The 57779-nt window shown below is 29.9% G+C and overlaps 6 protein-coding genes across 7 annotated transcripts; 4 read left to right on the forward strand and 2 right to left on the reverse strand.

The window, feature by feature from the left end:
- The first annotated feature begins 3330 nt into the window (after positions 1 to 3330).
- Positions 3331 to 4670, forward strand: LOC106757524 (adenylate isopentenyltransferase 3, chloroplastic-like). Its single transcript, XM_014640196.2, has one exon. The coding sequence runs from the start codon at positions 3602 to 3604 to the stop codon at positions 4517 to 4519; it is 918 nt and encodes a 305-aa protein (XP_014495682.1). The 5' UTR covers positions 3331 to 3601; the 3' UTR covers positions 4520 to 4670.
- A 14031-nt stretch (positions 4671 to 18701) lies between these two features.
- LOC106757303 (basic 7S globulin) lies at positions 18702 to 20270 on the reverse strand. The gene has a single exon (XM_014639941.2). It carries the CDS (start codon positions 20183 to 20185, stop codon positions 18902 to 18904), a length of 1284 nt encoding a protein of 427 aa, XP_014495427.1. The 5' UTR covers positions 20186 to 20270; the 3' UTR covers positions 18702 to 18901.
- A 211-nt stretch (positions 20271 to 20481) lies between these two features.
- LOC106758011 (mRNA-capping enzyme) lies at positions 20482 to 31485 on the reverse strand. Of its 2 annotated transcripts, none has more exons than XM_022779073.1 (18): positions 31269 to 31485; positions 30455 to 30572; positions 27635 to 27783; positions 26862 to 26945; positions 26724 to 26786; positions 26388 to 26519; positions 26089 to 26289; positions 25483 to 25602; positions 24874 to 24923; positions 23626 to 23788; positions 23359 to 23496; positions 22555 to 22677; positions 22364 to 22462; positions 21955 to 22044; positions 21771 to 21852; positions 21393 to 21523; positions 21132 to 21271; positions 20482 to 20702 (listed from the first exon to the last, which is right to left on the reverse strand). In XM_022779073.1, the coding sequence occupies exons 1-18, from the start codon at positions 31419 to 31421 to the stop codon at positions 20696 to 20698; spliced, it is 2043 nt and encodes a 680-aa protein (XP_022634794.1). In that variant the 5' UTR covers positions 31422 to 31485; the 3' UTR covers positions 20482 to 20695. The 2 variants fall into 2 exon arrangements, with proteins under 2 accessions (XP_022634794.1, XP_022634793.1); XM_022779072.1 differs by having other exon boundaries at positions 20636 to 20858.
- Positions 31486 to 38421: 6936 nt separating this feature from the next.
- On the forward strand, positions 38422 to 41681 carry LOC106757238 (small nuclear ribonucleoprotein SmD1a). The gene is made up of 4 exons (XM_014639863.2): positions 38422 to 38576; positions 38666 to 38742; positions 41067 to 41258; positions 41377 to 41681. The coding sequence occupies exons 1-4, from the start codon at positions 38563 to 38565 to the stop codon at positions 41436 to 41438; spliced, it is 345 nt and encodes a 114-aa protein (XP_014495349.1). The 5' UTR covers positions 38422 to 38562; the 3' UTR covers positions 41439 to 41681.
- A 1022-nt stretch (positions 41682 to 42703) lies between these two features.
- On the forward strand, positions 42704 to 43312 carry LOC106757329 (outer envelope membrane protein 7). Its single transcript, XM_014639972.2, has one exon. It carries the CDS (start codon positions 42885 to 42887, stop codon positions 43107 to 43109), a length of 225 nt encoding a protein of 74 aa, XP_014495458.1. The 5' UTR covers positions 42704 to 42884; the 3' UTR covers positions 43110 to 43312.
- Positions 43313 to 46151: 2839 nt separating this feature from the next.
- Positions 46152 to 49661, forward strand: LOC106756676 (F-box protein At2g27310-like). The gene is made up of 2 exons (XM_014639190.2): positions 46152 to 46417; positions 48392 to 49661. Exon 2 carries the CDS (start codon positions 48408 to 48410, stop codon positions 49527 to 49529), a length of 1122 nt encoding a protein of 373 aa, XP_014494676.1. The 5' UTR covers positions 46152 to 46417; positions 48392 to 48407; the 3' UTR covers positions 49530 to 49661.
- Positions 49662 to 57779: the final 8118 nt, after the last annotated feature.

A 57779-nucleotide genomic window follows, 5' to 3' on the forward strand; every position in this document is an offset into this window, starting at 1 on the left:
TTAGATGTTAAAATACAAATAAAAATTTCACATTAAATAACACGATGCAGTTGTGTTTTTCTTGGTAAGCAAAGTACATCTCCCCAAAACAGAAAACATGTTCCACTCACCTTGTCTAATACCAAAATCATGCTCACATGCTGAATATAGAATGCAGATAGATGAATGAAATGTGTCTTTGCAACTGCGAAGGCTATTTCGGACTTTCTTTGTACCATTTTGATCACTAGCCTAATTGTAATCTTACTTTGATCAGAACAAAGTTTTGTTTTACAGGATCATTCCTTATGCTGTCATCAAAAAGATGGACTCACTCATGATCAATTAATTCAGTCATTTGTATATTAAAAACCGGTGCTTAATACAGTTAATTAACTTGCATAAGCAATTTGCTGGAGGCAATTCTGATTGGGAAAACCCAGGACCACATATGTTGCTGTCTAAATTCTCTTTATATGTCAATAGAAATTTCATTTTCTAACAATTTCAGTTAATAAATATATATATATATATATAAATAAAGAAAAGCCATTAGAAAAAATATTGATGTAAATGGTTATTTTTTATAAATAGTTAAATAAATAAGACGAGTTATCTTCATAAAGATAAAAAGGTGACTTAATATGTATACTTAAAAATCAGTTATAAAAAATATTTAGTAGTAGTTGGTGTTGCACAATTTTCTAGGAAAGACAAGTAATGTAACAATAAGAAAAATAATTATAAAGACATGTTTTAAAAATTCAACTAATAAGAAACACTGTTCAATAACTTCTAATAAGAACAAATTTGTTTTTTTTTTTTCAAAACTCATTTTTAAAATCAAAGTTTCACTGTGAAAAGAGCTTTCAATGACAGTTAAAAAAGATTTTTAGCGACAGTTATATAATTCCTTAATTAAATCATAGTTGTAAGTAGAGAGAACGACTGTGCATGTTCAAATAATAAATGATGATTACAGGTGAGAATCGTATATATATATATATATATATATATATATATGTACGAAAAAATAATGACAGTTCAAAATAGCTGTAATAGAAACAAACGAAAAAATTGAACAAAAGAAACTATATGATAGTACTGTAGTTACAAATGGTCTTACAGAATGGAAGCTAAATAAATAATTGTTATTTATTATTTATTTGCAATTTCATGTTTCAAATAAGGAAATTGAAATAAAATATGAATTTTTATTTTTCTTATCATCATAATAAAAAGCTTATAATCTTTTATTTTATCTAGTATACTTTGATTATAGAAATGAAGATTCAACTCTGAAAATAATTGATTCTAAAACTTATGCACTATTGTCATTTATGATCTTTTAACAATGGTTCTAATGGATCATTGTTGTTGTTTTCTCTCCATTTCACTTCTTGCAATCAGTATATGTTAACCGTTGTTGAAAACTTCAATTTTATTATAAAACTGTCATCAGGTTTTAGTTGATTATGGTTGCTTTTTAGTTGTGGTTAATAAATAACATAAAAAACTCTTTTATTATAGTAATATATAAACGATATGTAAAAACCTATATTTGTTCCTCCCCTCTAACATAATATAGGATACAAATATATATATATATATATATATATATATATATATATATATATATATATATATTTTATTAACATATAAATTAAGTAAAGGATTCTTGTAAACTATTTGAGATGTCAAAATTACATTTATCAGGTTCATCGAAGTTATAACATCAATGTCAATTGAGTTAACCTAGTTTACACAATTCATCAGTAACGTGTCTGATAGTAGCTTAATAATTGACTGGATCACTGTTTCTAATCGATTAAAAGTTGAATAGAGATACATTACATAATTTTATATTTTTTCAAGAAAGAAAGTAAAAAGTAATAAAAGATAATGTAAAATGAATGTAAAAAGTTTAGATGTGTGAACGAATATTTATTTTAAAAGTTATTGAAAAAGTTATTCAAGTATAAATTTCAACGTAGTAAATATATTAGGTTTAATAGGTTCGGAGGTCCCTATATTTGGAGGTTTGTTTCAATTAGGTCCTCCAATTTTTGAAGTGATCAATTAGGTCCCTAATTTTGTCAATTTGAATCAATAAAAGCCTTTCTGTTAAATGCAGTTAACGCCGTGAAGTTTTTGAACATGTGGCATGCTGACGCTTTCAGATGGCATCGTTTCAAGTACATAGGTGGATTATAAAAGGGTGAAATCCCTAAATTAAAAGGGTGTATTTGAAGGTGAAATCCCTAAATTAAAAGGGATTTCACCCTTTTACAATCCACCTATGCACTTGAAACGGTGCCACCTGAAAGCGTCAACGTGCCACATGTTCAAAAACTTCACGGCGTTAACTGCATTTAACGGAAAGACTTTTATTGATTCAAATTGACAAAATTAGGGACCTAATTGATCACTTTCAAACTTGGAGGACCCAATTGAAACAAATCTTCAAATATAGGGACCTTTGAACCTATTAAACCAATGTATTACAAAGGATAATGATACTTAAACAATATTTTTTAGTAACATTTGAATATCATCTATGTGTCATTCTGTTATTGGTCCATAGTGATGTTTATGATTATTATTATTATTATTCATTGTGAAATAATTTAAGACCAACCACAAAATGACACGATATTTAAATATTATAAAAAAAAATGTTTTCTAATTATCAATGTCCTATTACAAAAGAAACGAATGTCCTTAGATAAATATTCCATCCGTACCATTGAATTTTACTTGAAATCAGCTGGATAGCTAGGTTTCTTCCGACATATTCACCCCAAAAAAGTGGTAACTAAAGTATTTCTGATTTATATAAACGCGTAGTGTTTAAAAGTGTATCGAATCTATGTCGAGATCGAGTAAAAGGCCATATATTTTAAGGCTATCTTGGTATAATCTTTTGAGATAGGAGCAAGATGCTAACCAAGCTCAAACTTCTCTATACGTGTATAAGAGACAAAATCTGCAGATAATAAAAGAAAGGAATAACAAGATCTTATCACAACAATTTTATGCTGTACTACTTATAGAGCCCCACTATACAAAGAAAGAAAAAGAACCTTGTGCTCTCACGGTCCACTCATGTTGTTTTTGCAGACACCTTAATTAGCTATCTTCCTCCTCAGAGCACATACACAAACTTTTCCAAACACTCATGTTTTGTTTCATTTCTTTCATAACACCACAAATCAATGTCTCTCTCTCTCTTTGTTTTTCAAAAAACAGGAAATGAATACTTTTACCTAATAATATCAGGCTTGAAAATCTCTGATCTGATAACAACATGCAGTTGAAAAGGGAAGATATGGGTTTGACCCGAGAGACCGCGCCACGAATTTAAACATTGGAATATATTGTGATGACCACCATATCTTCACACTGATAATTATTCCTAGACCTTCTTTTACAATCTTCAAAAAATCGGTGCAGAGAGTGATATTTCATCCCTTTTGCCTATAAATACCAGCAACAACCAATGTTGTCAATCTCACATTTCATGACTGCCCTTCTTTTCAAAAACTTTCAACATACGTGATATATGCAATATACAACTAAATAAACACTCTCAGCCAGTTCAATTTCTGACCCTTTTACGAGCATGACGATGTCAGTGATGTGTAGACCAACACATCAGGCTCTGAAAAACGTTCCTTCCGGTGGACAAAGCCAGATGATGAGGCCAAAAGAGAAGGTGGTGCTGGTCATGGGAGCAACGGGGAGCGGGAAAACCAGGTTGTCGGTGGACTTAGCAACATGTTTTCCCTCAGAAATCATAAACTCTGACAAAATGCAAGTGTACGAAGGGCTTCAGATTGTCACCAACAAGGCCACCAAAGAGGAGCAGCGTGGGGTCCCACATCACCTCCTGGGGACGCAGAACCCCGACACGGAGTTCACGGCCTCCGACTTCTGCGACGCCGCTTCACGCGCCATCGAGTCCATAACGCGCCGCGACAAGGTCCCGATAGTGGTGGGAGGATCCAACTCGTACATGGAGGCGCTGGTGGATAGGTTCGGGCCGCGGTTCGAGTGGTGCTTTCTGTGGGTCGACGTGTCCGTGCCAGTGCTCTATTCCTACGTGGGCCAGCGCGTGGACCACATGCTCCGATGTGGAATGGTGAACGAGTTGAGACCGTTTTTCAACGTGAACGGCGATTACTCACGCGGGATAAGGAAGGCAATTGGGGTTTCTGAATTTCACCCGTACTTCCGGCGGGAGGCGACGGCGAGCGGTGAGACGAGGATGAGGCTGCTGCAGGAGGCGGTGAGGGACGTGAAGGGGAACACGTGCGACTTGGCACGCAAGCAACTTGGGAGAATCCACATGCTCCGAAGTGAAGGGTGGAAGATCCACCGCATTTGCGCCACGCCCGTGTTTCAGAAACGTGGCCGCGACGCCAACGAGGCTTGGAACAACATGGTGGCGCAACCCTGTGCCTCCATTGTTTCTCAGTTTCTCTACAGTTCTGCCAATTCTGCTTCTGGGAGAGTCGCACCTTCTATGCAACCAAACTAATCAGTTAAACCTAATACATCATTTTCTTTCATCAACGTTTCAATCTTCATATTTGTGTGTACCAAGAGTATCAGTCGAAATTATTTGATAGGCTAAGATTGTCACATGTTCATGTTCATGTTCTTGGTTGATCTCAACTTCACACGTACGTGACCACTTGATTATGTGTTTTGTTGAGATTTTCTCTCGATCATTTTTGTCATTTTTTGTCTTTGCTTCTGTATTTAATCTCAAAAAAAAAGAAAAAAAAAATACCACTTCTGTTATTTATACTCCAGATATTGTGTTCATAAAACATGTCAATCAATTATATAAAATGGATTGAATGGTTCTCTCAAGTTCCCACTCATCTGTTGGAAAAACTCTTGTTATATATATTTTTAAGATAATAAATATATATTATTTTACTTTTAGTTTGATAAATATAATTGTACTTTTGGTCTATATCACGCATGCCATTTTAGAATCTAAGGGTGCTTTTGTTTGATGAAGGTCAAATCTATTCCAGGAATATAAATTTGAGAATGTAGTACTCTTTAATTTGTCTGGAGTTCTAAGAAAATATTCTTGGGTGATGGTCATTATCCAGAAAGTGAGATTATAACAAGATTTATTTCGATTTTGTTCTCATGCTGACACTTCGTAAATTTCATTCTACTCACTCTAATTATATTTTCAATGTTTTAAAATTTCAAAACATTTATACTATATAATGTTAAAATCTAAGTAAGTAATTTTTAAAATTTAGCCAAAACAAAATTTTAAATAATAACATTTTGAACACAAATATTCTCTAAGATAAAACTAGTCTTGAGGGTATCGAAATTAAGAAAAGAGTAAAAAAGTAGAAGAAATGAAGAAATCAAAGAAAAAGTAAGGAATGGATGATTGTATAGGATATTGAAACAGGTCAGGAGTGGAATTATGAGATAATTGAAAACTCAGAGTGTATCAAAAAATTCATGAGACAAAAATTGAACAAGTTATTCTAATTATTATGTTTTTTCTTTATTTTATTTTGACTTAAGAGTAAAAAAATATAAATAGGTTAGTTATGCTTAAAATAGTATAACAAATTATATTTACAACAAAAATATTCTAAGAACTTCACAAATAATATAATGACAACTTAATGTTTTAGTTGATTTCTTTCATCAATTCTTTTTTTTTTTATTATTTTTGACAATTTATCTTCTTTTACATTTTACATTTCTTGAATTTACCTTTTTGGTTTACTTATTTTCTCCTTAAACATATCATGTTTTAGTTAATCTTTCGTCTTCAATATTTTCTTTCACATCAATGAATTGGTGATAAATACATAAATTCTTAACTAATATTCATATAAGAAGGCGATTTAGGGAATTAGGTATATTCTTAAAATTTGTCCATAATGTAAATAGATTTTACACATATTAAATTGTGTTAATTATAAAATCTTAAATTAAAATATTCTAATTTAGATTAAAAAACAGTTTGTTTGTAAGTTCTATAAATCACAAAAATCCACATCAAAGTTATTTGGTTCACTAAAAGTACACTAACATACATCAAATCAAATCCTCAAAAAGTAATTATATATAAATTCAAATAATTAAAAATTTTGATTAACACAATTAAGACAATACTAAAATCCCATCATTTCAATATTTGATGGGTACAAATGTTATTAAGTCTTCTATAGACATCATAATAAGAAAACATCATAAAAGTATATAACATAGCGTTGATCGATAAATTTGTATATTTAAAGTTTTGTTTTTCAATTTTACTCATAATTATGAGGAAAAAAAGTGATTTAACAATTTGCTTTCGTTTTATTATTACTTAAAAAGTTAAACGAACAGACCAATAAACAGAGAAAACACGTATGATTTAGCTTTTTAGAGGTGGAGTTAATCAACTAGTTGACAATTTTACTCTACTTTTTCTACGTTAATTCGATGGCTTTTTCTTTAGCAAAAACCAAAGATGCTGTAAATGAGAGGAAAATGTTTCGTAGCACGAAAATTAAGGTATATTCATTTCGGCAAAATTAAACTTTTTAGGTATCCTACGCCAAAATATTCTAACAAAAAATATGAAAACTCTTAAAACTATAGAGTATTTGTCTATTTTTTCTATTTTCTATATTCTTTTATTTAGATAATCTCAACTTTTTAACTTCTAACCTGTTAGCATTTAAGAGTCTTATTACTTTATTAAACTCGTTGTCACACTTAAATTATTTTTATACTTCTTACATCCTTTGTCTCATAACATTAATTAAACAACATTGGCTTAACGAATTGAAATAAACAATTTTCTATCAATTTATAAGTTTTATTCTTTATTTACATTTTTTTTATATATTTATAAGAATTTGATGAGTTTTTTCAAAAGTTGAGGAAAGAATAATATAGAACAGGTTAAGTTTCCAACACGCTTTGGAAAATGTTTTGTAAGGTGTTTCAATCATATAGCTTACATTTCAAACAAGTGAGGGAAAGTTTAGTCTTTATTTTGAATTACCAATAAAATAGATGTTGGGAAGATTTATATTACTGTTACAATCGGTAAAAAAGTATATTTAGAAAAGAAGTTCTGTCAAATAATACTTTTAGACTTAAATGTACGCTCAAACATTGATAGTATAGCATGCATGTAACCTAAAGCGACAAAATGGGTAAAAAAGTAATAAAAGAAGAAACAAAGAATTCGGCGTGGACTATCTACCGTAGCTGACCATTGACCTCTTTTTTTTTTTTTTTTTTTTAATTCTTCCTACATTTAGTTATTAATTTACATTCAAATGTAATTTATAGAAAATAATTCTAATTATCCTCAATTTGTTAAATTTATTCTTTTTTAACATTTACACTACTTTTCCATATTAGAAAACATACCATGTGTCCTGATTATAGTAAAAATATGCTTATAAAAACTCAAACAGTATTTCCTGAATAAAGAGGAACTAATTTAATTTATTGAAGATCACATAACAAAAAAAAACTCTATAAAGAATATAAATTAACCTAAAATAATTTTGGAAAATGAAAGTAAGAAAAATTAGACTCTAACTAATTAATAAAAATATTAACGTTGTAAAAAAATATTCTTTTGTAATAATATAACATTATTACAACACTGATTAAGGAAAGTCCGCATTTTTTTATCAACAAAGAAAATTGTATATAATAATAATAACTATTACTATTATTATTATTATTATTATTTTGTCACCCCAACGTATGTATAAATAAATCTAAAAATATTGTATACATATAAGATTGTTATCTTCTTGAGAGAGCTATATCCTCCAAATATGAACTTTGAATGAAAGGATTTTGATGTCACATTTCATCTACTTATCATAACATGCTTGTATATCTGGTATGTTCTGTAAATAGTATGTTAATGGTATATATGATGTGTATGATTTATGTGTATCATATTATATAGGAAGAGATAATTTTAGAAGTACGTAGTGAAGAGATTTTTCTTTTTATTTTTTAGGCCATCAGCTTAGAAACTTTATATTTTAGTGTTGTGTAATATAAATGTATTTGTAAATGATGTATGATATGTTGTATACCCCTAGTGTTGCACAAAATACAGGCAAATTATCTCAGTCTAAAAATCAAAAAATTAAAGTCAACTTAATACGATCAGTTTATATGAATATTTTAATTTTAGAAACTGAAAAGAAGTTTTCAATTTTAATTTGGCTCTCTTGAAGTTGATAGTCATAATTAATAAAAATCTGTGATGGGATATAACTTCCACTTCTAAATGAATCTTGTGCATGTGCTTGGTTCAAATATTGTAATTTTAATGAATCCTTTTTCCAATAAAAAAAAAATACCTCGAACTGTTTTCTCGTTGAAGAGTAAATATAAAAGAAAACTTGTTAATAAACTAATAATTTGATGCATCTGAAACGTGAAATTTAAATACATGAAAACTTTTTTCATTAAATATAATTTGATATTGAATTTTTCTTTCATAATTATGACGTTATTAATGCGAAATATGTCTTAATCGGATCCGATACTAATTTTTAGTAAAAAATTTGACTGATTATCTTTATTGAAAAAAAAAACTCTTACAATTATATTATTCATATTGACTATATTTAATTAATAGTATATAAAAAATTATATGTGCAGAAAAAGTGGCATGTCAAAAAGAAATATTAAGAGAAATTCCCATTAATCTCACTATGTAATTTAGTTTTATATTTAAAAGATGCTTTTTCATGTTCTATATATAAATTGGACCAATTAAGAAATGGAAAGAGAAAATAAAGAGAATGTGTGTTTAATATATATATATATATATATATATATATATATATATATATATATATATTTGTATTCTATTTTTTTAATTTGAACTTAGGATAAATATAAAATTTAATAATATTTTAATTAAAACGTATTTATTTATAAAATAGAAAAAAAAAAGACCTGCAAATATATGGGGTTTTAATCTAATATTAGTTATTTCTACACTGCAAAAGGTTACAAAAGTTCATTCTTTTCAACGGAAATAATTACCCCTGATTCGTAAGACCAAGTACATCATAGTAATAATTAGCATGCGAACAAGAACATTATTATTAAGATTTAAATTCATCAACCCACAAAAACTTCAAAAATTAATTACTCTTCTAACTGTTTCACATATGGAAATTATTTTTATCTAGGTGACAAATTTGTGTGTTGGGATTCACACGAAGGTAAAAATTTGTTTTATTTTTTCACTTGGAATTAAAATGAAGAAACATGCATCTTTTTGGTCCTTTTACCAGTTTAGTAAAGTGGCTAACTGGTTAGATGTGATGATGTTGCTGTCCCAAAACTGCTTTAACTATACGTCTGGTTTAGGTAGTGGTATCTGAAATATGATGTTGTTACTTATGTGGTTACTGTAATTTCGACGAATGTTAAGATAGAGAGAATATATGTCATAATATTTTGTAGATACAATCAAGATGATTATTACTTTATTACTCTTTACTTTCTTTTTCATAAATTGTGTCTCTTGACTAAATATAAAGAAGATTGATTATTATGTGGTTGAATTATGTATTATCCATTCACTTTTTTCTTTAATTTAGATGATGAAAAGTGAGAAAAAAAATTAAAACAAGAAAAATTGTAGTGTAGATGATCAAATACACCTTTTGACTTCTTTAATAATTAACTAACCAAACACATATTCAATATTTTACGTTGAATATATGGTAATCAAATACTTTGTAAAGGATAAACTTACTATTGAAGACTAAGAAGTGCACTTTAAAAGAGTAAACTTGGTATGTCTAATAGTGGATGTTGGACTTCGAGTACAAGGTTTTCTAATCAAAGACTAGGTGTCATCCACTGATAAATGCGTTCTTTACTAAAATCGAGTGCTAGCTACCAATATTTATTTCTATCTATTGAAAACATCAACATATAATGCAACTTAGTCAAAACCCACTCCAGAACACCACAAGTAAAATGACCATTGGACCAATGGACCAAAGGGTTAATGTGCCTATATTCGAGGTCCATCTAAATAACAGTCCACGGTGAGTGAAATATTCCTATACATATTATTTTTATCATGTTTTGACTTTACTTTTTTATTAGTCATACTTTGATCAAAATATTTAACTCAGAATACTTATTTGAGCATCGAAGAATCTTCTGTAAACATACTCTATCAGCTTGTTCTGTAAATGGCAAGAATCGATAGAATGAAGGAGGTTTGTAACATGAATACTGAGTCTGAGAAGTTTGTGACTATAGAGAATGAATACCAAGATCAGTTATAAGCTCTTGTTTTATAAGCTCAACTTCTCCTCTCCCAGCTTTATAAGCTCAACTTGAGCATATTTTGGTGTCTCTCTTTCTTGTTTTATAAGCTCAATCCTCTCCCAGCTTTTCGTTCTTCTCACATGAACTTTGAAGGGATGCAATTTTTTTATGTAAAGTCTCAAAAAATGTATAATGTATATCACTTGTGTAATAGTAGTCTTAATAATTTCTATAGTTTTTAGTTTCTTAGTTTCTGTTAGTTATAGTCTTAATAATGAGAACGTTTGTTCGTTATTTCAATTAGGAATATCAATAGGTTAGTTCGGTATGAATAATATTTAAGTGTTACTTTATTTGTAAAAATAAATTTAATATGTTATCAGTTGTCACTCATAAATATAAGTGAATATAAATATTATATATATTATATAAGTTAATACAAATATTAATTTGTAAATTAACTTTATAAAATTAAGTTAAATTTAAAATCCAGACATTAGTAATATAATAATAAATTTAGTACAAAATTTGATGTGGTCAAACATTACTGCTATTCTTGGAGGACTTTGACCAAGATAACTCTGCAATTTTTTTTTAGACAATGAATGATGGTGAAGAAGAAAAGAAACGAAAGAGAATTGGAAGAATTGAAACGAAAAAGGATGTATTTAAGATGCTTTTCACCTTTGTCATCATCAAAGCTGCAAAAGACAACGCTATTAATGTAAACAGTAGTAATTAATGTTGTTGTGTCGACCTCATAATTGTTAAATGGTTGTCGGTGTAATTTCATAAATGCCTAAAACGCAAAGGTATTAAGCGGATAGTATGGGAATGTTGTTGTTAAAGCACCAACCAGCTTTTGGAATTTTTGTTAATTCTACTCATTATTATTAACTTCTTCTTTTTTTAGCCTTAAGCAACTTCTTTTAGATATTTTGATTTAGGTTAAATACTTTTTTCTAGTTTTGATTGGTGGTTCTATTTATTTTTTCTGTTAGTTTTAAAAAATATAATTTATGTTCAATTTAATCTTTTTTACTTAATTTGTATTCATAAAAAAAAGAATAATGATACTTTGACATCTAAATTCTAACAAATTTTTGACACCGGACACGTGTCATAAGTCAATTGGTCTGTGTGTTTAATGTTTAAAAAAATCGAAACACACAGATCAATTGGCTTATGACACGTGTCTGGTGTCAAAAATTTGTTAGAATTTAGGTGTTAAAGTATTTATCCTAAAAAAAATTAAATTGAACACAAATTACGTTCTTTAAAACTACTTTGAAAAAAAAAGACTAAATTAAATATAAATTACATTTTTTAAAACTAAAATAAATAAAAAAATAAATAATAAGACTAAAGTAAACAGAAAAAATAAATGGAACCATTTCGAATGTTACTAACAAAAAAGGAAAAAATAAAAAGAAGTATTTAACCTTTGATTTATTCAGATGGGAATGTTCTAAGCAACAAAAGGGCTTGCCGACTGTTGACTACGGAGAGGGTAATGGGCGGTGGAAGGTGTGGGACATGTGCTACTCTCAACTTTCAACAAATTTTAACAAAATCTTAACCACCATCTTTAGATTCTACTCATCATAACTTAATTCATTAAAGAGACTATTTAGATTCGTATACTAGGATATCTTACCATTCAGATGGAGGTAATAATATTTATCAACATTTTAATAATGCTCATACTTATATTTATATACATCACTTTTTTTTATTATTTATATAGGTTAGAAATAGATGGTGAAATAATTGTATTGATTCAAGAATTATAGTAAAAATTAGAAATATAATATCATAATTACCTGATATATATTTTAATTTAATTTGTATTGTATGATTGTTTGGTAATTTTAGATTGGATGATCCAAACAGTTAACCATTTCACAAACATGATTATAGGGATCATTATTTAAAATGATTATATTTAATACTGATTAACTTATAATAAAATATGATTAATATCAATTGGATCATGATTATTTAATTAATAATCAAAATTATATTATAAAATTTATAAATATATTTTGAAATAAAAAGATAAATGATTATATTTAATATCGAATTTTTTATATTGAAATACTTTCCACTAATAATCTTTCAATTTGACTAGGATTCTAAAATAAATATAACAAAAACAAGTAGTCAGATAATTAGAATATAATAAACATATATCGTCAACCTGTAACTGAAACACAATTCAAAATATTTTTATATTTCGAACAAACGCTTCTTATGTTTGTAGTAAAGTTTATAAAATCATTTAAGTAAAAAAATATTATATTGTATCTTTTAAATGTTAAACATACATCTAGTAAAGTTGTTGGGCCTACATAAGGACACATGAATTTAAAGGCAAAATAGTGATGAAATTTTGATTGAATTACTATAACTTTTAAATAACATGTAGTGATCCTGTGATCGATCATAGAAGATAATTTGTTCAATGAGTTTGAAATATGCGAATAAAGAAAAAGGATGTAAAGGGACTCTTGATGTATATGATTTTTTGGAGTCTTAATCCATGTTGAAACCAAAAGATACACTAAAAAATGGCTCACACAATCAAAGACAGATGTTTGACTTAACACATTAATTTAATAAGTCAAACATAATAATCAAGTTTTTATATTGTTCTATTCAATTATTATTCTAATCAACTTATAACTATACATGAATCATTAGCCACTTCTATAATTAATTGTTTGAAGGAAAAGATATTTGTTGATTTTGTTTGTTAGAATAACATGAAAAACCAAATAAATATGTATGTATATGTCAAAACCTAAATTACATTTTCAAGTCTTCCAATGTAAAACACACAAATAAGAATAAAAAATTACAATAAATTATATATATTCATTTATATTCTTCTTATATAATGACTAATTTAGATACGATATATTGATATGTAATCTCATCCAAATTGAACGAGTCAAGATGAAATTTTTAACTTCAATCCATTTAAACTTGTTTAATCTATTAAAATAATATATATATATATATATATATATATATATATATATTATTTTGTATGAAAGCAACTAATATAAATAATACATATTAGATCAATTTGTAATTGGCGTGAAATAGTTAACATTTCACAATAGGTTGTTGTAATTGTGATTATTAGTATCAAAAATCTAAATTTGGCATTAGAGTTATTATATAAGAATGTTTCCATCGTTTGAGGCATAAACCTCAAGTTCTACAAAATTAATACACAAATGTGCTTATGAGTATTTGTGGAATTAAGATGAATATATATATATATATATATATATATATATATATATATATATATATATATATATATATATATATATATATTAAGTATTAGATATTATAATAAATGATAAGTTAAAACATATAACGCACATGAGTATTTTAAAATATATTTTTTTCCATTTTAGAATGAATTAGAAATCAATTTAATCTTGATTTATATTATTTAAATATAAATTAGATCGGAGGATATTGAAATTTGATTGTGTAATTGATTTATTTGATCGATTAAATTGGTTAAATATTTTCATTTTAATTCTTCTTAATTTTTTAATTTTGTTTTACAATTCACGATTTATGTTTTTTAATCTCTAATCTTAAATTAGTTTTCTAAAAAATATCATTACAGGTGGAATACAATTTAATAAATATGTCTTATAAAAATTAATTTAGATTAAAGTCTTGTAAAATTTAGAAAATCTTAATATATTTTGTTTGATTTAATAGTAAACGTCAAAATGGTGTGCGGCATGCAGATTTATAAAATTGTTTGACATTTTATATTTGCATTAGCTAGTAAGAAATTAATGAGAAATGGTAAAATAATAAGAATTTTTTATGATTCATATAACATTGGATGGAGGAGAGATTAAGACAAGAGATCAGTGTTAAGGGAGTGATTTGTCTGTTGCAGAGAATCAAAATTAAAAAAAAAAAGGACACAAGAAAACCTAAAATGAAAAGGGTGAGGAATGGATGTTTCTATTTTCTTTTGGAGTTCGATATGTTAACAATTTTTCATAGCAACTATATGTAATTACTTTATTAGTTCGTTTAAATTTATTAGACTAATTATAAGCCATCACATTATAAAAAAGTTGTCTTACCATACCGTCATTTTTAGTTTTTCTAATAACTCGAAGGGAAGAAAAATTTAAGAAAAATAACTAATTCTTTCCATAAGTTAAGTTGATAAGTAGAATGTAACATACCAAAAATATAGTATAAAACTATATAAAAGAGTTATCACGGATATAATAAGATAGAATAATTATAGACTAAAATATAAAGTATAAACTTATAGTCATCTAAAATAATTATAAAATTTAATCTTTATATATAACTAGTCTAATACAAAACTATATATAATATTACTCTAACTAGTTTATACTGTCGCATCACCTCCGTCCAAAGCCTGCTCCAGAGAAACCCCCTCTCCCTCTACTCACACCCATAAGATGATGATCATCACAAACACACACAAAACACAAACACCAATTGAAGGGTAAGGTAGATATATATATAAAAAAAAAATGCATACATTGACATAACATACAGAACACCTACAAGTATACATATAGAATAGATAACTCCAAACATCTTAAACATGTTATGACCTATACTTGACTGTCCAAACTTAGAATGATTGTCAAGCTATGACGGGTTGTGTGCTTGTGGTGACCTCTACTGCTTTGCAAAGTCATTGCCAACGGGTTTCATCCTACCACACTTACAAGGTTAGTCTGTTCCGGGTCTTGAGACATACAGGAAGTCGCCAAGACTAGAGCTGTCAAAATGGGTCACAACCCGCAGGCCAATTCGAACCACCACGACTTCGGGTCTGGTTGGGTTTGAAGAAATTGTATTTTTTTTTTATGTGGATCAGATTTCAACCCAGTTCATTTAAACCCGGCTTGAACCCGTAGAGGACCGGGTTGACCCACTAACCCACCTACCTAATTTTATTTTATTAAAATTTAATTTTAATTTTATAAAAGTATTTTATTTTTTTTGCTTGAAAAAATTATTTAAATTTCCTATTTTCAAAACTAATTAAACATCCCATGTTGGGAGTAAAATTTGTTTAGATTTGAATTATAGAAAGTTTGTAATTTTTTTAAAAAAAATTATAATTAAGTGAGCCAATGCGTCAACCCGTTTACCCACTGACCTGTGGTGGTTCGGGCCAGGTTCGAATTTTTATGGCTCACTAATAAATGAACTGGGTTGGGTTGGCTCACTAAGTGATCAACCCGTGGTGGGTCGGGTTGGGTGACCTATTTTGACAGCACTACCCAAGACTAAGACCTCCTGCTACTCCTCACGACATTGACAAATCCTCTCTACTTGAGAATAAAAGACCACTGGAGTTTCAGGATAACCCCCACAATTGAGCTCTTGTATTCATTCTAAACAAACTTGAACCTAACCAAGATATTCCACATTGAAACTTACTTTTATAACTTTAAAATCATACTTTGTTTCACTTTGAATACCAACTTGTTACCTTAATACTCATACTTCAATGTACCTTCATACATTTTACACAATTGAACAAATACATATCTCAAACCAATTAAGAACAAGGAAAGAAAGGGTAACCAAAAACTTGGACCAGCTGTTCAGCGAATTCTCTCGTTGATTGACCTCAATGTTATATCGCTTAGCGACTCTGCTTGCTGTGCAAATCCTTAAGACAGTACCCCCAGACCCAACCTACTCGCTCAGCGACCCAACTCACTGTGTGAATCCCCTAAACAATGGTCCAGACCATCCAGACACTCGCTCAATGACCTTGCCCACTGTGCAATAAATGTCCAAACAATGTGCCCAACTTCTCAACCAGTCGTTGAGCGACTCTACTCACTCAGTGAGTCTGCATAATTTTGCAGCACAAAACTGCAGAATTATGATCCTACACCAAAACTTACCAATTCTATCTATTTTCCCCAAGTTCTAATCCTCCTAGATTGTGTTAACTGAGTGTGTTTAAACCTTTCTAACCTTATTCTAAAGTGTTTACTAACCAAATCACACTTAAAAACTTACAAATCATCAACCTATGAAGTCAAATCATGTTCTACCACTTTTAGCACAACTTTAAGCAACTTAGGGACTCAAGCAAGTCCCATTTGACATACCAAAGTTATCCCAATAGACCAATTGAGCATCTAACCCCAAATTCACATTTCACTACTCCACTTCCTCAAAACTAATTATAAACCTCTACAATGTGACTCTATTCATAACTAACCAACATTATCACAGATTCCTAACATTTCTTACAGTCAATAACAGATCAAACATCATTCAATTCAGTGCATCATCACAAATCATCGATGCACATTCATAACAGTCAAATTGCACATGATACATTTTCTCTAAAAACCTAACTTTAGTTCAATCAATACAATAAACATAGAATAATCACAAATACACGCTAAATCACTAATTAAGGCAATAATATAGCTTCTCTTACTCAACTCAACAACTCCAAAGTCTCTAAACGCTCTACCAATTACTTGTGGTACAAGAAATTTCTAGAAAATCTACAAATAACTGATTGGTGATAATTAGGAAACCAACCTTAAAACCTAAATGGAGTCAAGAATTGAAGGTAAAGACTACTTGACACATGCAAACTGAAATTCCTTGCATGATCAAGAGTCCAGAAATCACTAAGAAAAAGGGAACAAAATTTGCCAACTTAAATCACGAAATTGATCAGCTGAAATGGTAGCCCTTTACACTAGGATCGTCGAACTGATGATCCAAGAGTGAGAAAGGTTAGAGAGAAGTGAGAGAAAGAGAAAAAATTAGTGTTTTAGAAATATATATAATGTATTTAGATAATGAGACGAACTTTAAAAAATTTTATTTATATTATACGATTATTTTAAAAAAAGTATTCGATACATCTATCTATTCAAATACTTTATTTTCTATACTCTTACACAAAATCTTTTTTGATAAAGTTTTTTTTTTAATTTATGGAAGATTTTACCTAATTCCTTCATTAGTTATTTTTTTCTCATAGAAGTCATTAGGAAGAAGTTGGTGTAAATAAACTTATATATCCTCGAAAATTAGTTTAGAATGAAGTTAGGAGTTTTATTATCTTTTATTCCAATAAAATTTAAAATCACTGTTTTTAATCCTTTTAAAATACGTGAATTTTAGTTTTTGGCTATGAAAATATTTTTCTTTGATTTTCCATCTTCTAAAATTTCAGATCACTATTCTTACTTTCAAATATTCATTTTAAGATAGATAAATAACATTTATTTTCCGATATTTAAGAGGTGCAGGATGAAGCACTCGTCAAAGATATACGGGACAAACTAAAAAATTGAGTTCGGTTTTTCTAAGTAGGAGAGACCAATCCAACCTGTTTTTTTAGGTCAAATATGAAATAAACTTAAACAGAACGGGCGGATTGACCTGCATTGCAATCCTTAATTATTGTAGTACACACACCACCACTATTGCTAGTGTAGAGGAAGAAAATCGTAGAAAATATTGAAAAAAACTCATTTCGGAAATTATGTTAATTAAAGTTAATTTGCTAACGAATAACATATTACACTAATGTCATTATCATGATTATATCAGAAGAAATTATGTTAACTTGATTTTTTTTAAAAACAACTAAATTTAAAACATTGAGAAGAGGGAAGAAATTGAAAATATAGCAATTAATACGATTTTAAAAAAATAAAATAAAAAACTGCTTAACCAAACTTTTACTTTAAAAATGTAGTTAAGCCCACCTTCCTCTTGCCTTTGCGACTTGTTTCTGTCTTCTATTGTGATTAAGAGATGGGTATTCCGGATGAAATTTTCCGAAACCATGTGATGGGGTGCAGAAAGAAATTTAATGGGTACACAAAGAAACACTCTTTTATGAGATGTTTTGGGAAAACAAGCCCACTAGTTCCTAATATTAAAGCAAACCACTCTTTTGAGATGTCTCATCTTAGGCACTGAACTGAATGTTGCTTTGATAATTGATGGAAGAGACCATATATAAAAAAAGAAATAATTCTTTTTGATACCTAAATTTTTTATATATATTTATATGATATTATTTTTATTTACTTTTTACTATTTTCTTTTTTTAAAATTATAAAAATTTAAATTTTTATAACCATTTTAATATTATAAGATTCCATTAATATACAAAGAGGACCTAATCCTAAATCTTAAACTGTTCTCGCCATGATGCCCTTAGCTTCAGATTAATTACTTCCCAGAAATATCATCATTTTTGTTTTGGTTTCGGAGAAAAACATGGTTATAAGTTACTACGTAAAACTCTTTAATTCCCTGGGTTGAGATCAAGACTGAAAAATCTGTAGAAGAACACAGCAACCTGAGGCAACAGGTAGATGATTAAAGTATTCCAGGCAGAAGAAATGTGTTATGAAGTTCTAAATGTTGCAACAAATAAAGAGAGAAGTTGCAAGCATGATAAAGAGCAGAGATCCATTTTTAGAACCAATAAGCAATGCTTGGAATATTGCAGTACAACATCTAATGAAGACGTTATTATGTACATTTTTTGAAAAAAGAACTAATTAATGGAATTGGTAAGATTAGTGAAATTAAGATTAGCACACTTGGCACCCTGGAGCAACAGAGATGAGGTGAAACCAAATCTATTTGAGTCAAGATCAAACTGCACTAAATTATCCTCCATTTGATGCCCTCCAATCACAACCGCCGTCCTCCTACGAATCCCACCATCCACGAAACCCAAACACCACACATCCACTCCTCCCTTTTCAATCCTCACCATCGAATTCCCCCCGAAGATTCTCCAAAACACTTCCTCGCTGTGCATCACCAGATCAACGGTCGGAACAGCGGGTCCCACCCTTGTCTCCGTGAGGTCTCCCGCCGAGTAGCACACGCCAAAGGGCTCAACGGCCTCCGTCACCGTTAAGTTAAAAGCTGAGGCTTCGTTGACGAAAAACCGGACGAAGAGTTTGTAAATGGAACTTTCCAAAACTGTGTAGGGCTCCGCAGTGCTGATCTTGGTCCCACCGAAGCCGGTTTGATCAACGGTTAAGATGGAGGCGTCGATGGGAAGAGCCTTGCCGTTGATCTTGATGGAGGTGACGTTTATGAAATACTCGTCGGAGGGTTGTGAGTTGTGGGTGACGACAGTGTCGGCGACGGGGTTAAGAATGAGTGGGGTGTAAGTGAGGTCAATTTTGGAAGAGAAAAAGTAAGAGATGGAGGTGGAGGCGAAGATAGCTGCGCCTGTGTTGGAGGAAGCAGGCAAGCAGAGAGAGAAAGAATGAGAGGAACTCAATGCAATGCTTATTTGGGCCGGGAGAGAGTTATTGGACCGGCCCAAAGCGGCTAGTCCGGTGACATTGGTAGCGAGGCCTTGGAGCAAATGGGCGACGGCGCAGGAGAAGATGAAATCGGAAATGAGAACGAGTGGGCTCTGAGAGGAGGTGTCGTAGGTTGGAAGGGCGAGAGAATCGATGAGGGCGGTGTCGAGAAGGGTGGTTCTTGTGAGAGGGTTTTCAGGGAAGAGGGCGCATGTGTCGTTGGAACAGGCGTTAGCAGGGAAGGAGTCGCATAGGGAGGTGTTGCAGGGGATGTGGTGGGAGGAGGAGGAGGTATAGGTGGAGTCGCAGAGGAGCCAGGTAAGGGAGGAACCGAGGTCGAGGTGGAGTGTGGTGTGCTGGAGCGGGGTTTTGAGGAAGAGGGAGAGTGCGTAGAGTTGGGTGGAAGGGTCTTTTGTGATTGGGGCTACCAAGGGGATTTGGAGTGTTGGTGTTAGAGACAAGAAGAGGGAGATGGATAAGAACGATAACCTGCTGCAGAGAGATGAAAGAGGCATTTTCTAAGGTTCCGTTGGGAGATGAAGACGCTGTGGTTGGTGATGGAACGTTGAGAACATAAATGCCATGAAATTCGTGGATAACTGTGCTACTTACGTCCACCCATGTCAACTGTTGTCGGTGCAATGCAATTATTTATTTATTATTACATTTTCATATGCTGCATGCTAAAGTACACTTGTAAAGTGTGGCGCTAAACTACCTTCCTTATCAATAATTATAAAGATTTATGAACAACCTATCATATTTGACATCTTTATAGATAAATAAATAAAAATATTGATTTAAAAATAACTGCATCAAAGAAACAGCACAGGAAAAGAAAATGTATGTCTCGCAAGTCATTGCAATACCCATATATATAACGATGGCCATATATGACTCCCTATCTATAAGGTAGTTTAGCAAGTCTACTTACTTGAAGAAGCAATAAGGAAAATTAGGCTGGATTAGGCACGTCAACCCCAGTTACAGAATTCCATTGCGTGCTTAAGATCTAAACAACAGCATCAGTATCTGTATCACAAACTTGTTATCTGTAGCACATCTATCAAGTGTCAAATATAATACAAGTTGCTTGAAAAAGAATACATAAACTAGTGAAATCTTGAGTTATTGTATCCTGTTAAAGCCGTTTCTGTTGAGCTTTTTCCAATATGATCTTGTGATATGCTGTAAATAAGAAATAAAAATAAAGAGGAAATAATAGGCAAAATTGATAATATACAGTAGTGACCAAAGCCAAAATCTTATAACCCAAGCAAAATCATAGAACCTAAACTTCTTTCCTATGTTATGCACGAGCTTGATGATGGCGCAGCACAAATACAATCTCTTGGCGACAAAAATGTACAGCTTCTGTGCTCGTACTTCAGAAGTCTTGCTTGCTCTTTCAGTAAATACACAACACTCGGCATTCTTAGTTTTTATAGTATAATAACTCACTTGCGCCTTGAGGAGACCATATGCTGATGAGCCTTGATATCCTTTTGTATTCTGTCTGCATACAAGGGTAGGCAAATTGTCTCATTGATCTCATTCAATAAGACTTCTTCAGTGATGTTATCCTTTATGCTTCGCATTACCTGTATTAAAAAATTTACAAAAACTGTTCAACAGGCCTTTACATGAATTAGTATACAAAAAACGTAGACAATCAAAAGAAAATTGCGTAACAGAATTGAAAAGTATAACAGGTTTTATAACCTTTCTATAGGTATTGATATCATTCGGAGTTGCTTTGTCTATTCTTATCCGCATACAGACCCAATGATGCTCCCCGGAATCCCAGTAGCATTCAATGATCTTTCCGGAATAGGAAGAAATGTCTGATGCATCTGCAAATCATTTGGAGCCAAAAATTAAAAACAAATCATGGCTTCACCTTTCCAGATATTAATTTGTTATAGCTAGCTTAGACGGATTCAATTGTAAAGGGAGTCTTGCCAATGGAATGAATACATTTCAATCGCAATTCAAATATGACCAAAATCGGTTGGTTCATGCAAATAACTGTCATCTGGACAAATAATAATGACATTATGATCGTATAAAGTAATAATGATGGTCTACAAGTTGTACAACCTTTAAAGATAACATTCTCTTCCATGAACTTCTTCCGTCCACGTTCAAACAGAAAAAGCATGGGACGATCACCAGCTCCCACCTGTCAACATAGGCATCGTCAACAAATTGTCATATTAGAAAAGAATATAACACCAAATAAACTAATTTAAATTTTGAACTTGTGAAGAAGTACTTGTACAACCTCACAGAGGAAATCCACAGAGTTCATCTCGGGGTATTTCCACTTCAGAAGACCTTCATGTGTGCGAGGGACATATGGATCATCCCAACCCTGACAGAACCATCACTATTAACAATGGACAAGTAGATAAACCAAAAAGCCTGTATGCACATTTATGATGATATGTTCTCAGCCAGTTAGTATTCGTTAAAAACTAAAACTACATCAGTATTAAAATTTCTCAAAATCCAATATTGACTCATGCTGCAAAAAAAGAACTAAGAAATATGAACTTCCATAGTACAGCATTTTTTCAGTACATCATCCTTAAACAGATGGTGTTTCCTACAAGCCAAAGTGTTCATCCAACTATCCTATACATCCAAGTTCAACTTGGGAGGTTCAGTCCTCTAGAGACACTAATTACTACCTGGAATACAAGACCGTCTGATGAATGCGATAGTTGTGGAATGAACTTATGTAGGAGCTTGGATACAGTGGATAGTAACCAAAATCCCTTCCTTCTCACCTAAAACAAAAATACGAAAATATAAACAAAATAGCTTATCCCACTGCAAAATGATTCTGAAAATAGAATTCTAAAATAATCATTATACATACACTAAATGGTTCCAAGTCATATCTATAATAAGGATCCGTATTTTTTGAAAGACCCTCACGCTCCATGTTACGAGGTTCAATTACTTCTTTCTCCAGCAATCTCCACCTTTCATAAAACGGCAGCTGCATGTATTAAGACCAAATGGGCATGTCAAAAGTCAGCCAATCACAACTGTATAAATCAATCCAAGGACATACAGGGTTCCAGGCGTACGTTATCTAGTATATTATGTCCTTTTTAATGTTTTACCAACTTTTCAAATACTGTCATTGGAATGATTACATAATTCACATTAGCAGCCAGACTTTAATGGAAATTAGAAACCCACTCCCAGGAATATTGAATAGTATCTGATATTTTATTGTACAGTAGTTAATTAAAAGTTAATAAACTAGATACTGCTTCTCTGATGATAATGATGATGATGAGATGATGATGCCTTATTATTTTACTATTTGCATTGTCTAGGCAGAACCAAAAAATAAGGATTACTGATGAACAGGTATTTTCAAACTCCCTAAGAAAAGGACACAATTCAGAGGTAGTTTCAAATCCAACTAGAAGCTTACATGTGCTCATTTTACTTCATGATTGTTTGTAGACACTTTAGTTAACTGAAATACAAATACCTTAGGCATACATCTGGTTTTAGTAGACCCCGAATTACAACAACTAAAAATAGCAAGCGTAAACAAGAGTTCACCAGTTTAAATTTCTTTATTTTATATAATATAATAGGAGTAAAACAAACCATCAAAGAAGTCAACAATATCTCAACACGGTAGTTGTCAATAAATGTGTACCTCTATCAAAGAGACCTGATTGATTGCCATCAAATCATAGATGAGGTATCTTCTCTCTTGCTTATGTGTGTGTGGATCCCTGTCAATAATCATCTCCCCATCAAGTAATGTGTAGTGGTGATTCCTCTCAGGTGTACCCTTGAAAGCAATTGAGTTACCATTTAGATAACCTAAAACAAAATTTATAAAAGACGAGACACAGCTTCCAAATATCCAAGTCAGATAAAACTCACTTGACAACAAAGTAAATTGAATAAACATATATACCCCATTTGAATATCTGCAAGGAAATCGCATATTGATCCTGTGGAAAAGAAATTTTCTGTCAATCAAATAACATTCATCACAAGTAATCAGCATCATATAGCGTGTCCCATCAGCTTTCCATGTGGCATAATAATATCGTTGTCTCAAGAGTTGCAGGTTTTCCCTGCAAAAGAAAAAACAATGATATAAAGTAAGTTGTTAAAACCAAAGATGATTAACAAAAATGAAGACTTAGATTTACAATCAAGTTTTAAAATTAATCAACTGCATAAAATGAATATTTTGTTCATTTCTCATAAAAACAGAAAAAGGATAGAACTAAGAAATGTCTCAAGAGAACATCCATTAACTCAGCCAAATTTGTTTGCTAAGCCAAACAGCAATTTGAAGTTAATTTTAGCATTTTTTTTTTATTCGTAGGAATTGAACACGTGTCAAGAAGTTTATAACAACTTAGTCAGGTCCCTTTGACAATTTGTAAAATATTTTGTAAATACAAAATAATATTCAAATAAAATCTTAAATATTCATAAAAAAAATTAAAAGTAAACTTTAAATCTAATTCAACTTCAAAAAATTAACTTACAAGATAAGATTTATACCTATTAATATACTATAATTTGACTAAATCTCTAGTCGATATGATAACAAAAACCAAAAACTTGTCTATGCAAATGCAAAATGGATAAAAAATTTATTTAATTGACAGAACTTAAATTGTAACATATAAAGTGTGGAAATCTGGAATTTGAAGTTCCAAAATGTTTGGAAATTAGTCACAGAAGTTTCGACAAATCCTCCCACCCAAATTAAACTAATAGAAAGTATGCAATCATGACTTCTCTATTGGCATCTCTTATAAGAATTAATATATCATAAAGATCCTGTTATGTTGCACTTAGTTATTCTTCTCCATTAGCTCTACTCAACAATAGAAAAGATTTTTTTTAATGTAGTGAAAGAAATGTTAGCCAATTTGAAAATTTCTGAAAGAAATAAGTATGTTAAACAAAATTTGCGAAAAGCACAAGATGAAAATGTCCATGAATAGTGCAAACTTCCTGTTAAACAATTGAAAGACGAGTGACGATAGTGAACACATACTTTAGGTATTGTTAATTCCTAAGACCTAGTAGATTAGAAAAATTGTTAATGTCCATATCAGTAAAACAGTGAAGTCCTTTCTAAAGTTCCGTATAAATCTCAAAGTAATAAAAACCAAAACGATCAAATGTATTAAGATTGGACCTGTTCAGAGAAACAGGGTGTGATCCAGGAAACTGCAATCGTCCTCTTCCCTAAAAAGAGATAATATTAAATATGAAAACAAAAAAAAAATGCAATTAATTCATGGAATAAGAGTAATCACACGAAACTAATCTTTCCAAATAAAAAATTATTTGGATTCAAAGTTCCCCTGGAATTTTAATGAAATGCGTCATAATATACAACACATTGCTCTAGATAGCATAACTTTGTGTAAGATTGATAGAGTTATGTTGACTTTAAGGGGGAGATGACAGGAGAAATAGAGAGACAGGGAAATATTGCTAAATTGAAATTTATTTCGTAGACATTACAGTATTTATATTATATACATTAAGACTCTTCGTAGACAAATATTGTGTAGGAAAAGAGTGAACGGGTGCTACTTCCAAAACACTATTTCCTATGAAAATTAAATCATATACGTGATGCATGAATTTTGTAACATGTGATACAAAAAAAAAAGGGCATTCTTGATTATCTCGACTACGTTGAGTTTAAGTCATTTTCAAGAATATATATATATATATATATATATATATATATATATATATATATATAATTCAACAAAAAGCCAATTCAGAAACCCACCCCGGTGTTCAACTTGAGCAGTTGGTAACAAACTTCTTGCATCGCTCGCAGCTGATTTGGAGGAATTGGATCTCCCAAAACATCGTCAGTTGTCAATACTTCATTTCTGACTATATTCTCCTAGAAGATAGAACCAAATATAAGGAAAATCCACATAAATATATAATTCCCAGAAGAAGAAAACTAGTGAACAGACTTCAGGTTCGTAAGAACACGTCATATTTTCTATTTCAACTGAGCACATAAATGAGAAAAAAATGGAATTATATAAGGAAAACAATTCAATATTAAAGTGGCCACATATTGATCTAATAGCCACTTATTTCTTTTTTTTTAAAAAAGTTCTGTTATCAGCATATACAACCAAGTCTCAACAACGAAAATAGAAAGATCGAAAAGATGAAGCCAATTCTATTTTTATTCCATATCAGATATGTTTCAACAAAAATAAAACAAATTAAATGGAAGAATCGTGTTCATACAAACTGGTTGGAAGTAAGTTACACTTCAAGCATCCATCGAAGTAAGGTGTTCCTTCAACCCAGTGGAAGAACAGTAAATCGTATAACTAAGAAGCTAAGTAAACAGTCAACAAAGTGGACATACCTGTTCTGGAATGTGCCCATAATTGTCCACGGCCGGGACAGTTGGGCCACGATAATCAGGATCCGAAGTTCTCTTCCATTCAGGAGTTTGAGGACAAACGAGATCTTCAGGTTTCTTTTCACGATAAAACATGTACAGGGCGTCAATATAGTCCTGCTTGTAAATTCCTGGGTGACGTGCCAAAGCAAATTTATTTATCGCCTGGAAGATAGCGAGCCCAAAATTGCATTACACGTTAATTACTCAATTCATGCAGGTATTGAAAACAAACCAATGAATTGTCCAATAAATTTGCTCACCTCGGTAACAGATATAGATTTCGTACGCACAAGAAAGTGAACAATCATATAACCTGTGCGATTATGCCCATGGGTACAATGTACAAGTATATACTTCTTTTCATTTGTTCTTTGGGAGCAAAAATCTTGAACCTAAAATGAATATCTAACAAGTATAAATCATAAAACCTCAAGTAAGATATCAAGCACTGTACCACCATTGTTAGGAACACTAACAAGAAGACAATACTTGACTATCAAATTGTGAGCATTAATTAAAAAAAAAAAAATCAGTAAAAGTAATGCTCGTGAATTTTAACAGTGAACAACAGTGTCAACACTGAAAAAAGGAACTACCTCATCACAGAATTTTTGTACAGATTGATCATCAGGTACAGCATCTCTTCCTTTGCATCTTATCTGCACAAACAAATAGAAAATCTAAAGTCAATTGCAATTAACATTTCATAAACAATAGAATGAAGATATAGTTACCTTGACATGAGCAATTCCTTCTTTTGTCCAATCTGATAGAGGATAATAACGAGTAGTATTTGTCAGATCAATCACTAAACCAAGCTGCAAAAAATATAAAGTTAAGGACTATGAAGCTGGTTGCAACACATTGTATACAACACTACAAAGAAAACAAGCATTCATTCATGGGACACAATGTAAAATCACAACAATGAAAGATACTCATTGTTTTAAGGATACTTTTAAATTGCTTGAAATTCGTTCTTAGTCTCGCAACATTTTTGGTACAGCTATTCAGGTAACAGATAGAACATTTAAAAGACCCCAAAATATTTCCAATTTTCCTCTTTCCATGATTACTAATCTTTCTGTTTGCGCAAACAAAATATAAATACTACTATCCTCATTCTTCCTGTTTCTACCTCTTTCTCTGAAAAAAACACCGTAATCTAAGCTGTCTGGTGTCAATTTGCACCAAATCCTTGTAAAGCACATTACATTTTGTCATATATATGTGAACAATAGAAAGTTCCTTTAAATGTTGTGAGCAATAAAATGACAATTTGTTTTACATAGCAAACTGAAAAGTTCAATCACACTAAAAAAGATGGTGAAAAAGTCACATCAATAGATTCAAACAAATCCATCTTATGCCTTATCTATTTATATTGGCAACTTGTGCACGTCAATCTACTATTGTCTCTCTTAATATACTTAAACACATACTTATTTCCAAGCTGAATATATTAATCAGAGGAAATTGTTTATTACTGTGCATTTGATATACTTACTTCCCGACCTAAGACTCTCTGTTGATGAATCGCTTGTTTGGGAGTATATTTTTCATGTGGAATGTTATCATTGAAGGATTCACCAAGTGGAACCTTTGAAGGGATTATGCGTCCTAATTCTTGTCCATGTGCTGGGCAGTCAAACCAACCTGCAATATACAATCAACTAAAAATAAAATTCTATAAAAAATAAAGCACAAAATCATAGAGTAACGACATTACAAGAATGAAGAGCAGTAAAACAGAATTCAACTTTGTAAAGAAAATTGTAGGCTAGTGTAATAAGTGGAAATGGGCATGACAGTTAATTTTGTAAAGGATTGATGGGTTAGGAAGTTAGTTGTGATCAAAAGTTATATATAAGAACTTGATATGGAAATGGGATATCCATTAATAAAATTGTTGAGGAATGTTTTAATTCCTTGAGAGAGATCCTGGTGAGATATGTGTGTGTAATTTTGTATGCTAGTGTTTTCTAAGTAAAGGTGAGGAAGATAGTAAGACTGATATCCAACTCAATCTTTAACAGTGGTATGAGTTAGTGAACACCAATGGCGGTTTCAACAGCAAACAAAGATTTGGAGGTTTGTATTGAGGGACTCAAGAAGTTGTTGAAGGACATGGATTCAATGAAGGATTTGCTTCAGTAAATGTATCAAGATGGATTCCATGGGTGAGTCAAGTCGGATCACTCACCGAATGAAACAGTAGAAGATTTCACTCTAGTACCTAGCGTGCACAAATTCCATGTCCCAATGGCTATGATTATTGTGAATGGCCTGCCAAAATTGAGCAATTCTTTGATCTTGAGGTGACTCTGGAGGATCAGCGAAGCAAACTTTTGCTTTTGTCGATGGAGGGTAAGACATTCGTGTGGCAATGACACTACTCTACATATGGCCAAGCCACGAAGAAAGGGTGGTAATAGGTCTTGCCAGATGTGGCAAGTCAATTCATACAGGTAATTACACTGATCACATAGCGGAAATCCAAACTAGGACAAGGTTCTTTACTAGATTATCTTGAGAGATTTGATGAACTATTGGACAGAGTTGATGTGACTGAAATATTTTTTTTGGGAGGTTTACACAATTTATTGGAGAAGTCTGTGAGGATTCATAACCTGAAGAATATCCAAGGTTCAATAAGATTAGCAAGCTCACATGATGATATACTTCAAAAATTGGAAAAGAAAATGTCTAACACCAAACAATCTTAGATAGTGAGCTACAAGAGCAAAATACAAGAAACTGGTCCTTCTCAAACCAGACACAAAAATCTACTCTTATCACCAATATTCAACGCCATCAGTCAGTTTTGTCTTTGGGATCACGTTCAGTGACAGGTTTGAAGGGCTCTAATCTAATTAATGCAAATAAGAAAGACATGAACGACAGAATTGCAAAAGGCCTGTCAATTTTGTGGACAGCAATGAGATAGACATCACATGCAAAAGTGCAAAGTATAGGATAAGCTTTGTCACATTTTTTGGTTCACAAGGTGACATGGAGGTGGACAGTGATGCTGAACCAGATTCAGGTGAGGTGCATGCAACTTTGGCAATTGGGCAGAAGCTGTCGCACCAAGAGGATGTGCATATATCTCTCCATGCATTGAAGAGCATAACAGGTGGACAGAGAATGCGGTAGGAAGCCACAATCAAAAGATTGGAGGTACCTTTAGACATATTAGACCAAAGCTTGAAAAAAAAAAAGGAAATCAAGGTGTTACTGAACTACCAGTCCTTTGAAATCATACGAGTCCAAGGATGCTATTTGGCATGAATCAATTGAAAAGGCAATTTCCAAATGTAAAAAGGCAGGAAGTATTACGGAGCACGGAGGAGCAATTGTCCTTGGGGCAAGGCCTTCACAAGATGGGACCATTGTAACAGGTAGAAATAGGCATGACCATTAATTTTGTTAAGAATTGATAGGTTAGGTAGTTATTTATGATTAAAAGTTATATATAGGACCTCGATGTATGGAAATTGGATATCCATTAATAAAATTGTTGTGTATTCCATGAGTGAGATCCTGCTGAGATCAGTGTGTAATTTTGAGTGCTATAGGGTTTTATGAGTAAAGGTGACGAAGAGAGTAAGATTGATGTCAAACTCAATCTTTAACACCTGAAGCCAACTATGCAAAAGAACTTAGTAGAAAACCGTTCATGCATAGTCTATTAGTTGCACACAAAAAAAAAATGGCAAATTAGTTAAAGAAACAGGTCTTGTTCGTGCAATAGTGACTTGTAATAGTGAGTTCAAACTATGTAATCAACTTCAATTTTCCAAGAAGAATAATGATTAGCCAAAAGATAAAGTCTGCGTCTATAGTAAAGGCCATGAAATATGCCCGTATGTCCCAATGCCTACAGCTTATAATTAACACTTTCACAAAAGTAACTTACCGTATTGCACAAAACTAACAGACATTTAAAATAGACAACCATCTTCCATATAGGCCCACATTTGGTATAACCTTTTTGGAGGAATATAATTGTTCTCTTTTACTCAAAAAATCTCTTTCATGGAGCCATTATGAAGAAAAAACGAGTATCTCGCTATAATAAGTTGATCCAAACACGATAACTCTAGTTGGTGCAGGGAAAAAATAACCCTTCAAGCCAAACGTAACTTATAGTTTCATTTATTTATAGCAAATCCATAATTTGTATAGTTAAGTTCCTAACAGAAAAATAGAAAATATACTAGAATGAGATCGAAGTAGCGGGCAACATCTTCACTATGTAATAGTCTATAATTGACAACCAAATCCGTCTGAAATGTATATAAGACAAACAAATACAAGAACCTACCATCAGGAACCATGTTCCTATCATAAGGTCTAGAATTCATATTGTAAGGTCCCCGTTCATGCCCTCGATCCATATATGGGGGCTTTCTTTTCAAACCTCTGCGTGTATCTTCATTATTCTGTTGCATAAAGAACTCACAATAAGAAATAGAATGGGAGGTATCTGAACAGAAATAAACGACAAAAGATAAATAAGTCAGCACTAATCTAAGAAAATGCAGAACATAAAATTGCAAGTAGTAGAATCAGTTGAACAAATACAACTAAAGAGCAATAGCTACACTTCCACGCACACGTATATACCAGAACAACCAAAAGGTTGTTGTGCACGCAGTTTGCACAGTGAAATTCAACGGCACAAGACAAAACAGCAAAAACGTCACCTTAAAATGCTTCCATAGGTACGATAATACTTTAAGACAAATGCTCACAAAACAAAATTCAGAAAAGCATGATAAAGTGGATACAGTTACACGTGCGTCACTGAATTTGGAAAACTACTTATATTAAATTGTGAAAACGTGACATTAGATGACGCGTTACATCTACCGGTAGTATTAATCCACGAACAAAAAAAAAAAACAATACAAAACATGTGCCTTGTATTCTCGAAAATGAAGACCGATGTTAAGCAGAAAAGAAATAAGTTGAATTGTTCTGGAGCGTTGGTTTTTGGTCTTAGTCGCAATCGTGGTACTGGGTAAACCTAGATTAAGTAGCGAGTAACGAATAAAGGGACGAAGTAGAGGAGTAGAAACAGAAAACATATGCAGAGAGTGAAGATTATGGTTGTGGAAAGGATGAATCGAATCTACCATGTAATAGCTCATGGGAGTAACAGATTGAGAAGAGTAGGAGAGTGAGGTGAGAGAGAATGTGGTTAGGGTTTTTGATGGATGAAGAACCGGAGAATTGATCTTCGAAGGAGAAGAATTTAAAGATCTGCTGTGGTGTGCGCCACCATACATATCCGGGTCTTCGCCCCGTAGAGAACCGACATAACCACCTCTTTTTTTCTCACTTTATTTATTTATTTATTTACACTTACCTCTCCTGCGTTCTTTTCAAACTTCATCCGACACCCCTGTTTTTTTTTTTTTTTTTTTTTAAATAATAACTTAAATCAGTTACTAAATGACGAAATTATTTAATATAATAAAATTAAAATAATATATATGTAAAACTTATATATTTTATCATTGTACTAATATAACAAACAAAAATTACATAATTTAGTATTGAATTTTTTTTAATGTTTCTATCCATAAAAATGATAATTTTGAAGTTAAATTTGATATGGATTCATTTTTATATTTCACTTATTCAATATTTTCATGTTTAAGGATACTTTTGTTTATTATATTTTAAAAAATTAATATGAAATTCCTCATTTCTTATTATTTTTAAATGTTAAAAAGAGCCTTCTCTAATTAAACAATTATATCAATAGTATTATATTTCAAAATAAACAAAAAGTTAAATTTATATATATATATACACAAAAATTATATTTATAAAAATAATATTTTACTGTCAAGTAGAATAAAATAGAACTACCTCAATATAATAAATGAGAAATAAAAGGAAAATTAATTACTTTACAATTTAACCTTTTTTTCTCAAAGTAAAATATATATATATATATATATATATATATATATATATATATATATATATATATATATATATATATATATATATGAGAAGCAGAGACCATCACCACAAAATTTGAAAATTTAGTTCTAAAATACTTCTCAATTTTGATTAAACCAAGTATACAAGTAAGTTAATTCACAATGAACATTAAAAAGTTAGGAAACTACAAATATTAAAATATAAAGATGAATAACTTAGAACACATGAACACAAGAATTTATTGAGTTGCAACCAACGTAAGAAATTAGCTCTTCAAAAATATATAAATAGCTAAAAGACCAAAAAAAGAAGATGATTCAATAAGTCATGAGAAGAGTTTTAAATATACAATCTATGTTTTAGGTTAAAGGGAAATTTTACGTATAAGCCTTTCAGTTTTTCTCCAGTCTTTCATCACTTAATGAAAATTAAATATTTCTACTTCTTTTATTAATTTATTCTAAATTACTCTATAGTTTAAAATAAATATTATTTTATTTTAATGTTGTGTAAGAATAAAACAAAAAATATGATATTTTTGTATCGTTACCCTGAGACAAAATAGTCTTCAAAAATGATATGATTGATAAAAGTCCCAAATCTCTAACTTTATTTGTTTGTGTGGTGATACCAAAACTTAAAGTGAGTAATTTATTTTAATAAATGATGACACGTTTTAAAAGTCTATTTACTTTTATATTATAGTTTGAAACGTACAACTTAAAGTAATGTTTTAAACATGAGTATGTTAACTCTATATATAATTTTCATTATATATTTAATATGGTATTAGAGTTTAAGGTTCCTCTGAGATAAAAGTTTCTGGTGCTTCTACTTCTACATCTGCCGACCACTGTTGTCTATTGTTGTCATTATAGAATATCACACGGTTTTGATCATCTCGGCCATATGATCACCATGTCATCAACGACACCTTCATTGGAGTTCTTTTAAAGTTATGGATTTGCTCCCTTTTTTTTCGTGCATTGTGGCATGTTTGGTAGTTATTTAGAGCATCGATGTTGCTCTTTTTCCTTCTTTTTTTTGCTTTTTTTTTCTTTTTCAGGTGATTTGATTGACGAATTTTTATTTTTATAGTTTCTCTCTCTTGTTTATCCAGCTTCTTCTATAGCTGTCTCTTCTGACTTATCTTTTCACTACTATGTTTGACGCGTTCATATATGTTTCTTTTTATGAAAAAGATGGTTTGTTGTTAGTTTATTTATAGTCGCGGTGGCTCTCCAACAATTATCTCTTTATCCTTATCCGCAGGTGACATTCTTCAAGGGCGATTTGCAAGAAGAGATTTACATGGAGCAACCTCCCAAATTTGTTGCTCAAGAGGAGTCTTTTGGGTTGGTATTTCGTCTTCCATGTCATCTTGTAAATTATTAGCAATTTGATGTCACGCAGAAGCAAATATTTTCACTAAGTCTTTATGGATTATATTAGTAACAAGCAGTTTGGTACATATGTATGTACCGGCTTAAGGGGGAGTGTTAGATATATTATCTTTATTTTATATTTATCTTTATCTTTTATCTTTTATCTTTAGTTAGTTTGTTATTATTTCTTATTTGTATTTTGAGCTTAGCCCATATTTCTTCTATTATAAATAGATAACCCTATGTGTGTAGTTAACACAAGGGAAATTAATCCTAAATATAGTTTTTCATTATATTTAACAGAGTCAATTGAATCAATCAAAAAGGCTAAGCTTGCATATCATTAGTTGAATCAGTGAATCTAATTGAAAAAAAAAAAGTAATCTCTCAACTCACCTATTATAAACTTTTTCATCTTTATATCAATCTACCCATTGTTTTAACATATTTTAATTGAAATTAAATCGATTGATACTGGCATAAAATTAATATTTATTTAACATGACTATGCTATTTAAGTTAAATAATTGCTTAACTCAAAAAATTTAATTATCTAAAATCTATTATTTTTATAAATTCTAATTTTGTCTCAAAGTTTAAGAATCAAAGTATCATCTAGAAAATAGTAAGATCGTTTATGAATTTCGTACTCAAAAGACAAAACAAAAATAAATCAGAGAATAATACAGAATAAAACAATGATATGATGTCATAATTTAGAAGATTAATAAGTCTAAGTGAAAATTTTCCACAAAGATCTTACTTTTTTATTAGAGTAAAAGTTTAAATCTAAAAATTAAGAGAATCATCTATTAAATAATACAAATGCATATAATATGACTCAAAAGTATTTACATTAGTTTTTGGTATCACTATATAAAGGTACATAAATTTAACAAACATAAGTTTAAGAAAACCTAAAAGCTTTGAAATAAAGCTCAAAGGTCAAAACATATAAAAATAAAAGAAAACAAAAATTACAGAGGCAAACTATCACCTAACAAGGCCCGCTCGCAGAGCGAACACAAACTAGCTTGCCTAGCAAATTTAACATTCTATAAAATTAAAATAAAATTATAATTTATTTAATTTCATAAGTTATTCTTCAATTGTCTCATGATATTCATGTTCCTTAAGTTTCCTCTATCTTAAAACATTATAAGATTTGATTAGACGTGTTTTAATCATTGATATTGTCATAAATATTTTGAATTGCAAATACTCTTCCTCGAGTTCTTCTCATGTATGTTCAAGAGATAGTCATTTATGATATCATCTTTCTTGAAAAAAATTTGTCCTCGAATTTGTACCACTTGTAGATTCATTACCATTCTTCCTTGGAGAGAATTCATACTGAATTCTAGAATTTGAAAATTCTCCTTATGCTTAGTAGTGTTAAAAGTAACTCACTCCTTTTTAAATTTCTCCTTATCCTTCCATGATGTAGATGATTTATTGAGTAGCTCCCTATGGGTGATTTCTGGAGTAGCTCCCTCCTTCTTAATTCTTTCCTTATCATGTCTTTCTTGGAGAAAGTTCGAGCACAAATTTTAGAAGATCCTACAGATAAAAAAAACATGAATCAAAAACATAAATCTAAAATAATCCAAAAGAAAAATTCTACTAAAATAGATTTGGATCTTATAAGAGATCAATATCTTAATATCAAAGATTTTGAATGTCTACCTTCAGGGTTAAATACCCACTTGCACAAATCATCAAACATTTTTAAAATAAAGAAAGTCAAACGAATATTGCCCAAATAAACATTCAAACTACAAGTATGACTTTGTTTGTTCTTAGATTGCTTAGACATGGACAAGCATGCTAACTCGTGTACATGTATTTTCAAACTTCCATCCTTGTCTATAGATTGGTTGGGAATGGACAAATAAATTAACTCGTGTGCAGCTATTTATAAGTTTGTGTCCAAATTAAAAAAAAAAAAGGCTTTGACTTTCCAAAGTAATTGACAAAAAAACTAACAGAATATCAAGCCCAGATTCATTGAATTCCAAGCTTATAATTTTCTTTTCTATCATTCTTTTTTTTCCATTATTATTGTATTGCTTCTTAATGAATAAATATTTTCTAGGTAATATCATTCTTTTTTCTCCTCATTGTTGGTGTCATTGCTTCTTGATGAGCAATTATTCTCTAAGCAATAAAATAAAACAAGATGAATTAATACTTCCTTTAAATATTAATTCAGGAAGCTTTTTTATTTTTATTTTTCCTTTTTTCTCCTTTTGTTTTCCTCTATTTTTTTTACTTTTTTTTTCTCTTTTTTGTTTCTCTCTTTTCTTCCCCTTGTCTCTCTTTTCTTTCTTTTCTGTTCTCTCTTTTCTTTCTCATTTTTTCTTTCTTTTCTCTCTCTTCTTTCTCTTCTTTTTCTCTTTTTTTTTTCTTGCTTTCTTTTTTGTAAGTGCTTCTTTTTCTTATGCTCTCTTTATCTTCCATTCTTATTTTCTTTTCAACACATCTAACTTTTTGCAAAGTCTTTTTCTCCTCCTCTTTTAGGTATAGAATATAGTTTTTAAGGTCTTCAATGGTCACAGAAGTTTCATTCCAATTAGGCATTAATGAGTTTCATGATCGTAGCCTTCACATTTGGTGCATCTTAAAACACTTGTCTTATTAGTTGACAAAGATACCTTGTTACGTTTGTGCCTTCCTCTAAGCTCACCTATTTTTCTATTTAGGTGTACTATGTGTGACACGGTTTCATTGACTTCCTTCTCCAATGCCACACAAGCACTTGGTGTATCTCTTCGTGCAACTTCATTTCCTCTAATCAAATGATCTCAATGAAGATTGAGATAGGTTAAACCATATATTAAACCACTTCTCAAACGATGCCTTTACTGAAACATGTTGTATTGCTCAATATTGCTACATCCTCCAAGAAAGGCTAGGAAGACAAAAATCCACTTGTGTATCACATTTATAGGCTCTCTTTTTTAAATTACTCTTTTGCCATTTTCGACTCAAATTCCTTTTAGTGCTTGACAATGAACTCTAATAACTTAAGAAAAGAGTGACATATCAATGTAAAAAACATCGCAAGATCTAAATCTTAATATAAGAGGTTAAAGAAAATACCAAACTCTAAACAAAACTTCAAAAAGCTTTTAAATACATAAAACATTAAAAATAGAAAATAATAAGACTATCATAAATAGTTAAATGAGACAATACAAATACTCTAAAAATGTTTAATATAATTAAATTGATTAACAATCATAAGAAATAATGCATCATGATAACTATGTTGACCTCGCAATTATTTTTGTACTCTTAAATAATCTTTACTTTCTCTTCTTCTTTTTTACTTCTTTCCTTTCTATATATATTTGTTTTCTTTTGACTTAGATCACTATTATTTTATTTTTTTCAATTTTGCAGTTCAACACATAAATAAAGAAAATTAAAAAGATTGTCCTTCAAACACCAAAATTTATGCAAGGTAAAGCTAATTGGAACTACAATTAACAAAAAAACACAAAAACAGATAATTTCCACAAATCAAATGTAGAAATACACAATTTAAACGAAGAACACGAAAAATTAAAAACTAAATGAAATTGGATAAAATATTAAGAGTTTTACTCCTTATAAAATTCTAAGAATAATGAACCAAACACAATTTCAAAACAAAGCACAAAACACAAACATTCAAGAATTTTTAGCTTTTTTGTTAAAATGACAAGAAAATAAGATAAAAGAGGATATTCGAGCCAAAACCTTGCTCTAGATACAAAATGATATGATATTGTCTAGGAAAGAGTACAATAGTTTTTTAATTTGAATCCTCAAGATGCACAAAAAAAATCAAAGAAGAATGCGAAATAAGACAGAAATGGAGACGCCACAACCTAACTGGTTAATAAGTCAAGATTCACCAAAAAAAATGTTAATCTTTGATTAGAATCAAAGTTCTAATCCAAGAACCAAAATAATTCTCTCAAAGTATGCAAATGCATATAATATGACTCAAAAGTTTTTACATTAGTTTTTGATACCTCTACATATAGATATATAAGTTTAAGAAAACTTAAAAAACCCTATAATAAAGACCAAAGCCCAAAACATATAAAAATAACAGAAAACAAAATTTATAGACGCAAACTTTCGCTTAGCGAAGCCTAGTCTCCCAACAAACACAAACCAACTCGTCCAACGAATTTAACATGTGAAATTAAAATAAAATTATAATTTATTTAATTTTCTGCATTATTTTTCAATTGTGCTCATCATTTCATGTTCTTTGAGTTTTCTTTTTCATAGAACATTATAAAATTCAATGAGACGTGTGTTTTATCTTTGATCTATAGATAATTTGAATTGCAAATGATTTTTCTTAAATTCTTCTCATATATATTCAAGAGATAATCTTCTCTCAACCATCATCACATGGACATTGAGTAGAAGGACACGTGGATACATTACTAATGGTGTGGAATGTTTGTATAAAACGTTAGGTTAGTCGTGGAGGATGTGTGGAACATTCAACAATGATATGACTTTATTGCTTTCAATAATTTCAAAACCTCTTATAAAAATTACAAGTAAAAATGATTGAATTATTTACAAGTAAAACATTGAATTTGTCGTAATGTTAACTTGATACTGTCACTAATTTGTGACACAATATTAACTTGGCATATGAATATTTTTTTTTAAATTAAGAAAAATTTTAAGAAATAATTAATAAAAAATTAAAAAACTATAGACTAACACGTGACACACCATTCTATTAAATTAACAATTTAGAAAATGTTAAAAAAAATCAAATTAAATAAAATTTATCAAAATAGAAATAATATTGAACATATAAAAATTCTCACATACGAAAATAGAATCAAGTAGTATTTGAGCCTAATTTATATTTAAACAAATATTTATTTTACATTTTTGCTATTTACCATTTTGTTTGAACGAGGATGTGGGCAATGCAGTAGTTATAAAAGCTGTTTGCATCGTCCACTTCTTTGTTTTTTAGAATCTATATCTAAAAGAAACACAGCGCAGCTACGCGCGACTATTGTGTTTCAAAACCCTCACTCACTCATCGTCTTTCTCTTCTACCATGAAGCTCGTCAGGTGTTACCTCTTCGTTGTCGTTTTCACTTCTCTCTCTCTCTCTCTCTTCGTTTCAATTTGATGCTAAAAGGCGTGTAAAACTGGAACAGGTTTCTAATGAAGCTGAACAACGAAACCGTTTCGATTGAGCTTAAGAATGGCACTGTCGTTCACGGCACCATTACAGGTACTCTTCCGCTCTTTTCGATTGGTTTTCCTCTCCACCGCCTGATTTTGCTGCTTCCTTTGTTAAACCCTAGTTTTGCTTCGCTCTTAAACCTGTATATTAAGATTTAGCGTAAAAGCTTTCGGTCTTGGATATTTGTCGCGAATGGAATTCTGCAGGGATGCTCGCTTGTTTTCTCAATTCATAAACCTAATGTAGATTTCCATTTCACTCTTTAATCGTTGTCTTGAATTTTCATTTTTTTTTTTTGTATTTTGGGAATTAGTTCTGAGTAGCCTTTAGATGACGAGATTTGACATGTCTAAACCTTGTGCTCAAAGAACTTCATTGATGCCACTCTGTTATTGTAGAAAAAAAAAGTGAAGCAGAGGCAGTTCTCTGTATGTAAATAAATTGCGCTTTCTTTTGAGATGTTAGATATCATGTGTGCATTCCACGTAAGTGTCTCTAATTATGGTTGCGATGCTACAATTTAACACCCACCCACCCTAGCTCTCTCTCTTTTGTATATAGAAGACCACATGTCCATATAATATATCAACCTAAACTGCAGAGATTCTTATTAGTTATACTTAGGTTGATCAGTTTGAATAAAATCTGTTGGATGCTATGTTTTATCATAACGGACAATCAATCATGCCAGGCCAAAAAAATAAAACCATAATCATTTAGTACTTTCAAATCATTACTGGAAATGCTAAACTAAGATCCATTTCTTCACTTATGTTCAACATTTTTTTTTTCAGTCTGAGTTAGATTTTATAATTGGTATATGACTTTTTTTTACTTGTGATTCCTTTGTTAACATTTTCATGTCTTGTCAGAGTGAATGGCTATTTTTCTGAGTCAATAAGATGGGAACTCTGTCATCAGCCTGATAGGTTGCAACTTACTGCATAGCTAATATGATCTGGAATTTTTAAGTTTGAAATCTCTGTTCTCCTTGCTCCCAAACTTACTGTAGGGCAGACCATTTTTTGGTTGTATGCTGTGGCTTTTTCTGCATTCTTGATTTCTCTTCATGTTATACTTTGTTCTTTTTACTGTTACACCTTGTTATGAATTAAAACTTTTGTTGTCTTTTTCTGTAGTGTAATGTCCTCTAAGAAGCTCAAACACTTATAGATGGTAACCGTGTCATGTAATATTTTTCTATGTTGGGTAAATGCAGACACTTTCAAAACTATTAGTTTTATTTTTATAATTTTTCTACTTTTAAAGTTTTTTGTATACTAATATTGTTTGAAATAATACATTAAGTGGATAAGTTTTAACATCATACTCCATCTATAATAACCCATTCTCATTTTTTAAACATAAATTCCCTTCTTCAATTTAAAATCAATATTAAATTTCAAGTAGTTTTTCTGTTGTATTATATCCATGTTGTGTCCTATAATTTTTAAAATTGGGTGAATCTGTGTCCGTATTACACCTCTATTATATTTCTGTCCTGTATTATATCCATGATTTCCATATTGTCTTCTTAGTTTTACTGACACTCTTTTCTCCTTTATAAATTTCATTAAAGTGTCTGATGTAAAAGAAGTAATTAATTACTTTTTTATGTTTAAACTCTTAACTTGGAACAGTGGGAAGATATGTATTGCTTATGAGATTTTTGTAAGAAGCATCGTGAACTATGGACTCTGGATACCTCACTTTTGAGGCAAATCTATTTAAACTTTATTTATTCCATAACAGTAATTATTAACCTTGTAGCCTCTGGAGTAAGTTTGCATAATGCTATAATTTAGATTAGCTATATTGTATCTGCATTTTACTTTTGTGCTTTACTCTTTTTTGATGGTATGATACGCAACTCTTTTATTGCCTTACCTACAACGAATTTGGCTGACAAATACCATTCTCTTCGTTCTTTCATTTTAATTTAGACCCCCTGCTGTTTGTTCTGTGAAATTTTCTTTTGAACAAGCTTCTCGTGGATTTAGTTTGGCTTAGTCACACGCACACGCATAGAAAACTATATAAATTATATCACATTTTTTGTCTTTAGGTTCAACGCAATAAGTCAAGACTACCTTTTACACCTGTTTTTATGATGAAACGAGATCAGGCATTTTTCATAAGGATAGTGAATCCTTATATTATAATAGGGCAATGCATTACTACATATTCCCAAACTCAATCAAATTAAGCATCAAGGAATTTCCTTCTCTTTACTTGTAACTAATGAGTACCTATCAGCTCATTTCTAATTTTGAGTTTACCCTTTTGGTGCCCTTCATTCTTATTTGGGATTGCATGAGAAGTATTTTGTAGCTTTAGTTGTGCTTACCCATGGGTTTGTCAATATGTTACAGGTGTTGATATCAGTATGAATACACATTTAAAAACAGTTAAACTAACTCTGAAAGGGAAAAACCCAGTTACTTTGGATCATCTGAGTGTGAGAGGCAACAACATTCGTTATTATATCCTTCCTGATAGCTTGAATCTTGAGACATTACTGGTTGAAGAGGCTCCTAGGATCAAGCCTAAGAAGCCAACTGCTGGTACTGTATCTTATTTGACTGACTCTAGAAGTAGATTGTTTTTTTCAGAGGCCCATTATGTTCAGGTTGACTGTTATCTTTGGATTTCTGGTTTTCAATGTTCTGATTTTATATGCAGGGAAGCCTTTGGGGCGAGGTCGAGGACGAGGGCGTGGACGTGGACGTGGTCGTGGCCGTTAAATTGCAAATTAACAGAATTTGTGGCCTTTGGTTGTACCTTTATTGTAGGAAATTTTTCTAATGAGTTTAAAGACGTTGTAGAAGTGATGTTGACCAGTTAAGTTAGTCATGCGGACTTTGTTCATGTTCCCATTTTCTTGCATCAATGCTTTGAAGTTCCCTTGTATAATTCTCCCTGTTGGATCATTGTCATATTTCAACTGATAATTTGCTGCTTACATATGTGTAGTTTTATGTGGGCAAGGTGAACCAATAGGAATTCCCGTAGATAGCCCTTGTTCGTAGATGTGATTTTATGTCAATGGAAGACTTTAGACGTAGTATATTAAACTCGACTTGTCATGTCAAAACGCATCAAAACAACTAATGGTTACTTACTTGATCCATATTAAAAAAGCTAAACAAGATTAATTCTATGTATTACTTACATAGATTTTTATCCAATGAATCTAAAATAGTTTAATTTATAGACTCCTTTATGAAGGTTTTTGAGATGTGACTTTAAAAGCATTATGAAAATAAACCTTGTTATCATATATGACGCTTTAGGGATTAAACGTATCAAGAAGTCTTTGTGAATTTAATTAAATCTGGTAGTAGTGTAAAGAGGGTTTGTGGAAACACCTACAGGATGCAGAGAGTATATTGCATGATCTTAGTTATTATTTAAAGGAGGCGGATAGAAAATAAAAACATTAGAAAAGGAAAATAATAAGATGTCATGGTAAATTATTGCCTTAATAAAGTTTTAATTATTTGTAAATATAAATATCTTTAATTGGGTTTTTATTAAACAAAGTTTTCATTTATTAAATTATATGATGTTAAATAAATGAATTGTTATAGTTAATATAAAATGATATTGTAATTAATATAAATAATAAATTATTATCATTTTGTTAAATATATTATATTTAATGTAAATTTAACCGATAATTAAGTTGCTTTAAAAAAATATATACTACTAACCCTATCCAGTAAGGAAAAGCTTTTATTATTTATTTAATATTATAAATATTTTTTCTTATAATTATTGTTATTAGTAAAAATAAAGTTGTTGTCGTATTTTTATGCTGACATTTTTGTTGTGTGAAAACAAAATCACTTACAAATACACTTGTTTGTTAGACAGTTACGCGGAAAGAATTAAAGAATGATGTATTTAATATTTTTTACATAAAGAAATAGCAATCACTTGGATATAAAAAAAAAGTATAATTAGAATAATAAAAATATATTAGTATAAATTGGTAAAAAATGGTTGTTAGGTGCGAAAGAAAGATAGAAAGGGGAAGGAGCAGGAGGAGTTGTCTGTAGTGCAGAAGAAGCTAAGGTTTTGAAAATTGTGGTGGTGAGTAAACAGTGTGAGCACGCAATCTTACAATAACAATTAAGAGGAGAGAGAGATCAGAGAATATTATCAGAATAAGCAACAGTATCATCAGGATGGGGAAGGCCAAAGAAGCGGTGGTGGTTGCTGGAGCCCTAGCATTTGCGTGGCTCGCCATAGAGCTTGCTCTCAAACCCTTCCTCTCCAAGGCACGTGCCTCCGTCGACAAGTCCGACCCTGCTCGTGACCCCGACGATGTTCCCGATGCTGATGTTCCCAAACCCACCACCGATGACCTGCCGGACGTCTCTGCTTCTGAAACCGCTCCCGCGGATGCCTGAACTTTTCCTATTCATGTATTTTCAATTTCGTTACGTATCAAAATTCTCCAAATCGAATAACCTCCTTGCTTTCAGTTCAATTTGTATATTGTGTTCTGTCTTGTTGTAGGATCCAAAAAATATCAGGTTCTTTTGTTCCCTTCTTCTCGGATATAAACAACAGACAACTGGTATTTTCGTATTTCCCTTTTTAGCTTCTCTAATCATGCTGTGCCTGCCTCACTACTACCTGTAGCTATTTTAATAGCTATTTTAAGAACACTAGGATGTAGTACCGCATTCAACTAGGATGTAGTACCGCATTCAACGCCTTGAAATTTAGGATAAGGGATACTATACAGATACTGTTTGATGAAATGCTTGAACAAACTAATTTCTCAGTAATAGCAGAAAAAAATTAGAAAAATATAAAATAAATTTATTCATGCAAGAAATTAAAAATCAGAGAAATTCTACACTAAAAAAATTCATGAATTAATTTTGGTTTATGAAGAAACTTAGTTTATTTATTTTTATTTATGTCTATTTTTTTTTTTTTAGAAATCTTTGTAGAATTTGTCTAAACATTTCATCACTTGGTGAGGCACCATTAGTGGTGTTCTTTTTAGTTATTTTCAAGGACATATCTGCTAGGTTTATATGGTTCCTGCTATTTGTGACCTGAGAACTCAGTACAGTTATGTGTTGTTCAGAGAAATTTGTGAGCTCCTTCATCGGGGATGTAAGCTGTCACATTTCCAGAGAATGAAACAGATGCATATATCACTTTTTATAGATTATCTATAGATAACATCATCACACTAACAATGAAAATTCAAACTCAAGTCCTTGTCTATATTGCTAGTTAAATATTGTTAGTATTTAATTGACAATTTCTATATTGAAAATCGATTCTCTTCCTGGTTATACCTGTGATCTTTTAGACTACTATATTCGTACCATAATAATTACAAAAGCAGTATGATGCTGGGTTGGCAAGATTCCATAGTATCAGTTTTCAGAAGGGTAGACCACCTTGTCCTCAAAGTGAGCAAATATTGTGGTGTATGTGTTAAAAGATGATTTTTTTTTTCATCATTGGCAGAAACCCAAATAAACCTGTGCACATCAATAATCGGTGATACTCAGTAAACATATGGTGGGGTCACACTATAATTTATATTGGGGGTTTTGAAAATATGAAAATAAATTGAGTTAATTGCACTGTTAGTTCTTATATTTTATTTCATGATTCTTTTTCCTCTTAGATATAGTATACTAGTGTTCTAAAATGTTGTCTTAACCTAATTTCATTCTATGCAGAAGTGAGTAAAAAAATATTAATTATGTTAGAGACTTGCATATAAGTTATTTATATTATTTAATACTTTTAACTCAAATATCTATTTAGAATATTTGTTAAAATAATATTAAAAGTGAATAAATAAAGTTTTTTAATGGGTTAATTTTTTTTTTAATTATGTTAATTTTCTTTTAAAAATGTTAAATTATGTTAGAGACTTTTAAGTTATATATATTATTGAACACTTTCAATTCAAATATTAATTTAAAATATAAGTTAAAAAGTTAATGCAGTGTGTGTGCATATATATATATATATATATATATATATATATATAATATGAAAACCATATTAAAATTTAAAATAAAAATAAATTCTAACTTCACCTACAGAGAATTAGATCAATGGGTGGTGTGGAGGAAAAGGGTAACCTGTTTTAATTATAGAGAATTAGATGAATGGGTGGTGCATGCAGATAGCAACATTCGTGTCAGATTGTGTCACCTCTCATTTGTCTTATATAATATAGCATCTGTCTTTCGCTACTGCAACCTAATAAAGGAAGTAACACGTGAACATAATATAGGAAATAAAAAGAGATAATATGAATTAAAAAATTGACTAAAGAGATTAAGGATATCTCATTTTCTGTTTGCTTTAACACTCAGATCCTTTTATCAAAACTATTATAATATTATATGGAAAATTTTCTCTTTCTCTATTGTTTTTTACTGGACACAGAAGTTTGAAAAATTATTAATATTTTATATTTTATATTTTACATTACAAATTAGTTTTCTGAACTTATCACACTAGGAATGAGATTTATAAAATACAAATTGTTTTACTGACAATGAAAAAAAAAATGTTAATGAATACCTTTATTTTAAAACAATAGTTTATGTTAATGCATCTTTGTAGTGGTTTTCAATACATTTTCACATTAATTTTAATTAAAAATATATTTATTCATTTTTTTAATTAACACCAGAAAAGTCATTAGTGCTATGCAAATATTTTTAAATAAACATTAATAATTGTGTTCATAATTGTACAAATTATAATATTTTTAATGAGTTTTATCATGAGTTTTTATCAATAAAAAATATTTTAATATAAATTGTACAAATTCAGGAGAGATGTTGTTGTCAAAATTTGGGAAAGAGAATACATATTCTATATTTTCTTTGTAGTAAGACAAGTATCTATCTTTTCAGCTTGTTTGGTTGATGGACCCAGACCACGTGATCAAACAAGACGAAAATATGGGTGCCTTCAATCGAAATAGTTATATATAATAATAGCTTGTCTAATTAGTAAACAAATTTTGGCAAGATGACTTAATTTTGTATTTAAATATTATTACATATTTATTTAAATAATGTCATCCTCTTTAATATTTTCATCTTATTAAAGCAATGCTCCTCTCTATAGAAAAAGAGAAAATAAAAGAGCCAAGGGATTGTTTGGAAATGGTAAAGTAAAATACAATATTATTTTACAAATTAAATTAATCTATACGCAAATTAAAATAATAATTTAAATAACTTATGTAAATAAAATAAATTAGTTTTACTTTGGAAAAACTATTTTATCCTTTTGGTGGCAAAAAAAAGAACTTGTTATAATATTACTATGTAAGATAATATTAAAAAAAGGAAGAAGGGAAGATTAAGTTGTTTAAATTAAAGTTTTGTTGTTTGAATTAAAATTATTGTAAGATAATATATTTATTTATTTATTTATTTATGATGCATTAGGTGGCAAAGTTTGTGTGGTGATGTGATGAGGCAGTTCAGATCCCTTGATGCTGGTGACCCATAGTAAATTAAATTGGTACCCCACCCTCTCTCTCACCTCTTTCTCTGCACAACCAGTGTTTTCAGAATCATTGCAATCGCCGGAATTAAAATCTTCACACAATCTATCTCTCTTTCTCTTTTCATCTATCTATCTCTCATTTCCTCCAAATCTTGCTTGTTATTTCCACCTCCTCGTTTCATGTCGATCTTCTCTCTTATCTGAGGTCACAATTCCCTTTTCCTTCTCTCTGTGCTCAATTTTATCTTTATTACTTCTGGGTTTTTATTTGTTATACATTCTATCCATGTTTCGGCTAGAGGATATTGTTATGCTTTAATTGTGTGAAGCGCTGCTAGATATTTGTGTCAATTAGTATAGTGCGAGTGGGTTGAGGTTTGATGCTTTCTTGTCATTGGTATCTACTGAAGTCTACATAATAGGATCTTTTACATCTTCCTTGAAATTAGTGATATGATATCTGATTAATATGAATTGAAGGCCTTCTATTATTAGAGCTCTCTGATTTAAATTATAAGTTGTTCTTATGAGAGCTTACTCTTTATTTGTACTATGATTAATTTGTGATTTCTTTGTAAGTTATTGATGAAGCAACTTGTGTAGAGAGACTTTCTAAGTTGCTTACCTCTTGAGGGTTCTGTACTGGATTGGTCTGCATTATGCAGACACAGAAATGTTTGCTTAAAGTGAAAGGGCATGTGGTGCCTTGGATGTTTATTGAGACTTTATTGTTGGATTGCTAGCTGCTGGTCTAGTATTGGGTTCCATTTAATTTGACAAGAATATTAGGATTGGGAGAATCACACACCATTGTAACCTCACACCAAAATTCACTTCCAATGTGGAACTCAAGTCTCTATCCTGCAATTGGATGCTAACAACCCACCATGATCCACTGTCACAGTGCCCATGCTGGTCACCTTTTCCTTGTCACTTTAGCTAATCCTTTGCAAATATTGCAATGCTAAGGTTGCAGCACGTTTGCAACTAACTAAGACTTGGTGAAAAACTTCACTATTAATTGATAAGAACCTTTGGAGAATGACACCATTAGAGTTAGCTGTTAGAGATCTGATGGAACTCATTTCTCATTTCTTGCAATTGTATGCCAACATCTCAATGTCCCGTTGTCCATGCCTGTTGGTTCTGCACTAGCCCTTTCAGTAGTTTCTAATGAAAATGCTGAGGTCACCCACCCTATTGTTTGTGGCTGAGAGACATAGTGAAAAATTTGATGCCTATTAGTAGAAAGTGATGGAACAAATACACCACAAGAGTTAGTTTTAGACCCTTCACTAAAATCCCATATTCCAATGTGGGACTCAAGTCCAATAGCATGCTCCAGTTAGATCCTAACAGAAAGAACTGCATGTAATAATTTGATTGTTTCCTGTATGTATAGGATGAAGTTCTAGAAGAGGTCCATTTATTTATTTGTCTATAATAGGCACTTTTGACTGTAACGTCCACATGTATTATTTGTTATTGCAATATACCTTACTACTTGCTAACATTTACCTCGTTGCAGCATAGGATTGGAACTGAATTTCAACCTTCTATTTTGCAAATGATCCTTTTAAACTACGTGTGACTTTTCATTGCAACTTAAGAAAGTTCTATAGATTCAACATTCTGCTTTACAAAATTGTTGAAATCCGAATTAGTGTATTAATTCTTCCATTTGATCATCATCCTATGGCCCGTTTCCCTTACCCGACATTTCTTTATGAGTAGTGATACTATATAGGTAGTAGGTCATAGAAATTACCTAGTAGACATCTACCGTAGGTTGTTTTTATACCAGGGCTTTCAATGTGTTAAGCTTGTTATGGAATACCATCTAACTGTTTAGTGTTTTTTTCGTTCAAATGAGAGGTTTCCTTCCACCGATTGGGATAGTCTTAAAATATAGGAAAAAAATAGTACCATTTGAGATTGAATTCTAATAGGGTCTTGGACTCTGGATTTTACTGAAAACTGATCACACACACACACAATCAGACACAGACTCAAGTCCTAGAGAGCACAATGAGACACTACATATTTTTGTGCTGACCAAATTAGCCAAACATTATATTCATCACTACTAGTATTTTCTGAAAAACAATGCTTTCTTGTGCTCAAAAAGAATGCAGGTTTCTTCATTTGTTTTTTTATTTGAATTATGTTTGCTTGGCAGTCAAAGGATTCTCACCATGTCAGTGGCACCGGTTGAAAGTATTCCCACATTAAGCAGTGATCTCTTCTATGATATATTTCGTCGACTTGATGGTGCAACATTGGCCAGTGCAGCATGTACTTGTGCAACGTTGTGTTCCATCTCTAAAGAAGAGAGTTTATGGGAGAACGTATGTTCATCTATGTGGCCTTCAACGAATAGAGAGGATGTCAAAAGTTTGATATCTTCTATTGGTGGATTCCGGAAATTTTATGCAGACTGTTTCCCGATTGTTGTAAACAAGGAGGTTGTAGAGTATCAACCGAACAACTATCATGAGTACCCGGAGAATTGGACCGAAGCTGAGTATTATGGAGACATGAATGAATCGGAAAACATCTGTCCATCAGATTTTGTTTCTATAATAGATATTAGGTTCAAGGGAAAACCGGTCTGTTCCAAAGTTCTTTGGGGAATCCCAAATGCAAATAGCTATGATGGCTGGTTCTATAACTGCCCTTTCCGGATTGATTTTCTCACTTATGCAGATAGAGATGATAACAATGATGGATGTGTTTATCTTTCTGTATCTGATGGTCTGCCACGTGTTACATCCATGGAAAGGGAAAGGAAAGATGGGAAGCTATGGCGGGAGCTCTGCGAAGGGCTCCAGCTCAGTTGGATTATAGTAAACAAGAAAATGAAACAAGCTGCAAATCTTGCTAGCTGGAGCCCTCTTGGTGGACAACGACACTGGCCAACAGATAGGGATTTTGTGATCCGCTTTGGATCAGTTCTGCCTGCCAAGGACATTCTTCCTTGTCAAGTAGTGGAGTGTATTCTAATTATGAAGTTTAGAGTGGTTCATACCGAAGAAGAAGGGGTCGAAACAACCCTTAAATTAACAGAGCTGAGCATGCAGTTGGAAGACATGGAAGGTGCTCATGTTAATGGAAGAAACAGTTTGCATATACTGAAGGATGCACTTAGCAGCAGAAGGAGCAAAAACTACGGTGAAGTACTTGAGTCTTGCCACATGTATTCAAAAGTACAGAATGAGTTGAAAGAGGAGAAGATGAGAAATGAAAGTAGGTTGGATAGACTTTGTATTCTGAGTGGCATTGCGGCCTTTATGACGTTCTGGTACTGTGTTTTATAAAATGGTAGTGTATAGTCATTTAATGGAATAAGCTAATATAGCTCTAACAAATCTTGGACCTTGCCACTACCATGTAAGATACCATAATAAAGAGATCATTAAACAGAAACACTCCTGCTTTTAGAGTTTTAATTCTCCCTCAATGCAATTTATAACACAGACGTTTCTGTTAATTCCACTCTGCCTGCATACTAGGAATATATTTTATCTGGACCTCAAAAATATACTTGAAATGAAAGATTCATTTTATTAAATTTATTTAATCTTCCTCTATATTTTATGTGGAGCTCAAAATTTTACTTAAAAAAATTTCCTACACTCAAAAATTAGTAAGAAAATTAAGATTTTATTAATATAATGATGATGAATAATTATTAAGAAGTACTATTTGTATTTATAAAATCAATTTAGACATAAACTTATATTTCTGTTAAAATAATATTTACGTCAAATATATAATAATATAATAATTAATAATAGTGAAATAATAATTATAATATTAAACTGTATTGTTAAAATTAGTTATGATACATAGATATTATCTCAATAAATATAAGTTTGGGTTATTTTTAATAAATTTTATTGGATAATATTCTTTGATATATTTATTGGACAGATAAAAATAATTTCTTTAATTTTTCTATTTAATTGTGAGCATATCCATGTCTTGATTAATTGAGATATGGGTAGACAGACTAATTTATGATAAGTTAATTGGGATATGGGCAGAGAGAGAGAGAGAGAGTAGTTTACGATAAGCTGTGAAATGTTAACTTCCTGACTGTGTTATATGGTTTGGTAGTTGGAGAAAAAGTAAATGCGTGGTATCAAAATGAATTAAAATATGATAATTAATCATTAATTTAAATTTGGATTGGGTTGAAAAAATATAATTATTTTAAATATAATTTAATTTGAATTTCACTTATTTAATCTTTGTAAATATGTCTATGCCACTAAACCTTTTTTTATTTATAATTAACACAAGAGTTTTAATTCATACCTAATTCTCAGTACTTAATTACAATGTAACTATGACTTATAGAAAGAATATTTGTATGGTAGTACATGTAGCATATATGGGGTTCCTCATGTTACATTTTCTATACCTATTTTCATGTGTCCTTGATTTATGCTTTCTACTATGTCGAAGAATCAATAAAAAGCATCAAATTCAGGTGGAGTTGTAGAATATGATTCACACAATATTATTTTCTTATAAAAAAAAATTGTTAAAAGTGAGTTTTAAACTTAATTCAACATTACAAACCGATTTTAAATTAAGATTTGAATTCACTTATATAAACTGAATTGATCTTATCTCTCATATCAAAAGTAAGACTTTTTAAGAAAAATAAAAAATTGGGAAAATAAAAAAAACTTTGTACCCTTTTGTTTCGTTTTAATAAATTATTTTAGTATTTTTTTTACCCACAACTCGTCATGATAATTTTCTATTTAAAATTTATCTTTTACTAAATGTGAAGTGATGGATTTTCCTTCAATAATATTTGTATTGTCGAATTATTTTATTTAATAAAATAACTATAAAAAGATATACTACTGTTGCCTATTTTCTCTACTCTCATTTAATGGTCAACATTTAGTACTTTCATGAAATTTCATATAATAATTTTTTTTTTCCTGTTGAAATCAGCCTGCAACTCCTGCAAGCATCTTTTGATAGGATATCACGCAATTGAAATATAATGTATAAAAGACAATAATAAAATGTATTTATTCTTATTTTATAAATTTGCGTATTAATTCTGTATAGTAACCGTAAAAAGCAAATTGGATGGTGAAATTTGTACTTTTACTAAATTAACTCGTTTCTATATTCTCTTCCTTCTCTTATTTCACAATGACTTATGAGAGTGAAATTGGTATTATGAGTATGTTATCAACTTTAAATTTGAATTAACGTCTGGTTTATTTTAAAATATATTGATTAACATAATTTTATATTAAAATATTAATCATATGGAAAATATGAAGTTAAAAAAATTAAACTTCTCTCCCAAACAAATTAAAATTAAAATCAACCTATAGAATTTTACTTTCAGAAAGCTTTTCATCTATCTTCTCCAGAAGTTGAAGTGATAAAAGAGGGTTTTAACTTATGAGATAAACTTAATTTACTTTTTTCTAACTTTCATCTTATAAAATCTTAATTTTGTTTTGTTTTAATATGTTTCTGACAAAATATGATTACATTCAATATTTATAAACTACCATGTAGAAAGAATGTTTTTATTAAATTATCTCTTTCGTCCTTATTTTTATATGAAATTTTCAATTTTAATTTGATTTTTATTTTAGAAATTTTGATGGAATTAGACTTTTTCTGATAGAATTGTGTTAACAAAGTTAAGTTGAATACGTGTCCTGTGTCAACTCATATTGTTTTTTAAGTTTTTTGTTTTTTTTTTTTAAATTTTTAGACAATAAAAAGTTTGTCACAGATTAAATTAACATAGCATAATAATAATAACAACAACAACAACAATAATAATAATAATAATAATAATAATAATAATAATAATAATAATAATAATAATAATAATAATAATAANATAATAATAATAATAATAATAATAATAATAATAATAATAATAATAATAATAATAATAGTCATCAAATTTGAATTTGCATAAATATAAAATTGACCTAATTTAAACTATATGATGGTGTGTTTGGGAATGGTTTTGCCATTTTAAAAGTTAAGAATTCTCCCAAAATAAACACTATACTAAAATAATACTAACTTTCCACATTGATTATAGTGATAACGGATATGTAATTTTAATATTGATTAAGACTTTATGACCAACAAAGAAGGTGTGTATCATATTCTAAATATACATGATAATTCAATATTTTGAAACATGTTACTTTCAATTATATTTCTATTAAAACTAATGTAGAATTATTTCCAATATATTGAATGATCATGCTAGTAGTAGTGGACAAAGGGTTCCTCATGCACGAAAATGTCTCTAGATTCATATAATTTTGTATTTTTAGAAATATATTTTCTCCCATTATAAGTTTTCTTAATGAGTTTTAGTCTAATTTCGACATTTTTATGACGTTTTTAATTATTTTAATAGTATTTGGAGCGGTGCAAATTATTTTTATTACTTGGAAATTTAATATAGTTGTGGTCTGAAATAACTAAACTGAAAATCCATCTTTTGAAATGAAAATACAAACTAAAGTTATGTTTTTAAGAAAAACTTGTTTATAAAGACTTTTGGGAAAATAAATAAAATAATATTTTTCTTTATCTTTTATATACTTAAGAAAAAAAAACTATTTCTTATTCGAAAAGATAAGGTTTAATTGCTTCTTTTGTCTCCAGTTTGGTTGAAGTGTGTTAAATTCGTCCTCCTCTTAGAAAATGTCAATTTCGTCCTCATATATAAAAATTTGTGTCAATCAAGTCATCTCCCTTAAAAGCAAACTAATGGTGTTAAAAACTTAAAGTGAGTTTTGAATAATAACCACTTCATAGGTCCAATCCCTGATTTTGCAGTGGATAAAGTGAGGTTTGAAAGCAATGATTTTTAACGGAGATGACTTGATTGACATAATTTTTTTTTATATGAGGATGAAATTGACATTTTTTTAAAAAGAAGACAAATTTGACGTACTTCAACCAAACTAGGACAAAAGAAACAATTAAACCAAAAGATAATTACATAGTTATCGTACTCTATTGACAAAAAATTGATTGAAGACACTTTGTAAGTGGAAACATCGTGCGTGTGTGATGATTTGTTATTTGTAAAATCTCAAAACTTCACGTTCTTTATGTTATCTACGGAAAGTAGCATCCATGTTATTAGTCTCTAAACATCCCAAGTCAACGAATTTTTCGATAAAATAAATTACAAATACTTTCATAATTTCTTTCTTTATTTTTTTTTAATTTTTAATTCAAAATTTTAAAATATTTGTGACCTGTAGTCAACAAATTCCAAATCAATACCCACACTTACATTACATGTACCACGATCTTGTATTTTTTTTTCTTCTTTAAATGACATTAATCTAAATTATGGCAATAATAAAACCCCTAATAATGGCATGAAGTTCTTGATCCCTCACAAATTTTAATTTTTTTAAGAGTTTTCTTTTACTGTTTACTTTCAACACACAATTCAATCTATTTATCACTATTTGCCTTGCTCAAACAAATAATTTCATCTTTCATGCTCTAATTATATGCTTATTGGGTCTCTCAATCACTGTAAATTTGTTATTTTTGTTTCTAAATTATAAATGTGAAAATTAATTATTCACATATCATAATCTTAAAATTTCTCAATTATTTGGATTGAAGATTTTCGACGCAATTAACATTAATGATATATTTAAAAATTAAAACGACATCATTGCGATGTCTAAGAGACACAATTGCATATTAAAAATATAAAATACGACATTTGTGATATCCAAGGGATGCAATTGAAACCAAAGCATCTAAACTCACAATTCCAAAGAGAGCAAAATTTGCATAATTACGAAATGTTGTTAGGCTTTTGGGAAAGCTATCCTATAGTATAAAACAGGTATTTTTATATCGATTCATATACATCATATAAATCTTTGTTCAATATGTGCGTGAAATTAAATATAAATAAAGTTATTATAATAAATAAAACATACATATATACACTTTAGATTTCAATTAAAATAATTTGAAACAAACAAAAACATTGTATTTTAATTCCCACCAGCGGTTTAAATTGTATATTTTTTAATATTTTTTCTTTACAATTTACATTTTATAAATGTCTTATAACTCACTTTCTAAATTTTTTTACTCATTGCTACTAAAATAATTAGAAATTCCTATATTTTAATAAATTTATAGAATCTAAATTACAATTTTAAGAAACTTATAAATATTAATTCATATAGGAAATGTTAGATTCAATTGTATATTAAACCCTCTAAACATACTTTTACAAAAAGTTAATAATGACATTGTACTTTAAATTTTAAAACCAAGTTTTAATATCAATAACATTTATATCAACATCAATCAAATAGAAACATTGGTCACCTGTGCTAGTTAAAATCTTTCAAATACCATGATTTTGTAGAAATTTAAATGGTTAGATCTTACATTAAATAGAGATAAAAAAAATCAAAAATTATATAAATAAAACAACTCATATAGAAACTTTACTTTTAAGATTGAGTTAGATAATATCAATATTTTATGAGTTAAATTCATGTCTCATTGATTGATGTATATTTCTTGGCAAATTCCTCTTGAAAAATCGATTAATAATATAAAAGTCTATGATTTGTTTTAATGATAGACTTTTATGAATATAATATAATCTTTGTATTTAAAGTCTTATTGATAAAGGTTCGTACTAGACAGATACATTCCATTATAATAAATAAATTGTCAATGAACTAATTATGGTTTAAAATGCTTTCGTTTACTTCAACTTAAAGAAAAAATTATAAAAAAATTAAGTTTGAATTTAAATTTTGCATTAGAAAGTTAAACAATTTATAATGAATAATACTCCTAAATGTCTTCTTTTAAGATTTTGATAAAATTATTTATATATTTAAGTATGATACGAAATCTCATTGTTAAAGATAAAAAAATATCTTAATTTTTTTATTAAAAGTAATGTCAATTTATTATATTATTGAACCATATTTTATTGGTATAATATCTATTTAATGAATCTTCCAAAGAAAGACAAATCAAGTTTCAATTTTAAATATAAATTATAGGTTCAAGATACAAAACACCAACATCATCTGTTAGATACATTTACCAAAATGGACAAATAGATGTCTAATAATAAAGAAAGCCCCACCCCACAAAATGGACAATTATAATTCAACATCTAACTTAAGGTTATAATTATTTAGAAATAAATTTTTAGATATATTATTTAATATATATTGTATTGTAGTTATATTGTAATAATATAAATTTAATTATATAACAAAATTTACCTTTTTTCTTATTTTATTCTATTATATTTTATTTTATTTATAATAAATTTTGTATTATAACTTAAAATATTATCAAGGATAAAATAAAAAATAACTTGTATAAAGTGAAATATATATATATGTAGGTATAGGCATAGGTATACATATAGATAGATAGATATAAATGGATAGATAACTAATTATAAGAGATATAATTAATTAGCATTAATTAAATTAGTTAGGAATTTATTAATATTAGCGGAGTAATTAATTTATGTACGGTATAAAAGGGTTTTTAAATCCTTTTTGGAGTTACCTTTTACCAACCAATAATTCACATCTTATTTTCAGACTATCGTTTATTTTTTCTTCTCTCGCTGCCTGGGTTTTCATGATACGTTCTATGTTGTCCAACGATATTTAGAAATAATAATTTTTTTAACAGTTGTTTAATGATAGTAATAATAATAAATGTATTTTTATCTATTATATATCTGTATTAAAACACATAAATAGCTGTATAATAGATGAAAAAGTTGGTAGCTGGCTAAAAGTTGAAGGAGAATGATGAAGAAACAAAGTAGTATTTAAAATAGTAGTGATGGGAAAGAGGAGCACCTTTACACAATACAAAACCTAATTTAAATTGCTATATGCAATAATGGAAGTGATATAATCATAACTAAAACTACTTCTTACCCACTCACTTGTGCTTTCATTTTAAAAATAAGAAATGTCAATAAATCAAGAAAAAAAATGCATTAATCTTCAGGAAAATAAATTCAATAAGCAACTTCAAAAGGTTCACATGTCCATTAGAACAAGTGCTTAATGGCTACCGTTCTTAATCAAAACATCATGTGAAAGTTTAATGTTGTTTTCTACTTTTTCACTTACCTTATCTCAAGATATGGATAAGTTTTTGATTGGAAATTAGAGAGATCCAAGATAACTCTGTGTGATTTTCTATCCTTTTATTTAATTTTGGATTTTATAAAAGCCTTAAGTTGGATTTTAGAAACTTTTTAGAATAAAACATATATCATCATATTTTAATAATTTTTCTTTTAATAATTTTTTGGCAACAAACTATGCATCACTGTTTTATTAGTTTGTATATTCACAAATTATAATAATAAAAAAGTTGTTAAAAATAAATTTTTTTATTTCAAGACTAAAAATCACTTACAACTATTCATCAATCATTTTGGATCAAAATTTTCAAAATTCATCAATCATTTTGGATCAAAACTTTCAAAATTTCATCTTTATATATATATATATATATATATATATATATATATATATATGGTTTGTTAATGCGCGTACGCCTGATTATAGACCGGATTATAGTAGACAAAAATACCCTCATATATTATGTAAGTTTTAAAATCAAAGATATTTAAATAATTTTCATTCTAAAAACTAAAAAAAAAAGAAAAAAAGAAAAAAAAAACCCTCCAAACCTCTCTTTCATTCCTCTCAATCATTTCTCTTTCATATCTCTCACTTCAACATTTTCTCTCTGTCATCTCTACTGTAACCCTAATTAAAAAAAAAATCAGAAACACTCTGACTATTAAGCAATTTCTTAAAAAAAAAAAATATTTTATAATGAGTTTTCTTTTACAATTTTTGTCTTATCTAATTTTATCTAATTTCTCTTAAAAAACCTTCAGGCCAATTACCAATTCCTTCTTATGTCATTATGCTTGTGAAAATTGTATAAAATTAGATAAGATAAAAATTATAAAATAAAAACTCATTATAAAATCATTTTTTGTAAGAAATTATTTAATAGCGAGTGTTTTTTATTTTTTCCAAGCGAACTACCAATTACTTCATATTCATTATGCTTGTGAAAATTAGATAAGACAGAAATTATAAAAGAAAACTCATTATAAAATCATTTTTTTAAGAAATTGCTTAAGAGCCAGTTTCTGATTTTTTTTTTAATCAAGGCTACAGTAGAGATGACAGATAGAAAAGGTTGGAGTGAGAGAGATAATAAAGAAATGATTGAGAGGAATGAGAGATGTGAGTAAGGGTTTGAGAATTTCTTTTTTTCTTTTTTTTTAGTTTTGAGAATGAAAATTATTTAAATATCCTTGACTTTAAAACTTAAAATCCATAATATATGAGGGTATTTTTGTTTACTATAATCCGATATACATTGTTAAAATGTACCAACTGAAAAACAGACGTACACGTGTTAATAAACCCATATATATATATATATATATATATATATATATATATATATATATATATATA

Source organism: Vigna radiata, chromosome 3, assembly GCF_000741045.1.
Source record: "Vigna radiata var. radiata cultivar VC1973A chromosome 3, Vradiata_ver6, whole genome shotgun sequence".
NCBI lineage: Eukaryota > Viridiplantae > Streptophyta > Magnoliopsida > Fabales > Fabaceae > Vigna > Vigna radiata.

Excerpts from the sequence above, each read along its gene's own strand:
- LOC106757524 (XM_014640196.2), top strand. The coding sequence starts at position 3,602 with ATGACGATGTCAGTGATGTGTAGACCAACACATCAGGCTCTGAAAAAC.
- LOC106757303 (XM_014639941.2), bottom strand. The coding sequence starts at position 20,185 with ATGCCTCTTTCATCTCTCTGCAGCAGGTTATCGTTCTTATCCATCTCC.
- LOC106758011 (XM_022779072.1), bottom strand. The coding sequence starts at position 31,421 with ATGTATGGTGGCGCACACCACAGCAGATCTTTAAATTCTTCTCCTTCG. Across the intron at positions 26,946-27,634 it reads AGAGAGTCTTAGGTCGGGAA|CTTGGTTTAGTGATTGATCT; the intron begins GTAAGTATATCA and ends TATTTTTTGCAG. Across the intron at positions 21,272-21,392 it reads ATATCAATACCTATAGAAAG|GTAATGCGAAGCATAAAGGA; the intron begins GTTATAAAACCT and ends TTTTTAATACAG.
- LOC106757238 (XM_014639863.2), top strand. Across the intron at positions 38,743-41,066 it reads CGTTCACGGCACCATTACAG|GTGTTGATATCAGTATGAAT; the intron begins GTACTCTTCCGC and ends AATATGTTACAG. Across the intron at positions 41,259-41,376 it reads GCCTAAGAAGCCAACTGCTG|GGAAGCCTTTGGGGCGAGGT; the intron begins GTACTGTATCTT and ends TTTTATATGCAG.
- LOC106757329 (XM_014639972.2), top strand. The coding sequence starts at position 42,885 with ATGGGGAAGGCCAAAGAAGCGGTGGTGGTTGCTGGAGCCCTAGCATTT.
- LOC106756676 (XM_014639190.2), top strand. The coding sequence starts at position 48,408 with ATGTCAGTGGCACCGGTTGAAAGTATTCCCACATTAAGCAGTGATCTC.